Here is a 72,089-nt window from a genome sequence, read left to right on the forward strand (position 1 = left end):
CTTATGGCTCCCATTTAATAGAAAATCGAATCAAATTAGAATCAACCGAGAAAACACATGAAACATTCGGTAATAGATTTCGAAGGTGAAAAGGAGACAGTAGCATTTAATAACAACATTCTTGGAAACTATACTGAATCATTTTTTGAAAATTTTAAAGCATAAACGTCACCATTTTGGAGTAATTCTGTAACTTCTCAAATTGAATTTTTTTCACAAATAGAATTTTCCAGGTGTGTAAATATGTTAGTAAAACCATTAGTTAATTCTTTATTCTGGACATTGTATTTTGATGGGTCGAAAGCAAGTGATGGTGCAGGAGGAGGTTGCATACTGATTAATCTTAAAGGTGTGAAGACAATGCTGACTTTCAGATTGGAATTCAAATGCACAAATAATATTGCAAAATATGAGGCGTTGGTCCAATGTATGTACAAATAATTTAGCCTTGATGTTAAATACCTTCAAGTTTTTGGAGATTCATAAATTGTAATTAAACAAGAAACATTATGCATTGTATCTCTACGCACTTGAAGCATTATCAGTCTTTGGTTCAGTCTCTCACTTCACATTTTTTAGCTTTTAAAATTTCTGCTATTCCTAGGATTTAGAACGCTAGTGCCGACCTTCTTGCTAGCATTGCATCAAAACTGATATAATCCGAATATTACAGTCCTGATAGATTTTCTGTAGACTTAGTCTTTAGATCATCCATTCCTGATAATACCACCCATTGACGGGTATTTAATGATGATGAAAACATTTTAATCTTCTTAACTTTAGAAAAATCATATGATGACCAAATAATTGATGAAGATAAACATGACAATCAATTAAAACAGAAAATCGACGATAATCCCATACCCAAATTTGTAGTAAAACTTGAGGATCTCTATGATTTAAAAGACATATTTAAAAGAGTTACTAATTCAAAACTACAGAGTTAAACTTTAAGATTTGAATTAATAAAACTTGGGACAGATCTTAAACTTCAAAAAACCAATTTAGTACTTGGTCTCTCATTTGAAGAAAGATTATCCTTCATTAATTTGTTAAAAAATATAAGGATATATTTTCTTGGAGTTACGAAGATCTCAAAAAATTTGACACCTCCATCATTCAACACAAAATTCCGATGACATCTAATGATAAACCTGTCTAACAAAAATTAAGGAAAATTCATCCGAACTTAGAAAATCAAATGAAAACAGAATTGAATAAACTCCTTAAGGCTAAAATCATTTTTCCTGTTAGGCCTTCAAGATGGGTTTCCAACTTGGTACCTTTTAGGAAGAAAACTAGTCATATCCTCATTTGTATAGATTTTATTTTTTTTTGTAAACTGCGGAGGTACTCATTTTTTTCTATTACTGAAAAGCAAGCAACATAATGTCAAGGTGGCCTTAACCCGCCCCATGGGGAAACCGGGTTTTTGTCCACCTTAAGTTTTTTACAGCTAACCAAAAATAATATGTCCATATTCTGTTAACCCATGCTAAGTAGACTGCACAGTCATGACAGTTTCTATCACTACATACCTGTATATATCGTCTTTCCCTATCTAGTACAATTTTTTTTTTGAAATTAACTGGACTCTGTAGGCCCATCAAAATTGGTACATATCTTCCATTATGGGGCTTCTGTTGTTGCCTGCTGCTCCGCTCCACTTCTGGTATCAGAATGGCCTTCTTTTATCAGCTTCTGGATTTCCACTAACTTTTTGTCCTGCATTTCCAAGGTAATCTGAATAGTCCTCAGTTCACTCCTTAGGTTTGGCATCCCCTGCGCTATCTCAACCATTTCTGTTGCTGCTTGTTCCATAGCCTTCGCCAGTAACCTCTTTATTACCCAATATATATGCAGCAGTTGCTTGAACAGGGTCATTCTACCCCTAGTATCACCTGGGTTAGGAAGAAGGAGCTCCCAGTCCTCCATTTCAGAGTCTGATTGTGCCTGGATGGCTTCCTCTTCCATATGTTGTATTATTCTTCTGATTTTTGGGTTGGTATTAGTACTGTAGGCCCTTTCTGCTTTCTGCACTTTCTTGTCTATGGATCTTCTTGTCTTTTTATCAGGTTTACCTGCTCTTCCTCTGCCCCTTCCTCTCTGTCCCCGACCTCTTCCCCTACCTCCTTTGTTTCTATACTGTCCGACCCCTCCTCTGTTTTCTAGCCCTGACATGCTGCCTTCGGCTCGGGTTCTCTTTAGCCCGCAGCCTTGACGCTTTTTTATTTCATCCCGCTCTTGATTCTCCTCTAGCTTTTTCTTAATTCCCTTACCTCCATTCTCCCGATACTGGTCCACCGCTGCCCTGTCCAAATCATGCATTCCCTGCTCCTCTTCAGAGTCGTCCTGTATCACAAAAACTTCCTCCTTTAATTCCTCTTTCACCACGCTTTTTCCTTTTCGCTCCCAGTTTCTGCGTTCCATGGTCGTCGCGTCTTCCTCGTGGCTCCCTCTTTTTCTGGTCTCCATGTTGTCTTTACTCTCTCCGTTTGTTATTTTGTCTTCCTGAGCTTGGAGTTTGCCTTCGTCCTTATCGTTATCCGTCCTCACTCTTTTTCTATTCTCGATCCCGTCTACAGCGGAGATCTTATGTCCTTGCATGCCTTGCTCCTTTTCTTTAATGATTTACCTCTCCTCGTTCCACCTGTCTGTCATGCTTGATTGATCCTGCCACCTGTTGTCTTGCTGATCACCTACCTCTTCACCTACCTCTTTCCGACTATCATTTTTGTTTCTATGTTCTGACTGACAGTCTTTTCCTCCTCTCCTTACCACCATTTTGCTTTTAAAGTGTTGTACTGTTTGATTATTTCTGCTGCTCGTATGTACCTTATTCATTATAGCCTGTCTGATCGCAGTACTGCTCCCTTGCCTCTCCTGACTTACATTTATTATCCTACCTCGTCTCTCCATCATTCCGCTCTGGGATCTGCAAGATTTATTACTGTTGTATAGATTCCACATAGTCATGATTAATAATTGTTGTCAGCTCCTCCCATTTCGAGTTGTGTATTACCAATGGCCATTTATTATCGATCCGGTTTTCCTGGTTATTACTTCCCCAATTGGCAAGAAAATCTGCCGCCTGATTTCCTTTTCTTCTAACATGACTTAACAATTTATAGTCAATCCTTTTCAACAGCTCTGCCAGCTCTTGAACTATCCCCGCCGTTCTCCAACTTACAGCTATTTGTTCCCAGTTTTTCCCATTATTAAGTTTTCTCAGCATTTCTATTACTATCTGAGAATCCCCTTCAATTTCCAGATTTCTATAGCTATTTCTTACCGCAATTCTCAGGCCCTGGTGTACTGCCCACAATTCCGCTTCGTTATTTGTCATCTCGCCTCCCCATTCTGCAAAGATCCACCTGGTAGTTTTCTCGCTATCTCTAAAAATTCCCCCAAAACCTGCATTCCCTGGGTTCCCTTTTGAGGCACCGTCAAAATTTAATTTTACAAATTTCCCTCTAGGGTATCTAAATTGCTCTGAACTTTGAGCAATTTTGCTCATTCGCTTTACTTTCCTGGTATATACCATTTCATATTTCAGGTTTAGTTTTGCTAAGATTTGTTCTTCATTCTGATCTGCCTTCCATTCCTCCTCGTCCCATTCTTCGGCTAGGATCGTTTCTCTTACCGAGCTTAGGACTCTTTTCCATATGACATCAGGGTTTTTGTTCTTATCTCGGAAAATCCTACGGTTTCTTTCTTTCCACAATAGCCAGATCACAAAACCTATCGTCAGCCTCCATGCTCTCCCCACTACTTTACAGTGAAAATTTTCTTTATGCCATTGGAATATGGTTTGTCTTATGTCCCTAGGATTTCTTTTAGATTTGCCATACAGGTTTCTTGTCTCAATCCATAAGTGCTTCGCATATAGACAATCGTTCAGTATATGCTCCTGAGATTCCGCTTCTGAATTGCATAGGCTGCATCTTGACGGCCCGAGGATTCCTCTCCTTTGAATTTTATCCCATGTCAAGATTCTTTCTTTTGCCACTAGCCATGCAAAGAGGGTTATTTTTGGCCACCATTTGTTATCCCAAATAATCTTCCATTCCAAATTATCCTCTATTCTCTCCTGTTGCCCCATCAGATAATAGGCCTCCTTAACAGTGAAAGTTCCTTTTGTTGAATTTCCCCATCTGAGAATATCTTTTCCAGTTCTAACTTTTATTTTTCTTGATTCCACCTCCTTTAAGTAAGTTCGCTGTTGTTCTTGATCTATGTCTACATCCCATTCTTCTGGCTTTTTCCATTTGCGCCATATTCCATCTGTTTCCTCTTCCTTCCAAAAGTCTTTCACGTACTTCCTGTTATCCCTAAGTGCTCTGTGCTGTAAATTCTGAAGGGGTTGTATGCTACTCAATTTGTCTCGCTGTTGCCACTTCTCATCCCAAAATCTGGCTTCTCTTCCTCCTCGAATTTCCCAAAAGGCATTATTGTTTATCAGGTCCCTGTTTTGGCTTGCTAAGTCCCAGATTGCAGATCCTTTCGGGGTTTCTTCCACACGAAGGATTTCCTCCGTTGTTCTTGGCATGTTGTACTTCTGTCTCCAAATTTCTTTCCACAGGTCGTTACCTCCCCTCATCCATCTCCACCATAATTTTGCTCCAAGCACCCTGTTTAATTTCTCAGGGTCTCTCAATCCTAGTCCACCTTCCTCCTTTCTTTTCGAAAGATTTTTCCAAGATACTAAAGCCCATTTCCTTTGTTGATTCGGACCACCCCAGATGAATTTTCGGTAGAGTTCTCTGATTTTAGAACATACTCCTTGGGGAGCAGCCATTATTGATAAGGGGTAAATAGGTATAGCTTGAAGCACAGCTTTCAGGAGGACTATCCTTCCCGCAATGTTTAAGGATCTGAATGACCAGCTTGCCATTTTATTTCTGAGTTTTTCTATAACCTTCTGCCAATTGCCCAATCTCTTAGGATTTATGTCTATCTGGTTTCCCAAGTATTTGGTTGGGAGATCCCCCTGCCTGAATCCCAGAGTCCTGGTTAAGTGAACTTTGATTGAGTCAATGGTGTTAAAGATGAAAGTACACGACTTCTCCTTGTTGATTTCCATCCCTGATGCTTCCACAAACAAGTCCAGGATTCTTTTCATATTTCTTACCTCTTTAAGTGAGGCCTCTCCAAATAGCATAATGTCGTCTACAAACTGCTGGTGAGTTATGGGCAGATTGTTTCCCCATAGTCTTAGACCCTTGATTTTATTTTCTTGTAATTCCTTCTTAAAATATCTACCCAGGCCCTCAGCTGCCATTATAAATAGAAACGGGGATAAAGGATCCCCTTGTCGGATTCCTCTAGTAGCATTGAAAGTTGTTGATGGAGTCCCATTGACCAGTATCGAGAAATTTGGAGTTGATATTAGATTATACACCCATTCTATCCATCTGTTGTTAAAACCAAAACCTCATTTGTATAGATTTTAGGAATCTCAATAAGGCTAGTAAAAAGGATAATTTCCCACTACCCACTATGGAACAAATTTGACGATCAATTGTTGGTTCCGAACTTATGTCTTTCCTTGATGGTTTCTCACGATATAATCAAATCATGGTCCACCCATATGATAGGTTAAAGACTACTTTTATAACTAAATGTGGAACTTATGCCTACCAAAAAATTCCATTTGATTTAATAAACGTAGGGGCCACTTTCCAATGAGCCATGGATATAGCTTTCAAAGGTATGTTAAACAAAACAATTGTTTTTTATTTGGATGACATTACTGTTTATTCAAAGAACAAAAATAACCATTTACAAGGATAAATTTTTGAACGCGGTAGAAAATATGGGATTTCATTAAATCCAAAAAAATATTTTTTCGCTCTTAGTGAAGGGAAACCTTTAAGATTCATTGTGTCCAAAAATGGAATTTACATTAACCTTGATAAAATAAAAGAGATTTCAGAAATTTCTCCACCATATAACAAAAAAAACAACCAATCATTTTTTGGACAGATCAATTTTGTCAAAAGTTTTGTCCCTGCTTTCTCACAAATTATTTTGTCGTTACAACAAATTCTTAAGAAAGACGCAGTTTTAAAATGGGGTCATCATGAAAAGCAAACAATTGGTTTAATCAAATAGGAAATTATCAATGCTCCTTTTGGATTGTTGTTGGTTAAAAGGTAACCGTGTTGAGGCTATGAACGCTTGCTGGTAACAGTGGCTCTACCTGTGACAAACGAGTATAGTATAAGCTAAGTCGTAAAAGGCCCCCTACTTTATTTTTATAGCTGATTAATGACTGATACAAGCAAATAGGAGTTTTTCATTTGCGAAAGGTTTTTAAAAGAAATCACAATTTAATGAGTTTTATAGTCAGAGTAATTTTATTTATCTAAATATTTTGAAAAGTAGTTTTCACTTCTTAAATTATTTTTACTGAATTTTTGGAAAATTTCATTATTATCAGACATAACTGGTTCTTTGAGTGAACTGCCAATTGTTTTACTGTTCAATAACCCCCATTTCAATATATTATAAATTCCTTATGAAATTTATTATATTAAATAGGGACCCTTTAGTTTTAAAAAGCCTTTGACTTTATTTCTTTAAAAAACAAAAAAATAGAAAATCAATACAAAAAAAAATAGTTAATAAAATCCTATAATCAAAGTTTAATACTTATTTTTTAAACTAAAATCCAAGTATTAAACCTTGATTATCGAAATCATTTCCATAAAAATAAAAAAAACCAAATTTTAATAGCCCCCCAGACAAAAACTATACTTAGGCTTTAAAAACCTTAAGTATTAAACAATGCGGGTTATTTAATTTGAATCAGAGTTTTCAAACTCCCGAAGGTTAAAAAATTTATAACTCCACCATACCCCGCATTGCACATTGACATAATAAAAAAGTTCCAAAGGCAAATACCCCTCTGCATTACTGATTGCAATTGCGATTTAAGCCCATACCCAACAGGAAAATTAATCGAGTTCATAATTCCCCGCATCCGCAGACATCGCAAGATCCAAAAAAACTTAAGTCCATACCCCGCTCCGCACCACCGATTACGATATGCGATATATCCAGACCCACCAGGATTATACACTGCAGTCCATAAATTCCCTCGCATTTGTGACTATCGCAAAAGTTTCAAAGGCTTAAATCCTATCTCCTGCCTATTCTGATTACGACTAGACCGGACCCAAACGGATTATTAACTGTGTTCCTAAAGGACCACACGTCCATCATAATCGCATAATATTCTATCATATCAGTCCATGCCCCATTACCTTCGCCGATTTGCAATTTCGATTGGACCAACCGAATTGCAAATTGTGATCTGTGATCAGGCCCAGACTCGACCGGAAAATCAACTGTGATTCATAAAAATATCACATCCACAGCTATCATAGTTCTATTATACATGCCACTTGTTCCAAAGACTCGCCAAATGCAATTGTGATTTGTGATAAGACCCTTTGCACTGCAATATCACCATCACGTCATCCCTTATGTCATCCTGCGTATTGCAAATCTTAAGTCTTCCACCCACTTCTTATAGTTTGCCACTCCATAACTGCGATTGTGATATTCCCGAGTATTGCAATTGCGATATCTCTGTTTTTTGTGATTTGCGATAAGACTGTAAAGTCTTCCTCTCTTATCACAGACCTCACTCTGCATTCCTCTCCATGATGGTTGTGTTCGGGATTTATTACGCTCAACAATTTTTTCCTCATTTCCTGCAAAATGTGATTTGTTTCAAATGAAGCTCGCTTATCAGTCTCATTTGATTTTTACTTATCGATTCTTGTTTTTCGTGTCCAGGTTCATGACAGAAGAGGACAACTATACTAATAAGTGACAATTCAGTTCAAACAGACAGACAAACATCCAGATAATCCGATGGAACAAACAAAGCCTACGAAGACAACAAATCACATTCAGAAATTTCTAGCAAAAAAAAATGTTTTCCTTTAAGCGTTATTGAAGGGATCTATTTAAATGACCTTAACACTATGTACAATACATTCAGTTGTTTTTATGCTATTTAAGATTACTTCTTGTATGAAATTAAGGTTCGTAATTTTATGAAGAAAGGCTTACGAAGGCTCGCACTATTGTACTTTCATATTTTTTTTCTCAACAGAATGACTGGAACATCATTTTAGGAATTTTCATAAAGAATTTTGAGAAGTTGCATTTATGTACTCATGAAATCATTTGTGTGAGAAGGACTAAACTACTACTATTTCTTTTATGAGTTGAGCAACGTGCATTTGGTATTTCTATATTTGTGCCTCTGTTTTGTTCATAAATAAATAGTGAATTTATCTTTTCAGATTGCTTATTACATGGTATTTAAAGAACAATGTTACATGTATTCATTTCTGATCATGTTGCCATTGATAATTTTAAATACGTGTTAAGAAATTTGCTTTGATATTCTAAATGCGATACGAGTTATGCACATTATTTTGATTAACTATTTAATCAAAATAATCATCTTGAAATATTTCATTTCCATTGGTGTTTGAGCAATCTATATTGTCATTTACTAAGGAAAATCATTATAGATTGCATCTAGAGAAATGTTAAACAATATCGGGTTATAGAGTAGATAAGTGCATATGTTTTCCATTTGATTCATTGTGGAAAATCCATCTATTTCACTCCCCTATAAGCATTACACATTCATTCAATCATCTTTAATTGGGAAACTGGTCCCATTATAACTAGTATGAGCCACTACCTAAATGGAAAAGGAGCTATCTTAAGGTCTGGACCGGGTGGTTTTCCCCCATGTTGATGCAACAATTTTCAAGGCCTCAACAAGAGCGTGAATGCAAAATCACAAGGATAACAATCAGAGCATCACATCATAGATGAATTTGAATTTTCATTAAGAGGAAAAAAATACATAAATTTTTTAACTTATATAAAACAGAGCACAACAATGAATTCTGCAATATTTACTCTTAAGCTAAAACATGAATACATATCTTTAAACCATGGAACCATAAGATACAATTGATAGCACAGAGGACAACATACCAACAAAGGTTTGACACAAGAATCCATTTCAAAATCCTTCTGCCTTCTTTTATTCACTTTTTAAATTGATACAAATTACAAAATAGTAGCCTTGCTTCTTCACACTGACCAAAAACCTCTTTATTATGGTTTTTAAATATTATACACATCAAAATATTCCACTGTCACTTAGTAGGGTCAAATTATTTTAAGGAAAGCCATTCATCATCTAGATACATTGAACTATCACCTAGTTTGCTGAAAAATAGGAACTAATTACCTAATGTAGTTTTTAGCTTATACATCATCAAAATCGAGTTATTCATAAAAAAATCATTAACCATACCATCCTAATAATTAATGACATGTAAAAACATGATTAAACAACTTCTGGAACCCAAAAAATTGAATTTACAAGTCAAAATGAGGATTGTATAAAAAATGCAGCATCTGGCTTAAATATTCAAGATTCATAGCAAATTTCACAACATTTCAAGTTTTGCATATTTCTGACCTATCTCTGAAAAATGAAACTGATGGGTCATCTTGGAATGTCCCTGTGAAGATTATGAACTTATGAAAGAGCCCCAAAACTGAAAACCTGGCTTCAAACCACCATCTCCCTTTTCTACAAAATGCGCAACAAACTTTCGCAACACCTGCAACATTTCCAAAACTTGAGCAATGTGATGACTTTTCCTGCACCAAGTTGATGAATTTTAACTTTGTGATACTTCTACAAGTATGTATAAACTTCCTCTCATCCTCCTTCTTCTAGACTACCTAGCCTTATTCAGCTTTTGTTTCGCCTGTCTAAGTCTTCTTCTTAAAACGAAGTTTCACATATAAATATTCCTTACTTTCCATTCAGAGGCAAGGTCCACTTCAATTTTTGTTTAGCCTTTTCGAGGATAGGTTCAACAATTTGTAAATGATTAAATAACCTCAACTTATCCCTTTGATATTTCTTTGCAATCCAATCTACCTGTTGTTGAAGTTCCTCTATTTTCTCCATTAGTTTATTAAACTCATTTTGATCATCAAAAACTTCAATTGTCCTCTGCTCTGGTTGGGCAATTTCTTTCACTTGAATCTCTATTTTTCTAATATAAGACCTAGTTCTAGGCCTCCTAAGCTGTTCAACTACCATCTTCTGCACATCCTCTAGGTTTTCCTTCTATGTACCTTTGTCCTCATCATTAGGTACCAAGGTTTTCTTTGATGGTTTTCCCTCACTGGTCTTAGTAGATTCTTGTAAAGTTTTCCTCTTGAGGTATCTATTTTCTTGCTGCAGTTGTGTTATCATTAAATGTGCCTTACCAAGTTGGTCTTGTAGTTCCTTAATTCTCTGATCCTTTTCATCAACTTCCACCCCTTAAGGTACACTCTATGATATCTCAACAATTTGAATAGGTGTAGGGTCTACTGGAAATATTTTGGTTGAAGCTATTGTTCTCAATCTCCTAGGAACTTGTTCTACCTCAGGTGAGAAGTGAAGTTTCTTGGCATTTCTTTTTCCCACTCATATCTGCTCAATAAAATGATTTTTCACTAAGCTAGTTGCTACAGATGAGGTTTCCTTGATTGCAACTGATGGGGTTTTTTCTTACTCTTTGGACTGTCAGAGGACTGTGCCATCCATCTTGAAGATATCAAGAATCCCTGCCATGACTGATCCCTCCTATGAAATTCCTCTAGCACCAAAAATTTAATCAATGAAAAATGAAATAAGCTAGGTTCAATCTGACTCCCTTTTTCTTGAACTCTATCGACCATTTTTCCAAGACTCCTAAACAAATAGTAAGGGAGATCTAAGGATTTCTTGCCTATAAAATGAATTAGAAGTCTAATGTGGTACTGATAGAATTTGTTGAGCCTCCCTTCACATATAAAATACCTTTGAATCACCTTCAATAACTTACTATAATGGTCTAGCAGATAACTCCTTGGGACAATTGACTGATACCCCTCCTTGTATTGCAGCTTTAGAAACTATTTAAAATGAACTAAATCCAACTCCATGCCTTTATATCATTATTCACCATGTAAAGGGATATTAGTGGCATCAGATATTGATTTCTCAAAAAAAACAAACTCAAAATTTCCAACTTTTAATTTCTTCCCTTTCAAATTTAGTGCAAATTGTTTAGTGAACTGCAAGTGGTGACCTAAGCCCTGAATCTTCTCATAGAATGCAATACAACTAGCTTGTTCAAATGGTACCCTAATGGCAGGGTCAGAGTTCACTAGACTAAGGTATTAGGTTTCATATCACACAATACATCCTCATTTTACTTTCTTCATCTCTAGATTTCTCATGGTTGAATGTGCAGGCTTAAAAATCTCTTCAAACAAAGCGTAGTGGTTCTATAAGGTGAAATCTGCAACACGGTGGGGATAAAGAAGATACATAGAAAAATGGATAGGGTTTGCGAAGCAAAAAACAAATATCTGATTGGTGTCACTTGACTGAAATTCAAAGGAAAAGTATGTAGGGTTCATAGGAATATTGAATGCAGCGAAAGAACAAAATGCATGCACAGTGGGAGGTGGAAAACATTTTTGTAGCAATTTGCGTGGCAAAAGATATGAGAGCTATAACTTAGGATGGTTGGAGAAGATATAAAGATTTATGGTTAGTTTAACACGATCAAGTGTGGCGCATACAATGTGAAAAACCTCAGAGAAGTGAGAGCAACCCTTACTCATGATCGGCCTGAAAATTCTTTGAAATGCACAACGATTGACTTAGTTTCGTAACATCCTCCAGTGTGTGCAACAAAACTCTAACTTGCGCACTAGTTTGAAATTGTAGATATGCAATGCTCCTCCCTTCGAACTTCAAAGTGTTTCAGAGCATGTGCTTCGAATGAGAGATATGAGAGTGAGGAAGCAAATTTAGGACCTTCATATCTTTCCAAGGTTTTCTTTATGATATTGATTACATAATTTCTTGATATGAAAAATAGATAAGTGAATTTTTTGTAATGATGGCACCATGACACTAGGACATCATGACATGACTGACCATAGATTCCCATAACTGACAGGACTAAGCTAACTAACTCATGATGACCAAAATATTTCATGACATCTCGAATAACTGGATAGGACTCGACCTTTATATAGATCCTTTGTAGATCAACCCGCCCCCCACTGGAGATAGATTCTTTGTAGAAGTATCAACCGGCCACAACTACTGGTTTGGTGAATAAAGATCGATCTACCCCCAGATTATAATTAAATACCGTTTCATGTTAACCAATGACCCCTTATGATTACCCTTTTAATGATGATCCTTCATGACATTACAACTTTAGATTTTAGCAAATAGACCTTTTGACTCAACAAATTTACATGATACTCAATCTAAATATCGGCCTCTTATTCACAATATACCCCTTTAGGCCATAACACACATGAAACCAAAACTGACATTTACAAATTTTCTTCAAATAAATAGAAAGATTAAAATGACAAAGATTCCTATAACATAGGACCCTAACATAATACATCATGGTATTTCACAAAGGAGTTAAGGTAAATATGTATGCCATAGATCTAATTCTTTCCAAAATAGCAAATGATCCATAGCAGTGGGGCACCAATTTTTCACAATTCCCCATTCTGAAGGAACTTCTCTTGGGCTTAAGTTGAATATAGTCATGATCCCCCTCCTTAAATTTCCTATGGATTCTATTTTTTTCATATCTATTTTTTGAAATCCTATGTCGCCTTCAACCTTTTCATGATTTATAAGACCTATTATTCCATTTAGTTTAATATGTCAGGTCCAATTGTAATCTAATCCATTGGATGGTCCCATCTAATTAGAGCATTACACTTTTAACCATATAGTTCCTCAAACGGCCTCATTTTTCAATGGTTCTTGATAGTCCTTGTTGTATGCAAACTCCACTAATGGAAGATCATCCTGTCGTTTAGAAAGCTTACTCATCACATCCATCCAAAGCATATCTTCTATGGCCTAATTTTTCCATTTTGTTTAGCCATGCATTTGAGGATGGTAGATAGTACTGAATTCTAACCACATTCCAATTCCCTCAAACAATGTTTTCCAAAATACTGAGGTGAAATTAGCATCTTGATCAAACACAATTACCTTTGGTATACCATGGAGTCAAAATTTATTTCATGAATATCTTCTCAATATCAATTTCCTTGTGAATTGATTTCACTAGAATGAAATAAGATGTTTTGCTTACCTTTTCCATTATTATCATTATGGCATTGTGTTGCTTCACAATATTTGGTAATCCTATGATTAACTCCACGATTATGGTTTCCCACTTCCATTTTGAAATTGGGATATGTTGCAACAAACCTATTGGATGTTTGTCCCGAGCCTTAACTTGTTGACATTTAAAACATTTAGTGATGTATTCCACAAATTCTTTCTACATCCCATGCTAGTAGTATAGCTTCTATGTGGTTGTAATCATCTTCTAATAACGAAGGTTCCTAAAGTAAGGATTTTTTGTAGTTCATCCATGATGATATTCTTTAGTTTAGCAAAAGTTAGTACACCTGTCATGGTGTATCAATAATATATCTCTAGTAAATGGATATCCTACACACCTTGGTCCTTCAATCCATTGCTACAAGCATTCCCCTATGTGCTTAAAATGTGCATCATTCTACAAAGAATATTTTATATTAATTCTTAGGTAATTATCATAGGTGTTGATAGCTACCATATGAATTACATGCATGTTGTAGCTTAATGCATCCACCATATGAGTTTACCTGCCTTTTATGTGTCAAATTTAAATTTTATTTTCTTTAGTGAGTGACAATCATCTAGATTTATTATATGCAAATGAGGTTAATCAAATTTATACTTTAGTCCACTATGTCCAATCATCAATACACACTTGCAGTCGATTAAGTAGTGCCACCACATCTTAAGGGTGTGGATAATAGTTGCAAGTTCTGAGTCATGCATGAAATAATGCTTCTCTTGGAATTGTAGTCGATTACATATCCATCTTGCATGAGGATTCCTCCTAGCCCTTCTTTGCACACATTAGTGTACACTAAGAAATATTTGTCTAGATTTGTAATCTTTAATATTGGTGCATTGGTAAGGGGATGTTTTAGCCATCAAAATTTTCTTCACATTCCCTTAACCAGATAAAATTCACTCCTTTATTTTTCAATGAAGTAATAAGGTGAATGATCTAGGAGAATCCTTGGATCAATATCTAATAGTAACAATTATAACCTTTTTTTCCACTCTATGTCAATGAAAAGAACCTTATGTCAACCTCTTTTAGTTGTTGACTTGAATGAATGTCTCTTTCTCCTTATTTGTGCCCAATAAATATCCCATCGCTCCCACTAACCTAGCATCATGTAACCCATTTCTTAATTGTATTCAGGCAACCTATCACTTGGGCATACAACTTACCTTCATCCTAGGAGCGATGGAGGTCAAAATTCCAAAATAGGTCCTTCCCAAGGAGATCAGATTGACTCATCTTATCCTGAGTTGGTTGAGGGACAATTGTTGAAGAAACTTTCTAAATTTTCATGGCACTAGGTGTCTAGAAACATCCTCTGGATATAGGAAAGGTCGATTTAGAGAGACCCTCTCAAGGGTGAGGTGAGAATTAAAAATTTAACTTAGAAATGTTAGTGAAATATTTCCAAAGTGATCTTATTTTGAATCTCAAATATGCCTAGTTTGTTAGTAAGTCAAGGGAATGGGAGAATTGAGGGATCGAAGGAGATAACATACTATAGTTGAGGTATATTTCCTTGTATATTTTCAGTATGATATGAATGAAAATTATTTTCCTTCTCCATTTCATGTGTATGTATGTGAGAAACTTGATCAATTAACTGCGTTTAATTTATGTTGCATGTTAATTTGATTTTTGCAGATGAAAATCTTGTCCTTGTTCATTTGTGTTTATGTGTAGGGGATTATATAGGAGCTAGAGAGGGATCTCTGGATAGGACTAGGTCTTCTAGCTACAAAAGTGGTCTAGAAACTACATTAGCATGTGAGGGTTTCAGGTATGGTCACATGTCTATTTTCCTTTGTAATTTATATGGTTGGCTATGGCATTGATTCTAGAAATTTAGTTTGACCTGTTCCATGCACTGTTTGGAAGATCTTGAGGTAAGATATGTGGGGCAACAAATCCTTGGTCTTCTTCGTGATTTTTGGGCTAATAAAACTAGCAATTCCACTGGGGAATTCCCTAGTAAGTATGTACTCTTTCTCTTTTCTTGATCCCCAGTTTTTTAGTATTGTAAGTATTTCTATTTTTATTTTGACCTTGTTTGAGCCTATTACAGGCCTAACCTAATTTAGATTGATCATATCTAAGGATTTTCCTGCTTAAAATTTTGACCTTTGGGGGTAGTATCTCCCTTCCTTTGACTTAAAAGTGACCTATTCAACTAGTCTCTCCCAAGATCCTAACATGTAGCGACTAGGTGACAACTTGTCCTCCATCTAGGAGAAACGACCTCTAAAAATGAGTTTTTTTAGTGGGATTTTCTTTAGTAATGATTGAAGGTGCATTGGATATGTATTTTTTTATATGTTTCTAATCATATCTAGTTCAAATATAGTCTGTTTCCCTTCTCATTTGTGAAATCTAGTTTAATTTTGAACTTGTCTTTGTGTTCAAGGTTGTATGTTTTTGTTGACTTCTTCCAACAATGATTTTTATTTATTTCTATGAAACTTAGGACTTAATATGAGTTGTCTAGCAAGTATTTTTTACTTGCTTGATTACTTTAGTTGTGAAGAAATCCAACTTGTATGGATTTTTAGGTCTTGTTCCTCTATCTCAAGTTTGGATTGCCTTCCCTCATAGGTCATTATAGGGGTGTGTTTTTTGGATGTTTGTATTAAGATGCAATTGAAATATTCTTAGTGTATGAGCTTTTTTTTTTTTAGTGTTGTAATGCATAAATTAATGCCTTTCTATTTTAAAGCCTTAGTTTTGATTACGTGCTTTTGCTTTGACATCCTATGCATGTTTAATTTTATTTATAAGTTTTTTAGTAGATTGGCTCTTTGTGTGAATTTGGTGAATATCAAATCATCATTAAGAGTGGCTATGAGGTTCTTGTTTGCCGCCTAGAAAAAGATAGAAATTCTCTACCCTTCCTTAGCCAGTTTTCATAAAAATGGAAAAGAAATTTCACTCTTCATTTACTTTTTAGTTTGGGTTGGTATTGAGTCTCTTTAGACACCATGTCAGTTGCACTCCATACCCTTGAGTAATCTTATTTTTAAAAATAAAATGTTAATAAAATCAATTAGACATTTTTTGTCATAGCACACTAATAATAACCTAAGGTTGTAGAGACTAGAAGTAGGATATGAGAGAACACTCTTCAATGTTGCAAAACTAAAACTAGATTCTAATGAGTGGAAATAAATTTTCACATTAGATTATTTCCAAAAATATCTTGTCACATAGGATTTAAGCATGTAGTTGCATCAAGAACCTATGGAGTGACATCCCCACTCGGCTATTAGTGTTTTCTAGATTGTGTGCATTAACGAGGATCTCTTATTAAGAGGAATACAAATTGCTAGAGAAATATCTCAGCAGATACCCTACCAATGTGTATGGTTTCTATCACACATATTCCATTAGTTATTTGGTTGTGAGGTGCTGACCATATTGGCCTATCTTTTAGGGATCTTACCTAGATGACTATGGGTGGAAATTCCCCATGGTACCCGAGGAAAATTTCAATCACCATATCATTTCTTCTGGAGGGTGATGCTTAGTTCCATATAAATCACTTGCATTGGTCAAGGCTAGTATAGGGAGGTGTTGTCACTATGACAATGACCCTCCAAATTTTTTTCCTAATCTAATTTTAGAGCCTACATAAACTATTGTTTCAAAGTGTTGAATATTCTAAATCGTCGCTTTTCCTCCTAAGTCAATATTCTCTAAGTGTCGTCACTAAGTCTTTAGTAGCACTTGTCGTCTTTCTAAATATAAGTAAAGGCCGAGATTTTCTTGACATATTAACTATCTTTCACTCGACATGCAACACACACAAAAACAAGAAATCACCCATATTTTCTAATAAAAGCGCACTTAATTAACATAGCAATCACAAAGGGCCATTGTTCATTGGAATTGTGCCTTCCTTAGGCAAAAGTGCACTCATAACTCATAGTGAGCACACTCTCAACTCTCATTGAGGAGCACACTCATTGTATAGCACTATGCCGTAGTGGTCCCACCATGAGATCACTCCTTTAACATAATGAACTGCACCCTATATCCTAACGCACTCGTTGTCTAGAGGTACACTCTCTTTCCCTCATGCATGTACTTTCTCTTGTAACATGGTGAGTGCACTCCTAGAAAATAGGAGTCCACTCAACTTTAACTAACTAATTCTCTCATCAATCAACAAGTGGAAGGCATGCATGGACTTGCTTGGCATGTTAAATCTCTTTATAATCAGCCCAATTAATCACATATTCTCATAATCATTCTCACTTTGGGCTGAGTGCACTTCTTTGAATCAAGAGATTCTCTTTGATCTCAATTAAAAGTAAGTTTGTGTGATGTCTTACTTTTTTATTTTTGTTGTTTTTGTTGTCATTCTTGTTTTCCTTGCTAGATTTTTTATTATCTATTTTGGTTTATTTAGTGGTGTTTCTACCCACTCTTCTTATCACAAGTGTCATTTTGTTATCATAAGTGGAATTTCTTTTGATTCTTCACATTCCACGACCTTTCACCTTCTCATCATGATTGCAATAGAGCTTATAAACACTTGCAGACCATTAATCTCAACATCATTATGATTCTACCTTGTTGTTGAACTTTACTTAGTAGATTTCAAACCATCTCTAGCAAGAGTTCACTCTTGGAAGTTAATGCCCCACTGTCTTGAACAATTTCATTAAGAATCCAAGTTTCTCCTAGAGTGCACTTCAGAAAAACAATATCCCCTTCCTCTTGGAAATTGTGCCTAGCAAGAATCCCTCTTTCCTTTGAGGGAAAAATGCACAATCAAGCCTCAATCATCCCTCCTTGTTCACTAATTGTGCATCCTACACCCTTGCTGACCTCTCTTGATTGTATAGCACACTCACAAGCAACAAGTTATACCTCATGTTCAATGAACATGCACCCTATTCCCTTCACCCTTACTACCTTTCCTTGAGTGCACGTTGCACTCATAAGTACTCAATGAGCCAACCTTGTGCCTTGAGCCTATGCCCTATGCCCTTGAAGTATTTCTCTACATATCCTTGAGCACATAGTGCGTCCTTGAGCCTTGACTGGGCCCTGTCTCACTATTGTTGCCTGGACATGTGCCCTCTTCTTATCTTGGTGCATTTGTTTCCCCTACTTATTGATTAAGTCATCTTGTCTCGTCATTCATAAGCATATGCCCGCAGCTAGATTTGAGCTCCTTTGCCTCTATATATTGAGTAATTTTCTTATATTAAATAAATAATTTCTTGAAGCTAATCTTTGCTGCCATGAGAGCACTTTCATTTTCAAGTGTTCTCGATACAAGTCCCATTGCACTTTCATCATCTGTTGGAACGATGTCTCCCACTACCTGATGGGTTACCTCTAAAGAAGTATCAAAAGAAAGTACTAAAGAGGCAGTTGAAGTTGTTAAACCTACAATTCCCATCCTTGCAGATACACAGTGCTTTATAGAAAAATCAATTGAATTCTCATGGAAAGAGATTAAGGATATTTTCATGTAAAATCAATTCCTTGAGGACTTGGAAGACAAAGAATTTTATATCAATATTAAGTGATACAAATACACAGGATTGCATGCAGATTCATGGTGATTCCTTTTGTAGAGGCCATTGAATGGATCCAGTCACATATGGATGATACCAATTTGGTCCTACATAGTGAGAGTGGTGTTGAGATTTCCTCTTATTATGGATATGACATGCACTCTTATTATAAGATGTTAAATCCAAGGGAGTATGCAAAATCATCATAATGAACATAGGACATGCCCACCTCATACAAACACTTTTGTAATAGTATTTCCTTAGAGCATGGTTCTCTTTAAGTTCCTAGTTGATGATATTTTCTGTAATCATCTCTGTATCAAGTCTCTCTCTCAAAAGAAGTAGGTAAGACTCATTTCCAGAACAAAAAAACGTGATGTATTTTAGTTATATTCTTGCTCCTAACCTCATACACCAGGGGGAAATTGTTATTATGCACCAAAAGACACTCAAAGAGTCAGTGAGAAACATGTACAAAAGATACATTTTTAACTGGAAACATTATGAGAGGAAAAAATCAAAATACTTTCCTAAGGTTGACCTAAAAGATCAACCCTCACAAGTGCACCAAAGACAAAATTCACTACATCGCAATTTTTCCTTTGATAGTTGTGAGGGTTTCTAGAAGCCTAGTTAGCACCTCGGGATGCAAAATTGTTTGGAAAAAACTCAATCCTTTTACATGATGGGATGACCATTTGAGCCTTGAGCCCTAAGAAGCCTTAATGTAAAGAGGATGGTAGCTCTCATCTCATTTATGAGGCAAACAACCTCATTGATGATCCAAAGGAAGGAAGGAGTGTTAAAATTTCTATAAATGCAAGAGTTTGGAGAGCCAAAAACAAGAATAAGTTGTGTATTTTTATGCTGCTAAAATTGCTCGAAAGCAATTTAGCATACCATTGTGAGGATTATTCCACCATTGTAGAGAGTTTTCTATTCTTCTTTGAGAAATCAAGAGCTTGCAAAAGAGATTGAGAAGGGGAAATACTTGTTGAGAGATATTGAGCACCATTGCTCAATAAACTCTCTTCAAGTGTCTTTGATACTTATTTGTAACTATTCCACTACTAGCAATCAATAAAGGGTATCCTTTTCCTACTCCTTTGTTGATTTATTTTTCTTCGCAAGCTTGTTTTATGTTATTTAGTTTAGTTTTGGTTTTGTTTTGTTTATGCATTGTTTCCATTGAATTCAATGTTTTGTTAGTCCATGTTTGATCACCACAACCGCTCATTTTTTTGTATATCTCCTTGTAGGAAGCAACCAGCGGCAAGGAAGGTGTATTTGAGAATAATTTGCAACCAAACACACCATATTGTATTCAATAATTTAAAGGACTGATTTTTATCTATGGATATAAGTATTAATTAAATAAATGTTTGGTTTACCTCAATAAATGAAATGACTATAAAATAAAATAGTCGTCCAATCATAGCTTAAATATTTGAGAGCTCGATGTAACGAGGGTCTTTGCATCTCCATTGATTTTCTCTTCTACAATTTTTGGTGGTGTGTGTGATCCAAAGGCATATGAATAGGCTCTATGAATGTGATAAATCCCTAGAGCATTTGTCATTTGTTTAGTAAAGTTTCAATGGTTTTTATTGAATGCCTATGCTATTTTTTTTTTTGTAATAAAAGGCTTTGTGTCAAAATTTGTCTATTTAAATTAATGCATTTATAGATTTGTGATTTTTTGTGAGTGATTCAGTTGTGTGAATTTTATTTGTAGGCCATAAGCAGTGCATTAACATGTCACTCTATCCCATTATGTAAGTAACTAACTACCTTAAGTTAGTGGTTTGATATCATAGTTGTCAAGTATGGAATGAGTGATATAGAAAAGATACATGGGAACACCCATATGCTCCATTTTTGAAAAGTTGGAATCTAAATCAATGAAGTTGCATTTGAAATTTGCCAACCCATCTCATTTCATTGATTCAATCATTATTTATAGTAAGCCAAAATATTATATCAATATGTTGAGGTGTAAACTAGCCCTAAGTGGACTAAGTTGGGGACCTCCCTTTTAAATCTTATGTTGAAGAGCCTCATAATCGCCTTGATCAGAACACTCCCCAACCCTCTTTAAAGCCTCGAAACCCCAAGCTTTCCCTTACATTTCCTTACACTTTATTGCTATATATTTCTATTTTATGCCTTTAATCGCATCTCGGCTACGACATATCAATATTTTCATGTGTTTTCTTACTTTTTAGCCCGCATTTCAATGAATTCACCCATCTAATGATTGTAAAAATTTTGCAGTATCTCTTTTTTCCTAAGTACTAGGGGGAACGATCACTAGTTACTAGATCAAGTGCTCTAGCATATCTTCCAGATGAGGACATTGTGATGAATAGATTTATACACCATCTTGGATATCTTTGATTGCAAGCTGCATAGTCAAATATTCATTTTTTTGTTACTTTTTTATGTCATTTGAAGTTTTATTTAGAAACAATATTATTTTCAATGGACATGTAGTTTCGTCCACTATATTTTTGTAACGACGTATCTCTCAATTGATATATTTCTCCTCATTTCTCAGGCTTGATTTATCAACAATCATTATATATTTTCTTGTAACTAGTCAAGAACGAGTTAGTCATAATGTTTTTTGGCATTGGTGATGTGATGAGTGAAGTTCTGATGAGGTGATAGTTTGCATTGATGTCAACATGGTAGTGTGTGAATCTTGATGATTGTTGCAGTGATATATGTTTGGCATTGATGTCAACCTTGGTTTGTGTTGATGCTTGATTGCTTGATGGTATTGGTTTCTCTGGTTGTTATGGAAAATGTCTATGCTTTAGTTGCTTTTATGGCTTTGATGGTTGGTTGGTCAACTATGTCTCCATGTAGATGATGCTTGTGTTGAGATGACCTTGATTATTGGTTGAAAAACTAGGTCTCCATGTAGATGATGCTTGTAGTGTTTCTTTTGAGATTCCCTTGATGCTCCTGAGTTATGGATTGGAATCCTGATGATGTCTAAAGGTGTTGAAGAGGTTGTCATGAACCCCTCTATAATCGAGCTTCATGTTTGATGCCACTTGATACAGTTTCCGCAATCATGAGTTGGTTTTTGCACCTATGGTGACAACATGTATAGGCTCAAAAGGAGGTTGCAAAGATGGTTTTGAGGCTTGTTATTGTCAAAAAAATAGTTACAAATGCCAGAGATGTTGAGCAAGAAGTTTGTGTCAGTTTTGAGTTGAAGACCTTGTGTTTTTCCTTCATCCTCTGCCCAGTCGCATGGATGGTGGGTCATTAGATCGATTGGAAAGATCCAGTCATTGGGAGACAGGCTTGTGTGAGTGACTAGAACTTTCAGTCAACTTTGTGCAGGCATGTGCAAGCGACTGTGTTTGTAGTTCAAGTTTCTTTGGATTCCTTGCATGTCCCGAATGATTTAATTGGTTTTTTATGATGTTTCTTGTTCGATACTTATCATAAAAAGTTTCAAATTGACTAAATCAACATGTTGTAATGAAATTTGAAGAGTGAATGCTTTAATGGAGTAAGTAGAGGATTAGTGGAAACAATTGTTTAAAATAAGAATCATATCGATTATTGCAGTGAGTGTGGTGTGTAGATGTTAATGTATAATCCTCAGGTTGAGCTCCTACGACTGAATAATAACCTGAGATTGAGAGATGAGCATGTTAGGAGTGTAGAGATGCAAATTTTTTATTTATATGCCTATGAGAGGGAATATGTAGTCATTGTAGAAGAGATCAATGAGCTTAAGATCATAGTTTATAGCGGAGATTTATGTATGTGCTTATTCATATGTTCATGTAGGTTATGAAGACAAATCATGGAGGATATTTATGTTATTCTAGAGGTTTTATGTTAAGCATGCTCTCTATGGAACTATTGTTGTATTAACATTGTATTTGCAGGAGTTCATAACTGAGGGGACAAATATTTTTTGCATAAATTTGAATTGTATGGTTGTAGCATTGCATTGTATAACTACTCCTTTGATCGTGCGCACTCTATTTTAATAAATATGTTTTTGGAGTGTATGTATGTAGGATTTTGATGTATAATTGTGTCGTAGAGGTTTTATGGTTGGATATTTAATGAGTAGAGTTTGAGCATAATTTCTATTAGAGGATTGTGGCATATCCTTGGAGACCATTGTTGTGTAGTGTTGATAACTTACAGTGAGATTGTTTTGTTAGATACATATATTGTGTATGATGCTACTTCAGTTGAGTGAGATGTATTGGGTTTGTTTAATTGAGATGATATTTATGTATTGAGGTTTTCAAAGAGAAAAAGTTGTTGTTGCTTTGTGCAGGGGTCTGATTTGAAATATTATGAAATGTGGCCCTAGATGATCAATATATTGAGATAACTTGGTGAAGAAGGGATGGGTGTTCCATCTCGATGGGTTTTGGTAGCTTCAGTAGAGGAGGTAGCATTCTCATATTCCAATGGGTGTTGAGCAAGGCTTGTTGGGGTAGAGGCCTTCAGTGGATGGTTGTTCACAAAGTCGTTTTCATATGAGAAACCTCCTTGCTGGACTTAGCTAGCTATGATGATGTAATTTGATTTGTTGATTAATAAATTTAAACCAAAGAAACAACAACAAAGGGCGAATTTTGACCAGGAGGGGGTTTTCCACTAGAGATCCTTGTGTCCATTGTGCATGTGATTGTTTTAATTATATTATGGCTTTCATGTGATGATCATGGTATTTTCTATTTAATTTGTTGGTTAATGGGTTATATGAGCTAATCTACTAATGGAATAATGTGTGATTGTGAATCATTAAATTGAAAAGGAATAGAAAAGTTTAAAAGTACCACACTACTGATTCACCCCCCAGTAGTGAACACATTTCCAACATCTAGTATTAGAGTTGGGTTTCTTTCAGTGAAGCTTGATCTTTTGAGAGCAGATTGTGGGCCATGGAAAAGAATAAGAAGAAGCAGTCCTAGAAAATGAAGAGCAACAAACAAGTGGGAAGAAATTCAAATTCAGAAGAACCACTCTTCTTGCCAGTAAAAAATAATGAAGGTAAATGTGGTGATCATTTTACACATGGCAGTACATTTTCTTGTAGCGATGATGATTTACTTGAGTTTGATGGTTTAGAATATGATGATCATTAAATTAAATTTGATGCTTTGGAGAGAAGTGGTAATAACCATTTTGCATAGAATTCAAAGCTAGAAGGTGAAGAGCCTTGCAAGATTAAAACCCTAGAAGCAGAAATTAGAAATCTGAAGGTTGAAAATAAAAAATAGCAGAAACTATTGCAAATACTTGATGAGAAAGAATGTGTTTACAAATAAGAGATCATTAAATTAAAAACCCAATTGGACGAAGCAAGGAAAATTGAAGAAGGAATGAGAAATAAATATGAAGAAAAGGAAGAACAATATCAAATTTTGGAAGCAGAAATGGCTACATTGAGAAATAATTCAAAAGAGAATGTCATTCAGTTGATGACTGATCAAAATCCACTAGATCCTAACCTACACAAGGAAGAAATGAGTTCACTACAAGATTGGAAAAACCAGCAGCAAAAGATGTTTCTAGTAGCAAGAATAACAAGGTAGAAGCACATCAACAAAACCAAAATTCATAAGAGGAAAAATTTGTGCTAGACAGATCATCCACTTCCTCAAGATTGATAAGATGCTTCAGTTGTCAAAAGCATGGGCATATTGCTGCAAAATGTAGAAGCATGCAATAGAAGAAGAAGTTGGATAAAAGGACATATCAAGCAAAATCATCCATGGCAAGGTATAACAATTCATTTTATGGCTATTGTTTTTCATGTAATAATTTTGGGCATAAGGATTTTGATTGCGGGAACTATGTGAAGAAGAGGAATTTCGAAGATTTTCCTTTGTTTCTTGGACATATAAGGTGTTACTTGTGTGACAATGTTGGCCATAAGGCTAAAGACTGCAAAATTCCCATATGCTATAGAGAATTCACTCAAAAGGAAAAGACTACTCAAAATATATCATACAAGAGACCAAATAATGAAGTGCATGTCAAAAATCAATCCAACAAAATCTAGAAGAAAAAGGAGAAGCATGTGACTCCCATAAAAAAGTTAGGTCAACATGGTCTAAGAGGGAGTATATGGCAACATTCTGAATTTAAAAGAGAATCATTGATAATGCAGCCATAATAGGATAAGAGAATGTTCATAAATATGCATGGAGGAGGTATCTAAACTCATGAGAGTTCTGTGAGTTTTGAATTTTTTTTTGTTTTTGTTGTTGTTGTTTTTTTGGGATCAGTCAAATGTGATTAAATGCAATATCTTTTTGGAACTTTGATAAATACATGGAAGCATAGATGCATGCTCAAGACATAGATATTATTATCTTGCATATCTTTCACTAATGAAATTATTGTCATGATGAGAAGGTAGATGTCACAGTTATGCAGTGAAGATTGCCTTGGTGACAATTGAAAAATAGGATATGCATCAGAATTACCTGCACAAATTTATATTTTCATGTCCTATCTACTGATTTTCTGATTTACATAATAAACATGGAATTGATTATTGTGTTTGATGTTATTGTTATTGATGCTACTAATGGTTATGCTATGCTATGTTGGGGATGTTGGTGGAAAGAGTATTGTTTCTCATGCTCATGTTGTTGCCTTGATTCGAGAATGATATTATTGAGAAGTTTACTTCTACTATCTATTATATATTGTTACTGCTGATAGTCATAGTATGATGTTGCTATTATTTCCATGATATGGATGATGATGATTATGATGCTATAGTTAGTGTTGCTAAGTTTATTGTTGCTATGATATGCTTCATTTTTTGCTTGAGAGATCCACACATTATGTTGTTGTTGAAGATTGATCTCATGCTACATATAAGTTCAACCATGGAGGTTGTTATGTTGCTGCTCTATGATGTTATGTCACCGCTTTATCTTCATTCTTGTTCACATGTTGCTAGTAGCTACTATTGTTAGTTTGGCAAAAGAGATCATGAGTTTCATATGTTGTTATTGGTATCATTGTCGTTGCTGAACTGAGGTTATATTGTTGCTTATTGTATTATCTTCCTATGAGCTCACATATTATTGTTGTTGCTAAAATTTTCCATTTTGGCCGAAGTGTTGAGGATAAAATGTGTGTTGCTTATTGTCTCATTACTGCCTTGTCATGGAGTATAATTCATATATGAGGATCACATACCTTCCAAGGGAGAAGGATATATATGTTAATTGTTTCTGCCAAGGGTTCTTACATATCGAAAATATATTCCATGGCATATTACATATTTGTTGTTTCTTCTTTGACATATGGCTGAAATGTTGAAGATTTATGGGCTTATTTATGACATTAATTCATTCATGACATGTGTATGGTTTGATTGCTCTTCATTAGAAGTGACTGGTGAAATATTGAAGTGAATATCCATATATGAGACTGGTACCTCATGCCTCACATTGTACAATTGTGGTCTTGATGTCTATAAGGCATTGGTGAGAGTTGTATTTTTTATAATGTCTCATAACAGTTATGTATTCTCAATGACATAGCCATATATTGTTTCTATAAAGCCATGTAATCATTCATATGGAGTTGTATTTGATTTAGGAGAGAGATTCATGGATAATGTCAAGTGTATGTGTGTGATGAAAATTGTTACATCCATTCTTGGGCTAATTGATGTCATGTATTTCAGTCTTATATGGGCTCTTGGAGTCATTATGTAGCTATGTATTGTCACATCCTACTTATGATTCATGGTTGGGTCATGTGTATGTCTTTCATACATGAGAGAGGAGTCATAGTTCAGCTTGTCAGAGGCTTTGTAAAGACTTGTATTATCATTCGTTCAGTCATGTGTTATACCTTGCATCTTATTGTTCATCATTGGAACAAATTGGTAAAATAATTGATATATGAGGAGCAACTTTTTTGCATATGACAAAGAGACACTAACAACAATAGAGGTAGTACATTCAACAATCCAAGAGATGTTTTTGTAGTCCCTTTATATGTTCAGGGGGAGCTTGTTCAACTTAGTAGTAGTTCATTGGCTTGCATTATTTTTGTAATGGCATGATGTTGAGATTGACATGGGGAGTGTTTTTCTTCATTAAAATGTTGGCTTCCTTCACATGTTGTCTTTGTTGAGTTTGTCCCTTTGAAATTAATGTCAAAGGGGGAGAAAATTAGTTCATTTCTTTATGATGTTGTTTGGATGGTTCAACTAGGGGTTTCCATCAATGCTAAAGGGGGGGATTGTTGGCATTGATGTTGTGATGAGGTGATAGTTGGAATTGATGTCAACATGGTAGTGTGTGATGCTTTATGTTTGTTGTAGTGATTGATGGTTGACATTGATGTCAACCTGAGTTTGTGTTCATGCTTGATTTCTTTATGGTATTGGCTTTTATGGTTGCTATGGAAAATGTCTATGTTGCACATGCTTTGATGATTTTTATGGTTGGTTGGTCAACTAGGTCTCCATGTAGATGATACTTGTGTTGAGAGGACCTTGATTGTTGGTTGAAAAACTAGGTCTCCATGCAGATGATTCTTGTAGTGTTTCTTTTGAGATTCCCTTGATTCTCCTAAGTTATGGATTAGAATCTTGATGATGTATAGAGGTGTTGAATAGGATGTCATGATTGCCTCTACAACTGAGCTTCATGTTTGATGCCACTTGATACAATTTATACACTCATGAGTTGGTTCTTACACTTATGGTGACTACATCATGTATAAGCTCAAAAGGAGGTTGTAGAGATGGTTTTGAGGCTTGTCATGGTTTGGAAAAGATTTACAGATGCTAGAGATGTTGAGCAAGAAGTTGGAGGCAATTTTGAGTTGAAGATCTTGTGTTTTTCCTTCATCCTCTGCCCAATCGCATGGATATGGGTCATTAGAGTGATTGGAAAGATCCAATCGCTGGGAGACGGGCCCATGCAAGCAACCAGAATTTCCAGTCTAATTTTTGTATGCTTTTGCAAGTGATTGTGTCTGTAGGTTGAGTTTCTTTGGATTCCTTGCACATCTCGGGTGATTTAATTGGTTTTTATGATGTTTCTTGTTCGGGAAATTGCATAAAAAGTTTAAAATTGACTAAATCAATATGTTGGAATGAAATTTGAAGTTTGAATGCTTTAATGGAGTAAGTAGTGGAGTAGTGGCAATAATTGTTTAAAAAATGAAGCAGATCGACTATTGTAGTGAGTGTGGTGTGTAGAGGTTAATGTATACTCCTCAGGTCGAGCTCCTACAACTAAAGAATAACTTGAGATTGAGAAATGAGCATGTTAGGATTGTAGATATGCAGAGTTTTGATTTATATGTTTGTGAGAAGGAATATGCAGTCATTTTAGTAGAGATCAATAAGTTTCAGATCATAGATTATAGCAGAGATTTATGTATGTGCTTCTTTAGATGTTCGTGCAGGTTATGAAGACAAATTATGGAGGAGATTTATGTTATTATGGAGGTTATATGTTAAGAATTCTCTCTATGGAACTATTTTTGTGCTAACGTTTTATTTGCAGGAGTTCATAACTAAGGGGACAAAGCTTTTTTATAGAAACTTGAATTGTAGCATTACATTGTATAGCTACTCCATTGCCTTCTTGTTTGATTGTGTGCCCTTTGTTTCGATGAAGATGTTTTTGGAGTGTATGTATGTAGGATTTTGATGTATGATTGTGTTGTAGAGTTTTTATGGTTGTTGGATATTTAATGAACATACTTTGAGCATAATTTCTATTAGAGGATTGTGGCATATCCTTGGAGACCATTGTTGTGTAGTGTTGATAAAATACAATGAGACTATTTTGTTAGAGCCATAGCTTGTGTATGATGCTAGTTGAGTTCAGTCATATGTATAGGGTTTGTTTGTTTGTGATGATATTGATGTATTGAAGTTTTCAAAGAGAGAAATTTGTTGTTACTTTGTGTAGGGGTCTATCTTGAAACATTATGAAATGTGGCCTTAGATGATCAACAAATTGAGATAAGTTGGTGAAGAAGGGATGGGTGTTCCTTGCTAATGGGTGTTGATAGCTTAAGTAGATGAAGTAGCATTCTCATAATCCAATGGGTGTAGTCTTGTTGGGGGTAAAGGCCTTAAGTGGATGGGTGTTCACAAATTCGTTTTCATATGAGAAACTTGCTAGACTTAGCCAGCTATGATGATGTAATTTGGTTTTTTGATTAATAAAACTTGAAGAAGAGCAACAACAACAAGAAAGGGTGTTTTTTACGTGGAGGGGGTTTTCCACTAGAGATCCTTGTGTCCATTGTGCATGTGATTGTTTTTATTATATTATGGCTTTCATGTGATGATAATGGTATTTCTATTTACTTTGTTGGTTAATCTACTAATGGAATAATGTGTGATTGTGAATCAGTAAATTGAAAAGGAGAATAAAAGTTTAAAAGTACCACACTACTGATTCACCCCCCCAGTAGTGAACACATTTCCAACAATGTTGTCATGATATTGTTGAGATACTAAGCTACGTATGGACTTTGTACTATTTTAATGACTATGCTATATATAATTGCATTGTTGCTTTTATATCTATTGTGGTAAATTGGTTTTGTTTTAGCATGCATTGCTTCTAATCATGCAGCCCATCCTAGACTGAACTTCACTTGCATGGATATTGTATACATATGGTGTGATACTTCGTGATTTCCATTGAGTTATAATTTCAATGATGTAAATTGTTATTTCAACTTATTTTGTTACATTTAATTGATGTTATCAATTTATTTATGAGCATTGCATATTGAATTTGTTAAATTGTTACTGTGTGTGATGAGAAACTACTAACCTAGGGATCCTGTGGTGGATTGAGAGATACCCTTAGAACTAGGAATTGATTCAATCATTGTTACTATTGTTGGATGTGTTGAATATTGATGAATCTAAGTTGTCTTGAAATTTTTTCGACTAAGAGAAGCCTAAAATCATGTTCATTAATTTCTAAACAATGTTGCAACGAGTAGTATAGTTTTCCAATTGAAACTAATCTTGCATATATTTTGTTGGTGCCTCATTAGCCTACGCACCCCAGTCGATAATATAATGAAATCGTAATTTAAGAAATTAATTTCCTAATTTTTGAAGTTGTTATTGGGGAGGTGCCAAGGGAATAGGATCCAATTGATTAAATGTTTCACTAGGCTTCTTTATCTGCAAATCTGGGCATCCTGGAACAGAGAGTGGCGGGAGCAGTAAGGCGATAGGTAAAAACATATGCGTCTATGTTTCCTAAGTTTCCCACCTCGTTGGATCTAGATGATATTGGTCATGCATGAGTCGAGGAAGAGTTAGGAACGATAGAGGTAATGTAAAATTTGATACTTCAATTAATAAAGATAAGAAAGAAACACCCCCCAGTGATAATTTGGTAGGTAATAACACTAGTAGGGTAAGAGAAGATGAAGTGATGGAGAGCTTGGGCAAAGAAATGGTAGCTGTAAGGGGGGATCACTCTTCCACCTCCTCTTATAGTCCTATTATTGACAGTGTGTTGGGAAAAGGAGGGTAGCCATCATTCCACATCAATCAAACTACAAGACTTCTATCCTCATAGTCTAAATTTAGTTTTATAGGAGATAAAAGAATGGTTGAAGGAGAAGATGAGAAAAATCAACCAAAGAAGGAGAATGAAACAAATTTTGGCTTTCCAATTGTTGATCCAACTACTAATGTACAAATGAAGAATATTTCCCTAGCAGTGGTTCCACATTTTCAAGGGTTGCTAAGTGAGGACCTCGACACTTTTCTATTTGAATTTTATGTCTTATATCATTGTATGGATTATTCAACTAACACACAAAAGTTGAATTTGCTTCCAGCTACTCTTAAATATTTTTCTTTGTGGTGATTCATGGGTTTACCAGAAAAGAGCATCACTACCTGGGAAGTCATGTGACAAGTGATTCTCAAGAAGCATCAGGATTATTGCAAGGCCCATGAGTTTAAGGAGGAAATTTTTAGAACGGTTCAGAGGGAACATGAAATCTTAGAATATTACAAAGATTTCTCTATAATCTTCAGTGTGCAAGGTAGCATAAGTTGGATCCTGAAATGAAGAAGATCATTTTCTTAAAGGGATTGATGGAAGAATAGATGAAAATGTTAAATTTAATGAGAGTAGGAGATATATCAATGTTTACTTCTGATGATATCACCAAATTTTGTAGGATATATTCACGTATACAAGGAAGAACAATGAAAGGCTCTTGGGTTCTCCTTAAAACATAGAAGTTGAATTCTAGTAGAGTAACCAAGATAGAACTAGGAAATATATTGGAATATTTATAACATGGATATATTAAACACTTTGAGCTTACAACTTGACACTTTGAGTTTCAAGAGGAAACATGAATAATAACTCACTACTCTTGTTATTTTTTGTCCCAAGTGTTAGAAGAAGCATCCCAGAAAAGATTGTCCACTCGATAATCTTGTTGTCTATGTCATTTGTGCAGAATATCACTCCATGGATAATTGTACTCCTTTACCAATAATGAAATTAGTATATTACGAGGATGATCCCACAATGGAGTAGTGGCATTCATTGGAAACCAAGATACATATTTTGACCCTGCTGATGCAAGTTTTTCACATTTTTCTAACCTACAATATGCACCATGGAATTTTGCCATACCTTGGAAAATGTGGCCGCAACAACCAACTCAAAGCCAATCCTAGAAACAGGGATGGCGAGGAATAGACTATGGACCCCTACTCTCGTATCATTATCCACCTCATCCTTACTATACTTCGCAACCTCAATTGTTTGTGCAGAACTACTAGACACCAACATCTCATTAGTAATCTCTAAATCCTCAGTTATAGTTGCCTTCCATCTAATATTCACAACCAAACCAGTTTTCTATACAACCTGTCACTAACTTGAATAATGAAGCAACCCATCATGTCTTACAAGTTGAGTTTCAACCCTTTCCAACATATGTCATTACTCCTGTAGAAGTGCAGGATATCCATTTACAGTTAGGAAAGGTGTATTCAATTTTGGCCCCATCATTATTGAAGAGGAAAGAGAGGAAGAAAGAGAGGTAGAAGTTGCTACTCCTCTAGAAAAATCCAATGGACCCACACCCTCTTAGAACATGCCTTCGAAACAACCATGTAATCCTCCTTTTCCTGAGAGGTTGAACGAGAATGAACGAGAAAAACTTCCTCAAAAAGTTGTGGTTAATGAGATAAGAAATATTTATGTTAAAATCCCCTTGCTTCAAGTTATTCGAGAAATACCTATTTAATCTAAGACCGTAAGGAAGTTGTGCTTAAACAAACTAGAGAGAAAACATAAGGATCCACCTATTATTCATCTTGTTGTGGAGTGTGTCGATGCGATTACTAGAAAGAGTTTAGTGAAGAAATATTATGACGATGGAAATATTATTGTTTCGATACATATTAATGGAGTATGTATCATAACACTTTGATCGAACTTAGAGTAGGCATTAAGATTATGACTGTGCATACCATGGGATTTCTTGAGTTAGTTAATCTTCGTCTGACCCCAACTGTTCTGGAACTAGCAAATCGGTCCAGGATTAAGCCAGAAGGAGTTTTGGATGATGTAATTATTTCTTTAGATTTATTGGAATATCTCATGGATTTCATGGTTGTGCAAACTAAATAAAAAACTGGAGGGAATTCAGTAATCCTTGCGAGATGATGGCTTGCCACTGCAAATGCATTCATAGATTGTAGGCCTAGAATCATTTTTTGTTATAACCATATTTTCCACTCTATTATAGTGAGAGAAACCCAAGTTCAACTTACCTTAGTTGTTGTATAAAATGCATCCCCTTTTTACGTTCTATTTTACTTATGTGAGATTTATCCCATGTTAAAAGGGAAAAATTACATAATTGAGCAATTTCTCATGATTATTTTGCCAAAATATTATAATTATGAGATAATAATTATTTCATAATTAAGGAATTTTTTACGGCGCTGGAGCGATGGAGTCCCCTGCCGCTGGAAACCCTGCGACCTGAGCTTTTGGCAGGCCCGCTGCCGGGCCGCAGCCTCTGCTGCGTGCCTTCCCGCCCTTTACCCGCCTCCCCTGCGCTCTGGGCCATCTGCCCGGCCTCTTTCAGCTCGCGCTGCCCCCGTGGGCAGCCTCCCGCTCCTCTCTTCTTGCTGGGCCTCCTGCTCATTCCCCCTCCCTTCCGTCTTCGTTGGAGCTACTCGGATACGATGGGCTCCCCAGGATCTGGACAAGCTGACATGGAGAAAGCTTTTGCAACACTCATTCCAGAGAACAACGCTGAAAGGATCCGACCCACTGCCACAAAATTTATTAAGAAGCTTGACGAAATCCCGGAAATCCCTCTCCCCCCAACCCTCCCAAGGAGATCCGCTGTTGCCTTGGCAGAACGTGGGCTGGTTGGACAGTTCACGGGGTTATGGCCTTCCCCCAGAACGGTTCAGCGTTGGGTGGAAAGAAACTGGAACGCCATGGTTCAGGGGAAAATAGCGATACGGTTTTGTGGAAGAGGCTTCTTCACCTTCCTCTTCGAAACAATTGAGGACCGAAATCTAATTTTCAGGAATGGACCATACTTCATGGACACCAGAGGTCTGTATCTCAATCGCTGGACCCCGGACTTCGACCCAGAAATGGACGTCCCCAACGCAGTCCCCGTTTGGGTTCGTCTTCCGCATCTGCCGCTTCACTGCTGGGCAGACGAATCAGTTAGAGCAATCGGAAACGCAATAGGAAAGTATGTGGACAGATCGGAACCAAAAGAAAACATGCATGCATGTGCTAGGATCTGTGTTGAAGTGGACTTGGGAAAAGGGCTACCAGAAGCAGTCAAACTCAGAGTGGATCAGTGGACGCATATTCAACAGGTGGACTACGAGCAACTCCCCTTCAAATGTAAGGTATGTCATGAATATGGTCATTTCGCAAATAGGTGCTCTAAAGCTAGATCAGAAACTAACGCCAACCCTGAATCCCAAGAGGAAGAATGGGAAGTTGTCAGGAAAAAAAAGAAATCAAACCCTCCCCCAGAACCAGAGGCACCCCTCTCTGAAACCCCTCCCCCCCCCTCTGTCCCCGCAAGCATAGACCAATCCATCCCCTCATCCTCCAACCCTTTTGAAACCCTAGCCTCAGAGGAACCCTCATCTCCCCCTCCATCCCCCAAGTGCATCAGAACCCCCCCCTCCTCCCCACCTCAGGCTTCCCCTCCTCACACAGTGGAAAGGATCATAACAAGAAACAAAACAAAGGAAAACATTGTAGCCACGGATCCCCCAAGGAAAGCTGGAAGAAAGTCAAACAAGGAGATAAGAGATGAGAATGCAGCAAAAGAGATGACCACAGGAACTCAACAACCAATAGATACATATCTGGACAAGAACAGGGGAATCGGCGAGAAGGCGAAGGAGAAAAGCGGGAACCACAACAAAACAGGTAAATGATGATTTTGGTCTCTTGGAACTGTAGGGGGATGGGCTCCTCCCTTAAGACAAACGCAGTCCGAGATCTAATTAAATCAGAACAACCAGACTTCCTCCTACTCCAGGAGACCAAAATCAGCGACCAAGAATTTCAACACAGCATTTCAAAAAACAGAAGGTATGAAGGAATAGCCACGAGCGCCTTAGGAGCTTCAGGAGGCATAGGAGTATTATGGAAAAAAAGCAACTGGACTCTCATCAGTAATATCCAAAGCAGATGGTGGATCAGAATCGACATGCAAAGCACAGACCAGAAGGAGGAACTCACAATCTACAATGTGTATGCACCTCCCCACTTCAGAGACAAGGCCGAATGTTGGGATTCTCTGAAAGCAGACATAGAGACCTCACAAGGGGAGAAAATTTTCCTTGGAGGAGACTTGAATCTAATTAGGAACGCAGAGGAAAAACTAGGAGGGAAGTATTTCACAGACCCACTCAGAGACAAATTGGAGGAAATCATCCAAGCTCACAAATTCATAGATATCCCTCCACAAAATGGGCGATATACGTGGTCAAATAAGAGGACAGGAAGGAGTAATATTAAAGAGAGACTTGATAGAATTCTTGTTCAAGAAAGTGCTGCAATCAACTTTCAAAGGATCCACAGCTCAATCATACAGGGATACACTTCGGACCACAAGCCTGTGGCACTGCACTTAGAAAAAGAGGAGGACCTGGGGCCGCTTCCCTTCAAATATAACAAGGTCTGGGATGCCAATGAGGATTTCAAATCCCTGGTGAAAGAAACATGGAGGACTGAGATAATAGGATCTCCTCATTTTGTATGGGAATCAAAAATTAAACAACTAAGGATGGCCATAAAAAAATGGGCGAGAAACTATGCTAATGAGGAAAGGAGGGTTAAAAACGAGCTGCAACGAAATCTGGAGAAATGGAACCAGGATAAGGAGACAATACAAGAAACGGAGGAGGATCAAAGAATAGAAGGTGAGCTAAACAAAGCTTTATACAACCAGCATCGAAATGAAGAGGAAGAGTTAAGGCAAAAGTCCAGATGCCTCTGGCTCAACTCGGGGGACAAAAATACATCGTTCTTTCATAACTGTCTCAAGGTCCGAAGAGCTGGAAATAATATAGGCAAGATAACCTTCAATGAGAAAGAGATCACAGATCGAGAGGAAATAAAGGACGCTGCCTCAAATCATTTCCAAACGCTGCTCTCAGCTGATCCGCAGTATGAAGATATCCCAGATTTCATCAACATCATCGAAAAGAAGGTTACAGAAGCTCAGAATTGCGATTTGGACAAAGAGATATCCACAGAAGAGGTGGAATGGTCCATTAACAGCATGCCCCTCGACAAAGCCCCAGGGCCGGACGGTTTCACGGTAAGTTTCTATAAAACTCATTGGGAAATCATAAAAAAAGATTTTCTCAGAATGGTGAGAAACTTCCACAAAAAAAACAAATTGGGCAGCAGCGTTAAATCCTCGTTTCTTGCCCTCATCCCTAAAGAGCCAAGCCCTCAATCCTTTGATAGGTTCAGACCTATCTCTCTATGCAATGTCTCGTATAAAATAATCTCAAAGATTCTGGCAAACAGGCTGAAACAACTCCTACCCTCAATTATTTCGGACAACCAAGGTGGATTCCTCCCAAAGAGACACATTACTGATAATGTAATTTTGATACAAGAGGCAATACACAGCAGTATAGCTAGAAAGGAGAAAGGCATGATTATAAAGCTGGACATGGCCAGCGCATTTGATAGGGTAAACCACTCATTTTTGGAGAATGTGCTTGCAAAATTTGGGGTCTCAAGGCTCTTCATCAACAAGGTCATGGCATGTGTCTCTCAGAATTGGACAGCCCCGCTAATCAATGGGAGGCCTTGCAGGGCTTTTAAAAGCACTAGAGGATTGAGGCAGGGCTGCCCTCTCTCCCCCTTCCTCTATATTATCATGGCGGAAACCTTAAGCCTACACCTGGAAAACAAAAGAAGGCTAAAGGAAATAACGGGAGTGGACATAATAAGAGGAGCTAAAGGGATCAACCATTCCCTATTTGCAGACGACACGCTGCTAATAGGTGGAGCCTCTAGCCTTATGGCAAGGAGATTCAAGGCCATCCTGGACCTCTTCCTACAAGCCTCAGGGGGTAAATTAAATAACAACAAATGCAAGATATACACATGGAATGTCCCAAGATATATAACTCAAAGAATCTCTCTGATACTAGAAATCCCAGCCCAATCGAGCTGGTCATACTTCATGTACTTAGGACTTCCGCTTGCAAGAGAGTCAATCAAAAGTGAAGTATGGGTCAAACTAGTTGAGAAGATGAGAGGGAAGCTTCAAGGTTGGGGGATGCACTGGCTCAATCTGGCGGGTAGAACTATCCTAATTAAATCCATCCTATCTGCCCTCCCTATCTACCAATTCGCCATAACGCTTGCCCCCTCAAGCATCCACAAGCATTTGGAGTTGATCCTCAGAAGCTTCCTTTGGAAGGGAGGAAAGCAAGAAACGAAGAAATTCAGCCTTGTAAAATGGGAAAAAGTCATCCTTCCCATTGAAAAAGGAGGCTTGGGAATTAGAGTCCCTAGACTTGCAAACTTGGCAATGGGATTTAAGTTAATATGGAGAATTTTAACTGAAAAGGGCACCTGGTGGGCAGAGGTCCTCAAAAGGAAGTACCTGAATGGAAGCAACAGCAATATACTCTCAGACACAATCATAGAAAGGCATTGCACCCCGGTCTGGAAGCTGATAAAGAAAACTCTGCCTCTCCTCAAGTCTCACATCTCCAAAGTCCCAGGCAACGGGAAACAAACCAGCATATGGAGAGATAGAATAATGGGCCAGGAAGCCAAGGAAAAGCTCCTCCACCTGAGGCCGTTGCAACAGTGGATGCTGGACAAAAATCTCACAAACCTCTTTGACATCTCAAATTGGGACCAGGACAGATGGAAAGGATGGCAAATCAGTCAACTACCGGATGGTTTAAAGGAACTTTGGACTAATCTCAAACTCTTAATGGCAGGAGCAGCGCCTTCAAGCAGAGAAAAAGAGGACAGCTACATATGGGATCCTAATGGTGGCAATTATTCGGTCAAGGAAGGCTATAAAGCGCTCCAAAACCAAGCAATCTTAAACAATTGGCAATATCATAAGAATGTCTGGAAAATCGAGAGCCTACCGAAGATCAAATTCTTCAATTGGACCTTGCTCCATGGCAAGCTCCTCACAGCAGAAAACTTGAGAAAAAAGGGGATCCAGGGGCCCTCAATCTGCTTTATGTGCAAGAAAGAGGAAGAAAGTCTTAACCATCTATTCATAGAGTGCCCTATTGCCTCGTCCTGCTGGAGGCTCATAACCAGCCCTCTCGAGATTGGGGAACTACCAAATCAAATCCCTCTTCTTCAGAAAGGCTGGGGAAGACTTTTCCCTTTCGCAAACAAAAACATGTCCCTAGCCAAGAGACTCTGGTCCAGCATACCTTCCAACCTCTGCTGGCAGTTATGGCTAGCCAGAAACTCCAGCATTTTCAAAGATAAGAAGCCTAGTGTCCAAAGTATTTTGGCTAAAACTATTGCGCTCACAACTGAAACAATCGAAGCAAATGGGATCCAACATGCAGACCCTGACTACACAGTAGAGCAGGTGAAGGATTGGGTACAAAAATTCAATTATAAGGTAATTCCAAAACGCAAGCTAATCACAGGATCTGCACAGAAGGAATGGAAGATTAGAGGTACAAAAGAGGAAGTAAACAATTGGATACAAAGGCAAAAGCTGCACACGCTCCACTTTGATGGGGCTTCTAAAAACAACCCAGGCATAGCTGGAGCAGGGGGAGTAATAAGGGACCCCCAAGGGAGAGCGATGGCCACTTATGAATGGAGCTTGGGGAATTTGTCAAACAACAAAGCAGAGGCTTATAGCCTCCTTCTGGGGGTCTCCATTGCATGGAAGATGGGCATTCACGACCTTCTCGTGTTGGGGGACTCAGCCATCCTTATAGCAGCCATGAACACAGGGAACAACTTCAATCAATGCGCACTGAACAGAATAAAGGAAAGAATTCTGGAACAAGTCAGGGGTATGAGCAAGGTGACATATAAACACGTCCTCAGAATACACAACACGACAGCAGATGAGTTGGCCAACAAGGCCATAAGAAGACCCACGGGCCAGGTGAGGGAGAACGAAGAAATCTATGTGCACGATATCCCTTAGTCATTTCTTGTCCCTCATGTCTCTGACCACAGGTCACCTCAGGCATCCAACTAGAGATATACGATCAGGGCAACAACGATTCTCTACTCTCATAATCTCTCTCGACTGCCACAACTGGATAATCAGGACGGGGAATCGGTCTAAGGATCCGAGCAGTGATGCAATCCAAAGGGGCTCCTCAAGACACACAACAGGATTTGACAGAAGACGGGACCGCACCCATGCCTGCGGCAGATTTCAAGGACTGAGAAATATCATCACAAATCCTTTCTCGACAGACACGATCAGATCCTCTTCTCTCAAGCACGAGTGGGAGAAAGCCCGCCTCAGCCTTTATAATCTCAGTAGGCACACCAAGGTCCTCACATTTCTTCATAACCTCAGAGACATACAGAGAGCTCTTTCAAACCGGTGGAAGGGCCAAGGCGGTCTCCTTCACAGCAGCAAGGCCAGCATTGAGGATCAAAGCTCCGAGACCCTCTCAGCGGACAACATCCGTCGGCAGTCCTCAGCACAGTGTAGCAGCAGTCATCATCAGCGACACTTCTCTTCGAAGGGAGACACAATCGGCCTCTCTCTGCGCAGGGTATACTCTCCTTCTTTTAGCTGTGGTTTTTATAAAACTAACTATCGAGATTGTTTTCCAAACAGTGTCCACATCCAGCATCAGCGCACGCAACTACACTCTGCCTCAGGCAATCAGTCCAGCCATATAATCGGCAAGCTGCCCAACTCACCAGCATTTGACAAAGCAGACATTGCTCTTAGCAAGATGGCTGATCAGAATAACCAGCAAGCTAATCAGCAGCAACCAAGGAACCCAATGGACAACATCTTCAATAATAGAGATTGTCACATGTGCAAGGCTCACGTGGTTATGATAAACGCCCTGAAGAAACAGGTGCAAGAACTAACTGAAGACTTTCATGCGGACAGAAACTCCAAAAGAAAGAAGTTGGAGAAGAGGAAAAAAGACATTGAAGACCTCAAGGATCGCTGCATTCACATGGAAGCAGTAATAGATCATCTCCGCACCTTAACAGAAAGTCAGCAAGGAGAAGCTTCAACAAGAGTGAGCAGGAGGGAACCCCTCCCAGATGACTCGGTTACCCAACACTCTCCCTAATCCTCATGCACTGCAGATATAGCTGGATAGGAGGATCTTTTGTAAGGAATTATAGCCGTTTATGTTCAGTTTTAAGTGTAGTTAAGAGGAGTCTAGAGAACTACGGGTCTGCGAACCCAATTTTGAATATCATCTCTCGGAACTCCCTCCGTCTTGTAATAGAGATTTGAATCACAAGTTTTATAATATACAAGTAGACGATGTTGTTAAAAAAAAATTATTTCATAATTAAGATAATTGAGAAAAAACTCATAATTGTGAAAAGGGTTTCTAGATTTTTTCATTCCCAAGGAGATCAACTTAACCTACTTGTGTATGAGTTGGAAAGGGGTCCATTATTGTAGAAGTTCTCTAACTTCTCAAGCCCCTAGGTTTCTAGATATATTCTCCCAAAGGATATAATAAACCTATATACTCTAACCAAGAGGAAAGGGAGAGGGGCGAGTGAGAATTATATTAAGATGCTACTACCTTGATTCAGATATTGAGAGACATACTTTGTTTTGAGGGCATATTGCTCAAATAGGGGGAGATCGTTGGAATTTTGAGAGGGGAACTTATGCTTGAAGGTATAATTGTACCATTTTATTATTGATTAATAAAGACATATGTTTATTTCCTTTCATATTTGTACTTGCAGTTATTTTTTCATGTTATTGTTTATTGCTTTGAACTGACAATCTTTTGCAGAAGATCACTTGTTTTCCTTGTTTGTTTATGTTTGTGTGGAAGCTTAAATCAATGTAAAAAGAGTGGGATATCCTAGTTGGAGTGAGAGGATTCTGTATCGAACTCAAGAGCCTTCACTAATCTGTGAGGATACCAGGTGTTGGTTCAATCCCTATACAATTAGGGAATGCATGATTGTTTGCTTAAACGATCATATGGTTGGGTATTTTCTCTTATATTAGTTAGCCATTTATTTGTGTTGTTTGGTGATCCTAATAGGGCATAGGATTACTTAGCAATAGCTCCTTGCATGTGGAATTTACTGCAACATAATTGGTGCTTTCAATGAGAGTCTTTTCTCTTTTCCATCTGTAATTTGAGATCTCTTCTCTTTTGCTATAGATCTGGTTTCTTTTTCTCTCCATTTTTTTTAGCAATTGAAAATCATTTTTTAGTCATTAATTTGATAATTTTAAGACACTAGAGAGTCCACCCTATTTTGTATTGGATCTCTTCCCTCTTTGTTGGGATCATTTCCTCCATTTGTGCATTTGTATTTCTATTGATTTTTTTTGTTGTTGTATGACCTTATAGATCTTTGTTGGCCTCATTTCTTTAAGATCTAAAATTATCTCAGACCTAAACCTTTGTTTTTTTTGTTTTTTATAAAATAAAAGAGAGGAAGTAACAAGTTGCGATGTTTTATCAATTTATATTCTTTTATGTACATAATTTGATAAATCTAACCACATAAATGGATTCCTCTCGAAATTTTACCCCCCAAAAAAAAACTGAAAACAGAATTTGGATGAGGAAGTTATGCCTATTTGAAGATTGGCTAGTTTGTTTGTTCTCCATCTGCGCGCTTGCAACAACTAACTGAGAAAAATTTCACTTTGTTTCCTTCTCTTTTTAGTTTGTTTTCATCTGAGTTTGTTCTAGTCTTTTAGACCTATTTTTCCACTTTTTGTTTGAGTACTACAAATATGCAGTTGGTTTCATTCAAATCTTGTTCCCGGTTTGAATTTGGCTTTGATTAAATTCTATGGTTCCTAGTAGAGTTGTTTGTTCTTGAATTTGAGCATTGATCTCTTTGATTTCACTTGAGCCTTTTGGATCTGTATTTCATGGTCATTAAAAACTATTGATTGCATCATATCTAACTTTGATCTCACATTTGTGAGTTTGGTCCATTTATTAGCCAAATTATAGGGCATTTTTTACGTCTTCTTGTGCTTGTATTTGGGGCTTTTGTCCTCAAGATTTGGATATCTCTTTTCAGATCTATCATTTTTGCTTGGTCTATGGTTTAGATCTTGTTTCAGATATGTACTTTATTGATATATTTTGATTTTTTTTGGTTGCTTTCTCATCTTTGAGTTTTCATTCAATTCAAGTGATTGTTTGCTTACTTTCGTTTGTGATTGGTGGTGCTTTCTCTTTGGTTGTGTATTTGTCATCTAAAAAAGTTTACTTGTGTGTGCTTTGTATATTTATTACTACTCCCTCTTAATCTTCTTCGAGCCTTCCTACCACTAGGGATTGGTTTTGATAATTGTAGAACATGTTCTCTTGTTGAAACATTGTGCTACAACCTTAGCTTGTCAACATTTCCTTCTTTTTCTTTTACTTTTGGATTTCTTGTTGATTGCTTAAGAGTTTTTGTTTGGATTTGGCTTCCTAGCTTTGACATTTTTGAAGTGCTTTGTGTTCTAGCTTGGGGATGTTTTTGCCTCTTTTCAGTTTTTCTCTTTTGGTTTGTTTTCGGGTCACACTTGGTATAGCTTTGGGATTTTTCATTTAATAATTAGTGAGAGGTGCATATTGTAGGAATTGGTGTGTTTTGAAGTGAAAAGACTCTTACCCTCCTATAGTTAGCATCCATCCAAGTGAAAAGAATAAATTTCATATAGTTGCATTAGGGTTACTAACAAGAGTCTATCACACCATCTAAGTTTCATGTTGCATACCAACTATGCAAAAACATCCATTTAAAATCAACACGATATTAAAAATAACTAGACTCGTATTTTTGTTTTAGTGTTAGTACACCAACATTAGCCTAGTCTAGGGTCTTGGAGATAGGTTTGTGAGTCAACATCTCCAAGACTACAAAACCAACTTAGTAGCTTGTGGTAGGGAGAAAAATCCACTTGTAGTAGTATGGTCTAGGAATCCCTTATAACATAAGGGTTAATCACGAGGTCACACTTGGGCTGGGAAAGGTGACATACCCCATTTTACATAGTTTTAGGTGGCGCGGATTAAGTAGTTTGTAGATATTACAAACAATGTTATTAGCATTTTGATGTAACACTTGGGGGCCACTTGGAGGAAACTCTCAAGGGGGTTTCAAACTTAGCTATCCAACCCTTGCATGTGAATTTGGATGAAAACTGGCCCCCCAGGATGTGTTATTGTTGATGGTAACCTTAGTGGCCATTCTTTTAGGTCTCATACACAAGTGTAGGGTTGGGATCGTCTTCTCTATAATTGGGATGTATATTATTCATACTCTCTCAGTCCTCTCAGGGGGTTCCCCGCGACTAATACGGGAACTTGGACTGAGTTCACAAATAAAAGGGATGGGAAGCAGGTTATTAGTATAACTATCCCACTTCTAGATTCTTTGTATTTGGTTTGTGTGTGACTAACTCCTAGGACTTTTCTAGTGCGTTTTGTTTGGTCTCAGTTAGTAGTTTGGCCTCAAGGTTGTTTGAACTAACTTAATTAGGCTACGACATTTATTCACCCTTGTTAAACTAATTTGTTTTCGGTCACTTCGTTTTCACAGTTTTCCTGCTGAACGAGGGCGACTTATCACTCCTGCTCAGTGAGTTCTTGTCGGTGCTCAAGAATTAGACCAACCAATAGTTGTGGAATCTATTCCTAGTCCTCCTGGTAGTGATTTTATATCCATTGAGACATTGGTGGATGATTATGTTTGTCCTACTAATATACCTTTAACTAATCCTTTAGGATCAGAGTTATTGTGGCTAAATCCCGATAGTTTTACTCTTGCTTACACATACGTCCCTATCTTACCTATGGAGGAGGTTAGTTCCTCGTTACCCTATGAATCTATAGTTTATGTTTCCATGTCACCATTTCCACCATTGAGAATGGTAGTACCTACACCTCTCACATCTACTTGAGGCAATCCACCAGTCTCATCTATGGCTCTTATAAATTTCCCCAGTGTTATTATGCCTAATCCTTCATCCACATCGACTATGGTTGTTAATATTAGTCATCTTGTAGGGTTAAGAATATTTACTCCTAGATTTGTCCAACCTATCATTCTTGTTCTTGAGATAGGCATGGTAACCTCTGGAAAAGTGTGGGGAGGATCATCATTTTCTCCTAACCAACCTGGGGTAAATGTTGCTTCAAATATGTCTCAAACCCAGTATAGTTTGTTGTTTGGAGGGATGCCAACCTCTATTACCTTTCTCAGATAGGCTAGTTTACCCAAGAGAAGCCCTACTACTAGCACTCTCATATCCATGAGCTACCCTCCTTATGTTGGTGCTACTTCACAATATGGTCCATCCATTTCTTCGAGTAAAATCTTATTAGCAATCATGCTCTCAAGGGTCCTGCGCTCTCTAGGGAAATTTACACTGGAAACTCCTTTCACCAATCATGTTGGCCCACATGATTTATATGTTGGGACAAATACTTACAAGATTCAACAACCTTTATAGCATAATCCTTATATGGGAGGATCTCATGGTTGGTTTGGTAGCTCTCCTGCCTATGACCCATTTATTCAACTCCATAATATAATTTTATTTTCATTTGATTTACTGGATCTAGCAAAGCTGACAAGAGACCCTATCTGACACGAACCTTGGTGGCCACCTATGTTTGTAAAGTTACCATCTGATATCCCAAAGTTTGAAGGAAATATTAGAGAGAATACATCCACCCATATTATCACTTACCATTTGTGGTGTTTGTCAAACTCTTTAGTAGATGATTCGAATAAATTATGCTTGTTCCATCATACATTAACTGGAGATGTTTCCAAATGGTACATTGAATTGGACACCACATTTTACAATGATTTTTCATCCTTGGCCCAAACTTTCTTGACTCATTTCCAGTTACCTACGAGGTATGACATCGATTCTAACGTTTTTTCTAACTTTAAACAAGATGATGCCACCTTGATTTCTGATCATATTCATGAGTGGTGGTCTCGCAAGAGGTTGGTTAGAACCAGACTTCCTAATGAAATATTATGAAAATGGTTCATTCAATCATTATGCCCTCAAATTGCTAAATATTTCTCTATGTTTAGAGTTGTTACCAAGGAACAAGCCATCTTAGTCTCCTAGCTACTAGATTTGATTTATTCTCGGTCAGACATGCTTTATGAAGTACTCCAAAATGATCCACTCCCTTCCACTGACCCACCTAAACCTGCTTCTGACCCACATGTTGATGGTGCGATTGGTTCTGTTTCTAATTCCGTGAGCCAACTTGTTTCACAGCTTGGGAAATTGATTGTGCCGTCAAGTGCATTTAGCTCTACAAAAACAAATCCTTCTTAGCAGTCCACTGATGTTATTATGGTGAAGTCCACATTGTCGAAGAACATTCAACAGCCTATTGATAAAAATAATAAGAAAAAAAAAGAATCAAACTACTCAAGAGCCTCAACAGAACCCAACTAATCAAGGAGGGGCACATCTGAGCGTCATCGTGCCAGATTTTCCTTGGAGGTTTTGAAAAGTTTCCCTCAGCAACACAAAGTCTTGTTGTCTACAATTGACGAAGTGGACCCCTCAGATTCGAATCTTATCACCTTTAATGTTGACAAAGCTTCCATTTGAATTTCCCACCAAATTTCCTTTCAAATTACTTTATGTGTCTTTCATAATATTTTTCATTGCACTTTGGTGGATGAAGGATCTTCCACTTGTGTCATGTCAGCATCATGTTGGAAGGTTCTTAGTTTTCTATCACTCACAAAGTCTAATACCACTCTTCAAGCATGTCATTGACATAATTTCGTACCTAAGGGGGTTGTTCCCAAGATTTCCATTGAGCTAGGAGGTAAAACAAATTATGTCGATGTTGAAGTCATCGACGCCACTTTGGATTATAACATGCTCCATAGTATTAGTTGGTTTTATTCCATGACCTTAATTGTCTCATTTGTATTTCATGTCCTTTGTTTTCCTCATGATGGAAATATTCTTACTATCAATCAAATTGACTATTTTGTGCCATTGGCCCAACTTTCGACTACAAGGACCTCAGTCCCACTTATCGGTAATAACCCTGGTCAGAATCAAATTTTTGGTGTGGGCTTGTTTAAAATCTCATCTCTTATTAGGGTATTTCCTAAATTACCATTGTCTAACATTCATTCCTCCTCTTCTAAAGCTCTTATGCATATGATGTCTTCTGACACCTGTGGACCCCATAGACGTCCAGATCCTTGGGCGGTGTCTCTTGTCTTTATGGAAGTTGATCAAGCCAGTGAGCCTCCTTCACCACATTTAGTGGAATAAATTGTCTCTTTAGTTTTCCTATCAGTACCTCCTAACACTAGTCAGAAACTCCATCACAATATGGAATATGACTAGGATCCTTTGCCCACATGTCATCACTCTTCCTATTCCACATGACTCCCTTGACAATGAGTCTCCTTATCGATAATTCATAATTGAGGTCATGGATTCACCTATTTTCCATCATAGTGAGATTATGCCTCTTCATTCCTCTAGTCTTCCTGAATTAGAAAACAAAGAGAATGGTAAACAAAATCTTGAATCAGCCCATGGGGAATCTCCTTAGGCACCCTTGGAACTGCCACCCCTAGACCGAGTCAATTCTTGGGTTTCTAGGGTTGAAATTTCCAATGAATTGTTAAAATCGTCTCCACCTATTAATGAGTGCCTTGTACCCTCTTTACGTATCGATAATCCTTGTCAAGGAGCTACACTAACTCAAGAGGCTACTCACCTTATATGTCCTTAGGATAATTTCAAGAGTGTGACTATGTTAGAATGTCCCTGAAATGGTGAAAATTTTTGGCTTGGGTTGTTTGAATTCCTTTGGCATGGCCCTACACTGAAAATCCATATGGTCCCCTCACCCTCCATAAGTTCGTGTATAGAAACCCTTGGCTTATGCCCAGATGTGGGCACCCTTTAGTGTGACCTACCAAAATCTGTTGCACTTGTACATATTGTACATAGGAGTGTGATTCTTTATCTCTTTTTGGTTTGGTGTGTGATGCGAGTATTTTCCATGCCTTATTTATGCCAAAAATCTAAAAAAATTATAAAATTCAAAAAAATAAAATTGCATGGTTTGGTTTTTACCTCATCCATGTTTATTTCTTTCGTTATGTGATGGTTTTTACAAGATAGGGTGGCATTTTTATTGCGAAATCCATGGACCTTAGGTATGTTTCTCTTGAACTTGGAATATATGGGTAGGTAATATATCATTGTCACCAATGCATTATTGAATGTTAGTGCCATATTTGTGCCTTATATTTGACCCCATTAAGTTGCGAATTTAGCCTCTTTCCTTTATGTAAGTCATAACTTGCCAGTAGAGATTACTTGATCATGGATACCCTAACCTAGCATGTTTTCGTGATATTGGTGTCCATCCAGTCACTTTTACTCCTTTTCAGAATCCCTCTTTCTGACTCGCCATGACCTAGAATATGAGCCTGATGTCCTCTTCTTCGTTAGATTTATGTCCATACCCCAAGGGCATTCCACATCTTTCATCCCTTCTGATTGCCACATTTGATTAGCCTATTTTTGCACAATGAGCCTTGGTTTCTTCATTCCATCGTCATCGTCGTCTTGGCCTACCATTCGCTTTCTCTTTGTGTTTTACTTTTTCTTTGAGGAACCATTATGATGAGTGGTCCTATTAGCCAGTCACTTGTCCTCTCTATGTCACGAGCAATTTCACCATCACCCGAACAAGTTTCTATCCTTATACCACTTGTTCCTCCAAGAGGAGTTTTCTTTAAGCTCTTTTCAGACTCCTTAATTTAGAAAAGATTATTGAGTTAAATTTTCTCCTTCCCACTCATTAAAGTATTTAAAGGGACATCTATTTAGTATAAGTTTAACCCTTTTCCAGACTGAGTAGACTAGTACAATAAAGGAACACTCTAGTCTACTATGGCTAGAAGGTTGTCCCTTGTATAATTTTATCTCTTCTTCGGGCATGGGGGACTAAAATTATGAAAAAGGAACTTTGAAAAAGAGAAAGGGAAGGGAACATTCATCTCCATTAGTCATCAAAATGGAAGCGCCAGTCACGTCACCTTTGAACATGGCACATACCTGCATCATTCAATATGAGCCTATTTACTCCTCCAGCTGGTTACTCTTCCAATCATATGGATTTTTCTTCAATTCCTCATGAATTGTTGCATGGTATGACATGGTTCTCATTAGTCATGCTACCAAGTCACTCTTGTGTCGTGCTGCTATGTGTTCAAGGGAAATCTCAGCCTGTGTTGGCCATTTGCAGTAGTCTATTAACTTTTTTGACTCAGACATCCTTGTGTTGATTGTACTTCGTCATCTCATGACTTCATCCATTCACATCACTTATCGGTTTGTTCTATGTCAATTGATGAGGGATACATCTAGCCCCTCCTTTGACAGATCTTCTCTCGTCGACTTCATCTCAATGTTGTTATAGCTCCAAATCTCACTCTTATGGTTTGTGATGCTGCACCCATGGCCTAGGGCAACCCCTCCTTCCAGACCTGGTCCAAAATCTAAAAAACAGTGTTTTATTCCATATACGCGACATTTCCTTGAGTTAAACACGTGTATACGCGGGTCTGTGTATACCTAACTCACGTATATGTCTTAAAACACTTAAAAAAATTTAAATCTCCTTAATTTTGGGCAGATATTGTGGGTTTTACCTGCTGATCACCTATTAGTGCCCGTGGCCCAACTGTTCCCAATGAATTCCCAACTAAAAAACTACTTTGGGAGAAGTATAAAAAGGCTTCAATGGGAAGGCCTAAGGGAGGATAGGAGAGAGAGAAAGGTTATTATGCTGAGATTTCCCTAACCAGGTCTGAAGATCCTTCTGCCTCCTGCCCTTCCCCCATTTTTACAGGAAACCCTTGTTTCCTTGTGTGATGATGTCCATTTACTACTTGTGATATCATGGAGTAAGTCATGGAAGGAGTTTGTTAAAGGCTTGAGACTGGACGAATCTGGAGGACGGTTCCGCTTGGAGCCTGCGAAAGGATGGCTTAGGTGAAATTATTCCTTTCTGTATTTTATTTGTCTATAATAAAAGAAACACATGTCTTTGTTCCTGATATAAATCTTCTTCATGTTTATGATATTCATGTTAGAATTCATATGTGAATGGTTGTTTAATTGCATAACTAACTACCTTTCTTTATAACATGAAGATGTTTTCTTTATAATGTTTAGTCCATATACTGTTGTACTTACTTGAATTGGTTGTTTTGCAGGTCAAAGGAGCAAAAGGAACTCCAAGAAGGGTTTGGACCCTAGAAGGACCTTCTCAAACGTAGGACCTCAAGTACGCCCCTTATCATAGAGTTTGCTTATATTAGCATTATGGTTGTATGGAATGTGTGTTTCTCTGTATAAACAACTTTAAGTTTGCTAGGGTATCAGCCCAAGACCCTAGGGGAACTTTTCCCTTAACAGAATTGGCGACTCTGCTAGGGAAAACACCATTGTTGTTCCTAGTTTGGGTATGTTCAAGCCAATCAGGGCTCAGTTGTCTGTTTTCTTGCTGTCGCTGTGTAGTCTGTTCCTTTAGGAACTTGAATTGTAAGTTTGGTCAGTTTCTTCAGACTGTTTTTTATTTTTTCTTGAAATATTTTATATACGTTTTTTTTCTTGCTTATAGAGGCGTATATACGCATGTTTCCTTAAGTCAACCTGCGTATATGCAGGTTTCCTTAGGCACAGTCGCGTATACACGCAATCTGTACATCAGTATAGTCGCGTATATCTTGAAATTTTCAAGATTTTTTAAATATTTTTGTCTCTGAAGGTCTATCTGCTGGTTTGATTCAGTCCTGAACAGTTACTTTCCAGTGTGAGTTGTTAGTTTTTACAGCAACAATCTGATTTCAAATTCTCTCTGATTGTGAAGTGTTGGTCTTGTTTTTGTTTTTGCAAGCGTCATTGTTTTGTCAAGCACACAAGATTTCTTGTTAGGGGTCTTGGTTGCTCTGTTTTGTCAGAGAAGAAAGGCTGATCTCAGCCTTTGTGTCAAATCTTGTTTTGGTGACCTTTTGTGTTTGCTTGTTAAAACTACTTTTTGTGACCATCTACTTTTCTTGTTTTCGAAAGTTGTTGATTGACACTTTCTTGAAAATTGTCTTTTTGATCTTTTGGTCTTTGTTGCCAAAGCTTTCATTCCTGCTTTTGATTGTTAAGAGCATCTTTAAACACATTTATTTTTGTTGAGTTTTCATCCATTGTGTGTTGTCAACTTGCAAAAGTGTTTTTTTCCTATTCTTCAATCATAAAGTTTCAGTCTTGTTGAGAGCATTTTTGAAAAGACATTTTTGTTTTTTCTTTTGAAGAAAACTTTTTGAAAAACTTGGTTTTGCTTTCTTGAACTTTGTTTTGATTTGGTTTCCTTTTAGTGAATGAAAGTGCATTTTTGTTTGTCTTGAAACTTGTTAGTGTTTAGATGAAATGAATGATAGCATCTCATATTCCATCTAAACATTTTAAGTGGCAAAATAAAAATTGATAAACAAGTAACTTTCATTTCTTGATTTTGAGTAGTCTTAAGTCTTGCATCAACATGTACTCATTGCATTAGGATAGTTTTGCACATCTTTTGAGGCATCCATATCTTTGTTAACTTTTGTGAGTGTGAAGCGTGAGTAAAAGAGAAGAAAATAAAATTTGTTTTTTTTCTTGAAGTTCCTCTGAACCTTGTAGAAATTTCTTTTCATCGAAAAACGAAAACAAGTGCATTTGCATTTAGTTTGGTTTTTATTAATTTCTTTTGCGTCAAAACACCACTAGTTTCACTTTCGCTTATCCCTTGACTTAAAGAATAGCGCATTTAAAAACAAGCACTAATTAAAATATACTAGAACTTTTTATAATTGTCAAGTTAGACACACCAACAAGTTTTAGGATATTTTAGGGCCTTGGATTAGGTGAGTGGAGAGATAACTCTCTAAGGCCATTTAAACTGTCAAACATAGGAGTCTGAATAGTGAGTGAAAATCCAATAGCGTTAGGAAGACCAGGAAAGCTCCGGATCTGGGAGTTAAGCATGAGGGTTTTTGAAGACAGGGAAGAGAGATATCCTCTCTCCTACTTGTCCGATCTTACCTCACGACTGTTCTGCCTAGCTTTTGCAATGAGTTGGTATCCATAGTTGCTACTCCTAGGGATCTACACAGGTGACTGTGGAGGGGAATCCCGTGGCACCTGAGGTCGACGTTATATCACTCTCAACGGTACTACTGGAGGGCACCCTTGCGAAGCTTGGGGGCTTGCACCAGCGTAGGCTATTGTTAGGAGGTCATCGTAACTTCCTCTGTTACCTTCGCTGATAGGACTAGGCCGTCATTATCCCAGACTATCTTCGGAATGCCCCTTAATTCACTTTCTTGTATTTTGGTGTCCGGTCCTAATCACCCGGAGCGGAAATACTTGGAAGTTTTTTTACTGGCTGATATATTTTAGGGACTTTATAGTGTGTGCTATGTGCTCTTAGTTGGCCTAGCTTTCAATTTTTTGAGTCTTTAGTTATATCTTAACAAAAAATTCAAAGTGGTTGACCGATCACCTAGACAGTCTCGAAGACTTCGTGGTCTTTCACCACTAAGATTAGAGCCTTCTCCTAGAAGGCGTAGAGGTAATACTACTAGTGGGTTTCATCCCACGGCAACTGACGCATCGAGGATTGATCCTCCTCTCAGGGGAATTAGTGTTCAAGTAAGGCCTGGCACTTCCGCAGAACAAGAGAGGAACACTCCAGTTCTTTCTCGAGTTCTCTTTCAAACAGAGAATAACATAGAGGTAGAAGAACTCTCAGAGTCGTTAGCGGCTCCGAATTCTCCCCTACCATCTAGCCATCCAGAAGTATTACAATACATTGGGACTTCGACGCATAGACCGTCAAGTCCAGGTCACATTACGCACTTACCGTCGATGACCACTACTGGAAGCATGGCTTCTACTACAAATGCTACAACTATGCGGACTCCAACATCAGTACAAGGGGGAGGAACGATTTCCATCTCCTCTGCTTCTTTGTTTGGGTCTTTTGCTAGCACATCTTTAGTTGGGTCTACCTCCATTCCATCCACGAGTGGAAATTCCCAAACCAATGCTTTTAGTTATGGATTCTTCCCATTTGGCACCCATTCACAGGGTATTCCGTCAGTTCCGTTTAGTGCCGCCACGTCCATGATGGGGGGATCAGCTTTATTCCAGGGTTTTCCTTTCGGAAGTGGTAATATACCACATTGCAACTCGACAGTGGGATCTATGCCTTTTTCTTCTACAGGACAAAGCAGCAATCCTTTCCAAGGTTGGACTAACCCTACAGTTAGTGGCATGGGAACTGGGAATCCGTTCTTCGGCCAATAAGGGAATAGGTCGTACTCCACAGTTAGTTCATTTCAAAGTATTCCTCCCTTAGCTTATGCTTGGAATCCGTATCAGGGGTTATCAACTCCTTATAATCCTTTAGGAGGAAGCTTTGCTGGTTATGGAGGCTTTGCGGCCGGATTTGGTCAAACTCTGAATTTTACTAGATCACAAGGCTTGCCTTTTGGTTCAGTTGGTTCTGCTGGTTACTTCGGGTAGCCTAGTGCCTTCCAAAATCCAAGCCAATCTTTTAAGAACTTTGGGAGCTCCGCCCAGTCTAGGTGGAATCCCCAAGGTCCTCCTAGGCTTCCGTTTCTGGCAACTTTGAACTTGCCAGATCTCACTAAGTTAACAAACGATCCAATCAAATACAATCCGGCCTGGCCTCCGGTCCCAACCAAACTCCCTTTAGACATTCCAAAATTCGAAGGGAAGAGCGGTGAAGACCCAGGCGACCATGTAACCACATTCCATTTGTGGTGCTCATCGAAATCCCTTATTGATGATTCGATTAGGTTGAGACTTTTTCAACGCACCTTGACTGGTAATGCGGCCAAATGGTATATAGAGTTTCCAAGGGGCAGCTTTACATCTTTCGCTGACTTAGCTAATATTTTCTTAAATCATTTCCAGTTGCCTGTCCGTTATGATGCCGGAACTGAACTTCTGGCCACTTTTCATCAGGATAAGGCAACTCACATTTCTAACCATATTCAGGAATGGAGACGGAGAAAGAGCCTCATTAAAGTTGAAATCCCTCTGGAGTACCGTCTCGAATGGTTTTTGAAATCTTTACAACCTGAGATCTCTAAGGATGTCTCCATGTCCGGAGTCTATTCGGAGGAGCAAGCCATTTTTAGGGCCCAACAATTAGAATTGATCTACTCTCAGTCAGGTATCCTACAAAAATACTTGCCAGATGCTCCTGGGTCTAAGGTTGACATAGCCAAGTCAAAGCCAAGTCCCCATGCGGATGGTATTGTTGGGTCCGTAGACACAAATGCGGTGAACTTATTGAGCCAATTGCAGCGGTTATCTTTGCAAACTGCTCCTAACAACCAAGTCACATCGTCTAACCCTACAGCTTCCCAACCCTCTTCGATTAATGCCGTCCAATCTGATAACCCTAAAGGAAATAAAAATTCCAATGGGAAAAAGAAAGGACGAGGTAAGAAAAAGAACCAGGATGGGAAGGCTGACGCAAATAAATCCGGCAATAATGCTGGTGGTGGTAGAAATGAGTCTAGAAAGAAAGTCAAGTTTCCATGCAAGTTTTACGGTGGAGACCATTTAACTCACCTCTACCCCAAGATTGAAGACGCTCAGCGCTTGTTAGGGCAGCAAGGGACTTCTAGTTCTCAGGCTGTGTTAACCAACCCTTTTCCCCAAGGGCAACAACTTCTTGCTAGCGCAAGTTCAAACCCTGGAACCTCTGCAGGGGGCAACCAGGGAAGGGAAAAGTCATCAAATGTTTTCATGATGGGTTCCAATGTCCATGTGGCCACTCAGTCATGTGACTATGGTGAAGCTGAAACCTCCAAGGATAAAACTGCTCCCAGAAATACCGACCTTCATATTGAGCGACCCCCTGTCAAGACTATACCACGGATATCGAAAGGTTCCACTAAATGTGCGACTATTAATCCTAATGCTAGAGCCACCCAGAATTACTCCATTTTTGAGGATCTAGCTCAGAGTCCGTGCGCCATGTCCGCTTTAGAGGTTCTCCAGTCGTGTTCGGCTCAACGAAGTGCTTTACTTTCCGCGATTGGGGCAGTTGATCCAACTAACTCTTTAGTGCTCACTTTCGACATGTTAAATGTCAAAAAGTGACTCCCTCATCATATGGCTTTCCAAATAAATTCTACATACCGGAAAATTAACATTTTTCGTACCGTTATTGATGAAGAAGCTTCCACGTGCATCATGTCAGTGTAATGTTGGAAGGCTATTGGATCACCTTCGGCTATTCCTTCACCTACCGTCTTGACTGCATTTGATGGTCATTCTCATAAGCCACATGGGATTATCCTGGCCTTTCCTATCTGTGTTGGGGGGGAAGGTCGTCAATATTGAAGTAGAAGTCATTGATGCTAACCTAGACTACAATCTCCTCTTAGGAAGGAACTGGGTATACGAAATGGACGTCGTTGTTTCGACTCTATTTCGTGTCATTTGATTTCCTCATGAAGGGAAAATCGCTAAGGTCGATCAATTGGATTATTGTCCAGTCGATCCTCAAGCAATCTCTAACTCTACTGTTCCTTTAGTGGATAACCCTCATCCATCGACTAAGAATCTAGGAGTTGGGATGTATTCCTCGTTGATGGGTACCTTTGATCTTCCCTCTCCTATCGCTAAAATCAATTTCGTTTCATCATCTAAGGAGTTTCCTTAAGAAGAGTTCTTCCGAACTCGTTATTTTTTAGACCCTTGGACCTAGCCTTCACCTACGAACACATTAGCTAAAGGACAAGTAAATGGAATGGCATTCCCTATGTCTGCAGCTGAGCTTAGATATCAGTCTATCATTAACTCTGTAGATGACCATTCTACTCCTTTTTCCGAAGAGGAGCTAGATGGTGATGTGGCCCCGGCCTGGAGCCTTGATTCTACCTCTGCCTTGGATTGATTAGATTTGGTTTTACCTTCTGAAGAAGCAATCCTCGAAGTGATGATGGGTATAGATCTACCTTGGGAAGACTTACACCATCATTCATACTTTCTTCCTCCATTGCAGGAACTAGAATCTAGATTCTCCGAGCTCTTTACTAGTGATGTTTGTACGGTATCAAATCCTTTGGCTCCAGCACACTTTCGTGCCGAAGGTAATATGTCGGTGATTTCAAAAACGATATCTATAAACATCTCTAGGGAACCTGACGTGATCGAGAATCTCTTCATCAGAATCGAATGTTCCCCTAAAGAAATTCAAATTTACACCGACCTTTTCAAGGAATTTCAAGATGTATTTGCTTGGTCTTATGAAGAAATGCCTGGCATTGATCCTTCTATAGTTCAACATGAGATCAAGACATATGAAAACGCCAAACCAATCCGTCAAAGGCTTCGACCGGTCAATCCTAGGAAAGCAGCAACAATTAAAGTTGAAGTTGAGAAGCTGCTCAAGGCAAGTTTTATATACCCTGTTCCTCTTACTGATTGGGTTTCTAATCTAGTCCCTGTGGATAAAAAGCAAGGAACAATCCGAGTATGCATCGATTTTAGGGACCTAAACAAGCCTTGTCCGAAAGATAATTACCCCACGCCATTCATTGATCAAATTATCGACGAGTGTGCAGGTAATGAGATTTTTTCCTTCATGGATGGTTTTTCCGGTTATAATCAAATTTCTATCTGTCCTGAAGATAAACATAAGATAGCCTTTATATGTCCCTGGGGTACCTTTTCATAAAGAAAGATGCCTTTTGGTCTTAAAAACGCTGGAGCCACTTTCCAGCGAGCCATGTCATATGCTTTCCACGACATTAAACATATCATTGAAGCATACTTGGACGATCTCGCTGCTCGTTCTCGAAAGAGAATTGATCACCCTAGTCATCTTCGAATGGTTTTTGAGCGATGTCGTTTTTATAAAATCCGGTTGAATCCCAACAAGTGCATTTTCGCGGTTATGTCCGGTCAGTTGTTAGGGTTCATTGTGTCAAATGAAGGGATTCGGGTTGATCCCTTCAAGGTTGAGGCAATAGTTCAATTGCCTCCCCTGTCCTCAATTCGACAACTTCAAAGTATTCAAGGGAAGGCTAATTTCTTAAGACGGTTTCTAGTGAACTATGCCGAGATCACTAAAGGGTTCATGTGTTTGCTACGAAAAGGAGTTCCATTTGTATGGGACTACTGCACGCAGCGGTCATTTGATGCTTTGAAAAAGGCATTAGTCTCTGCCCCGCTTTTGAGTCCACCGAATTATGGTAGGGACTTCCTTTTATATCTCGCTGCAGTAGAATCAACCATTGGGATGGTTCTCATTTAGGAAGATGATGCTCTCACAGAGCATGTGATTTATTATTTGAGCCAAGGCTTGATAGGTCCTGAACTTCACTATTCTCCGGTTGAGAAGTTGGCTTTGGCAGCTGTCCATGTTGTCCAGCGGCTCCATCATTATATCCTGCTACGTAAAACTTTTGTCTTAGCGGCAGTCAATCCATTTCAATTTGTCCTCAGTAGGCGAGTGATTGGGGGAAAATATAATTGATGGATAGTCATTTTGCAAGAATTTGATCTCGAGTTCTTGTCTGCCAAGTCTAAGAAATCCATGGTTTTCGCCGAGCTAATTTCAGAGCTACCTTATGGAGAGGATACTATTTATGAGGAAAGTTTTCCCGACGAACATTTATTCCTCATATCTTCACTCGACCTTTGGTATGGAGTTATCATTGTCTATCTCCAGACTTCGAAGTTTCCCTCTACTTTCTCTAAGGATGAACATCGGAAATTACGTCACCTAGCCAAAAATTATGTTATCATTGGCGATACATTATATCGTCGAGGGGTTGATTCAGTCCTTCGGCGTTGTTTAACCTTAGAGGAAGTAGAGTCAGTGCTAAATGACTGCCACAATGGAGCTTGTGGTGGTCATCTATCAGGGCTTGCTATAGCCCAGCGCATCTTGCGTGCCGGCTACTTTTGGCCTTCACTCTTTAAAGACTATGTTGAAGCGGTCAAACGCTGCCACCCCTATCAAATCTATACTCGGAAGATGCGCGCACACCCAGCTCCTCTTTTTCTCATTGTTACTGTTTGTCCCTTTACTAAGTGGGGTATCGATTTTACAACTTGTAATCTGCCTTCAGCAGCGAATCACATGTACATTATCGTGGCTGTAGACTACTTTACGAAGTGGGCCGAGGCCATGCCCACTTATAAAAATGATAGTGACACGGCAACATTGTTCCTTTTTAATCAGATTATCTCAAGATTCGGTATCCCGAGAGAGATTGTCACTGATCATGGCAGTCATTTCCAGAATCAACTGATGTTTGAATTGGCTCTCAAATTGGGTTTCCAGCAGGAGCATTTGTCTCCTTATTATCCTCAGGCCAACGGATAGGTCGAGGCAGTTAAAAAAACTCTTAAGACGATCCTGCAACGGACAATCAACAAAAATCAGTCCAATTGGCATCTTATGTTGTATCCGGATCTTTCGGCATACCGACTTCCGTAAAGACTGCTACTAGTTTTACACCTTTTCAGTTAGTTTATGGGATGGAATCTATCTTCCCTATTGAATGTGAAATTCCATCTCTTAAGTTAGCTGTTGAGCTCCTTCGAGAGACATCAAGTCTCAAAGAGCGCCTCCTTCATTTGGAACATCTTGATGAGCAACGCTGAGATGCCGCCACGATGAATGAGGCTCATAAGAAAAGGGTTAAAACGCAGTATGATAAAGTTGTCCATCCTCGAGTATTTTCTGAAGGTGACCTTGTCTTGGTCTATGACCAAGATAAGGACACCTTGGGGGCAGGCAAGTTTAAGCCTATGTGGTACGGTCCCTTCATTATTAAACAAGTTTTAGAAAAAGGGTCGTATGAGTTAATCGATTTTGAGGGAAACAAGTTGGTGGCGCCCCGAAATGGGCTCTACCTAAAGAAGTACTTTTCTTAAGTAGGAGTTAGGAAATGGCTTCTTTGTACATTATGTATATTTGTACATATTTTATTGAGAGTTTTTGATATCAACACTTTTTGGTCTATTGTGGCAGGTGTTGATGGATGACTTGGTCTATTTTGGGTTCGCCGATGTTGCTAGTTGGCACACTCGGAATCTCGCTTCCGCAGCTTGGGTACTCTACTATCCAACTGGTCAATTGATGGTATCAAGGGTCGTATGCATTGGTCCTGCTTCAAATAACATGGCTGAGTATAATGCCGTCATTAATTTACTATCTGAGGCAATTTCTTATGGAATCGACTCGTTAGTAGTTTATCTTGATTCACAATTGATGTATCACAATTGAACAACATTTATCAGGTAAGGGATCCATGTTTATTTCACCAGTATTTAAAGGTGAGGTTGTTGCAAATATCATTTACTTATATTAATTATTTTCACATTCCAAGATCTCATAATTGGTTAGTTGATTCTATCGCTAATCAAGCATTAGACTGGCACATCAATCATTCATCACAATAAAATCAAGCATCAAAAATTCGAACTGTATATATATATATATATATATATATATATATATATATATATATATATCATAAAGCATCTCGAGTGTACATAAGTCTGTCCAAAAATATACAAAATTGGCACTCAAATGCCCATAATCATGTCCGGTATATCTAATGCCCCGGCTTAGGATGAGCAGCTAAGTAGGCAACTACTGCATTGGCCACATGCCTAAAAGTGCGAACCCAGTCACGTGGCATGCCAACCACATGACGTTGCATATCCTCAGGAAGGTCCTCTACGGCAGCCATCGGTACTCGGTGAGTTAGTCTCACCAAGTGTCGCTGAACAGTATGTAGAAGTCGTTCTGTATCAGCAGTCGCCTCTTCGGCTGCTCGGTCGCGCCGTCCATGCCGCAGGAACCGATCTGGTCGTACCGGCCCAATATTTGGAACATGATCATTATATTAGTCATTTGAATCCCATCAAAAACATTTTTCAAAATTCATTATTATATTTGAAAAATCCAAAAAAAATCATAAAATCAAAAATTCTTACCAATGTTGCCCCATGCTACGGTTGGTGGTAACGCTAGATCAGGATCTCCTCGGAAATCCAACCCAGCATAAGGGTAGTCATCTATGGCGATGATTTGTTGATCCCACCAGGTAAAGAATTCATCGTCAAATGCAGTCCGTGGGATGTCCCCACCCCCTAGACGTTTCATCAGGTTGGCCCACCTGCCCATGCGTGGATCTCGTGGGGTGCTGATGGAAACTACTACCCTAGGGCGGAGTGCTGGGACCCTCTCGAAAAAGAAAGAACACAGAATAGTCCCATATCCAAAGTTTTTGGTCTTCCCTCTCTTGATAGAAGTGAGCTGGCTCTTCATGCTAGCTAGAAGAGGAGTACACCAGTCAAATATAGTGGTGAGACAGTCGACTACCACGCTCATGGTTAGCCGTGATGCCTGGTGTAGAGAAGCTGATCCGTTCACTCGAGCTATGGTGAACAGGATTATCCTCAGCGGTAAACTCGCCATATGTGTGATGGAAATTTGAGTTCCAGCCTTTTTTGGATGTCTCGGGCAATATATCTATACATAGTCCTTGATCGAGAGACTGCTCCGTGTCCTGCCCCAGGAATGTACTACCTTTCCCCTTCAGGAAAGGCCCGTGATGAAATAGTTATCCTCCACTTCTATCCTAAGTGGCATCTGGTCAATCATAAAGGCATCCTCCTCGATATTCCAGTAATCAATGAGCATCTCAAGCAAACCTGTGTTTGCTTTCATATTCGGCAATTTGAAGAATTTAAGCAAACCACATCCCCGTAGGGCATCCAAAGCATCAGGATCATTCATGACCTCATCATCCACTGCAGTATGCTCTCTTTCTCACCAAGTGACTGGCATCCTGAAGAAAAAATGATTTTCAACCATTAGTTTTTTTGTTTAAAATGTTCGCGGCATATACGTGGGTCCCTTTGCACACAGTTGTGTATAGGGCCCATGTATATGTGGGTTTCATATTACCAACCCGCATATACGCCGCAGTGAAATTTTTGGCAAAAAATTCAATGGTAAAACATTAACTAAAAATTTTAAAACTAGTCACAATGGATTGCAAGACAAGTATAAGAGTTACCTGGGGATTTTGGAAGAATTTGAACAGTTGAATTTGGCGTATGGAAAGTTTGCTCCTTTTGCTCCACTTCTTTACTCTCAAACTCAAATGGTGAAAATGGTGAGTCCAAAAGCTCTTTTATAGGTTTTGAAAATGCAAAATTTTTTCAAAATTTTATTTTGTTTGGCCTCATGTAACTTTTAACTTGGGAGCTTGGAATGTCAAGAATGGTTTGATTTTCAGGACATTTTGGACGTTTTTTCGACAGTTTCGAGACGGTTCCATGACTGCTGACCCGCCATGGCAGGTATCGTTTTCTCATTGGCATATAGGTTAGGGAAGCCATTTTTCCGTTGCATTATGCATACTAGCGTCCATTTGTCGATACATCTGCCATAGGGTCGATCCCATCGTGTTATGGTTAGCAAGCCATCTTCACTCGCCGATTTTTTAAATCATGACACGATGGTAGAGCCATCCTTTACATGGGCATCGTAGTTAGCACCTCACTGAAATTTGTTGCCCATGCTGCTCCGATTTGAGTAGGCTCAGGAGTCCTCTGAATTCCTCCCGTGACTTATGCGATGAAGACTCATTCCTCTTTGCTTCTTGGCTTCGTTCTGGCCTTATACCCTAGAGGCTCCTTTGTGTTGAGTTGTACTACTGCATTGCATGTTGACTACTTGCACCTTTTGGCCTAGAGCCGGCTTCACTTGGACTCATGTTTAAGCCAACTTTTGACCATGACAACTGCAAAATCAACCTCGCATATCTTTGACCTCTGCAACTTGACACACCTTGACCCGTGGAAGGAACACACCTTTGAGTGTCATTGACTAGTTTTCACCTCCCTACATTGAGCATAGGAACGCTCCGATCCCAGGAACTAGATCATCTGTTTCACCGACACTCATTCCTTCCACTATACCATAGCATTCTTTTATTCTTTTTCCAGCTTAAAAGAAAAAGATAAAAAAATTATATATTCAAAAAAGAGCGGGAATGGGAAAATATTTCCATTTATTGTTGGCAGCTAGAGTCAGTTGTGTCACCCTTGAACAAAGCACTCAAAACAAAGTCTCCTCCATTTGGGCGAGATTTGGTTTGACTTAGGTATGCCTTAACCTTGTTATTGAGTCAGTTCTCCCCCAATTGGTTATCTCTTCCAATCATATGGATAGTTCATTCGTGCCTCCTGCATGACGAACTTATACAGAATCATCATATGCTACCACATAGTCACATTGAGTCGTGCTTTTGTTCAAGGGAAGTTAGCCTGAGTCGGCCTCTCTGCGGTGTCTCTTGACTCACTTTTCAGTTGGCCATCCCTGGTTGTCAGTATCATGTCTATCATCACATCAGTTATATTGGTCCTTTACTCGTGCCGGTTTGAGAAGGTCTCCATTGACTTCTTGCTGGCGAGTCTTGTCCATATTGATGACGACATCTTGCTTTGAGGACAGGCCTAGAGCTACACCCTAGCCCTATTTTCATTATTGATAGGTCACCTTGTGCTCAGCATCGATCAGTATCATGGATATTTGACTGAGTAGTTTCCCTTGTGTTTGACATCAGCTTACATTATCACACATTGGGATTCATGCAGTACCTTGGTTTCCATTTGATCCTATTGGTAGATACCTCGCCTCTATGTCAGCTTCCATTATTGGTTGGTTCAGAGGGTTTCTGTCGTGCGCTAGCCACATCTTGTGTACACCGGAAACGTACTTCGGTTGGGTTACTACATCTCTTCCGTCCAATTCCTTCCACATTATTGGCCTACGGGTTACACTCACGCTAGATTGATGAAGGATGCCTTAATGCCTTCCTTCTAGCGAATCTTTCCCTATCGACTCTAACTCATTGCTCTGGGGCAAAGATCTAGAGTCCATTTGGCAGTGCCTTGGGGTTTGCAGTCATTAGTGGCAAATCCTTCTCTATTGACAGTGGGAAACCATCATTGTCTCCTGATCAATAGATTCTTACAGGTGTTTGACTCCATCTCATTTATTCACACTTGTTAGATTGTACTGGGTACCTTGACGCTCATTATCATTATCAGTGAGTAGTCTCGCGTTTGTTAACGGTATACATCAATGACCGGTAATCAAACGATTTCTCACATGGTCGACTTCAGATCATTTATTCCCATGGTGTAGAAATGTACCACGGCGGTCGGTGAAGACCTAAGGTTGTATCAGCATTCATTGGTTCACTTGATAGTTGCTCCTGTTGCTGTTAGTTGATACCATTCCACCTTATATGTTGCAGTTAGTCATGGCGACATTCTATATGCTGGCACCTGAGTTTGCAGTGTAGGACCATCCTATTCCATAATGTTTAGTTAGTACCTTTTGTGATCAGTTTTTCGATATCAGTGATCCGGTTCATCCTTCAGCATCATTGACATTCTTATATGTGATATTCAGACATGTACTTGTTCGATCATGATCAGATGATCCATTATGTTTTTCCAGTTCTTTATACTTGTATACTTAGTGGATCTACTTGTATTTGATATGCGGACATGCTTTACTTTTTCTGAGCATGGGTATTCCTGCCTCAGACAGTGTTTCTTTCTGATCTCCTTTTGTGGCTTGGTAGGCTGAACTCTGGTGAAGTCCTTCTCGGTTTTTGACAGATTTCCTTTCCATGTACTTGCTTAATACATTTCGGCCATCATGTACCCCTTCTGACCTCATATATTAGGGGGCATCTGTTATAGCTCCAAATCTCACTCTTATGGTTTGTGATGCTGCACCCATGGCCTAGGGCAACCCCTCCTTCCAGACCTGGTCCAAAATCTAAAAAACAATGTTTTATTCCCTATACGCGACATTTCCCTGAGCTAAACACGTGTATACGCGGGTCTGTGTATACCCAACCCGCATATATGTCTTAAAACACTTAAAAAATTCAAATCTCCTTAATTTTAGGTGGAGATCGCGGGCTTTACCTGTTGATCACTTGTTAGTGCCCGTGGCCCAACTGTTCCCAACGAATTCCCAACTAAAAAACTACTTTGGGAGAAGTATAAAAAGGCTTCAATGGGAAGGCCTAACGGAGGAGATGAGAGAGAGAAAGGTTATTATGCTTAGATTTCCCTGACCAGGTCTGAAGATCCTTGTGCCTCCTGCACTTCCCCCATTTTTACAGGAAACCCTTGTTTCCTTGTGTGATGATGTCCATTTACTACTTGTGATATCATGGAGTAAGTCATGGAAGGAGTTTGTTAAAGGCTTGAGACTGGACAAATCCGGAGGACGGTTCCGCTTGGAGCCTGCGAAAGGACAACTCATGTGAAATTATTCCTTTCTGTATTTTATTTGTCTATAATAAAAGAAACACATGTATTTGTTCCTGATATAAATCTTCTTCATGTTTATGATATTCATGTTAGAATTCATATGTGAATGGTTGTTTAATTGCATAACTAACTACCTTTCTCTATAACATGAAGATGGTTTCTTTATAATGTTTAGTCCATATACTATTGTACTTTCTTGAATTGGTTTTTTGTAGGTCAAAGGAGCAAAAGGAACTCCAAGAAGGGTTTGGACCCTGGAAGGACCTTCTCAAATGTAGGACCTCAGGTACGCCCCTTATCGTAGAGTTTGCTTATGTTAGCATTATGGATATATGGAATGTGTGTTTCTCTGTATAGACAACTTTCAGTCTGTTAGGGTATCAACCCAAGACCCTAGGGGAACTTTTCCCTTAACAATTGTCCAGGAGCTTGGTCTAGGAATTAGTAGTACCTTGGAGCTTGTCGACCTCAGTGGAAGGATTCCTCGTGATCGACAGTGGGTTAACATCATTGACTCTTGATCGATCGAGTTCACTGGTGTTCAATGTTAGCTCATCTATTCACGCTTGGTGGAACGTAATAAGTACCTTGGGCTCCATTTTCCTCATTGGTGGATTCACTTGCATTTGTTACTAGTTTACCTCATTGGCTAGTAATAAGGCAGTTTCTACCATGATTGACCTCAACACATATATTCGCGTGTCTTAGATTCGTAACATCAAGGCTATTGTGAAGACCATAGGATAGGGACACTTCACTCTTATATGGCACCATCCCCAAGTTGTGCTGAAGTTATGTATCATTTATGTACTTTGAGGGATATTCTGGGGAACATCTTTGTCATTCATGTGTCCATAGTCTTCTTGATTTATACTGTGACATAGATCCACATTGTATTTGTTGGTAGTTGTGATCTATTTGATGAGTCACATGGACCCACTATGTACTTATTCATGGCCATGTCTAGAATTTCATGTCATGGATCCATGATTTGTGTTTTGGTAGCCATGTTTAGTATCTATTTATTTATGACCAAGCATGGGTATGCCCACCTCGAGGATGTTATCAACATAGATGAGACTTCAACATTTGGTGTCTTCCGATTTAGATTCTTTTCTTTTTATCCTTCCTCAATTTGTACCTACAAGCTTTATTGTAATGCATTTTGGCCAATATATTAGAGTGAGACAAACCCAAGTTGAAATTACCTTAGTTGTTGGCTAAAATTCATCCCCTTTTCACCTTTTATTTTACTTATGTGATATTTACCCAATGTTAAAAGGGTGAAATTACATACTTGAGCAATTCCTCATAATTATTTTGCCAAAATACTATAATTACGAGATAATAATTATTTCATAATTGAGATCATTGATAAAAAGCTCAAAATTGTGAAAAAGGTTTCTAGTGTTTTCCATTCCCAAGAAGATCAGCTTAACCCACTTGTATATGAGTTGGCTAGGGGTCCATTATTGTAGAATTTTCCTAACTTATCAATCCCCTAGGTTTCTAGATACATTCTCCCAAGGGATAGAATAAACTTATATAATATCACCAAGAGGAAAGGGAGAGGGGAAAGTGAGAATTATATTAAGATGTTGCTACCTTGATTGAGAGATTGAGAGACATACTTTGTTTTGAGGTCATAATGCTAAGAAAGGGGGAGAGTTTGTTGTATTTTTGAGAGGAGATATTATTCTTGAAGCTATAATTGTACCATTTGATTATTATTTAATAGAGATATATGTTCCTTTCCTTTCATATATGTACTAAAAGTTATTTCTTCATGTTATTGTTCATTTGTTTGAACTGATTATATTATGCATAAGATCACTTGTTGTACTTGTTTGTTTGTGCTTATATGTAGGCTTATATCAATGGCAAAAGAGTGATATCTCCTAGTTGGAGTGAGAGGATTCTGCATCAAACTCAAGAGCCTTCACCAATCTGCGAGGATACCAGGTGTTGGTTCAAACCCTATAGAATTAGGGAATTCATAATCACTTGCTTGTATGATCATATGGTTGGGGATTTTTCCTTGTATTGGTTAGCCATTTCTTTTTGTTGTATGGTAATCCTAAGAGGGAATAGGATTACATAGCAATAGATCCTTGCATGTATAATTTAATAGAACATTTAGATCTCATGATGGAACTGTGAAACAAATTTCCCTATATCCACCTAAAAAGTCCCCTGTTGAATTAGAGGAAAACTCACGATTCGATGACTCAGCCAGTGATGAGGAAACAACTCAACCTAGGTGTATAGTCAATCAGGTAAGTAATTTCTAGGAATGTTTTGAAGAAATTCAACTTACTTATGGTTTTTAGAAATATTTTCCGAAAAATCACATTATAAAATCTTTGTTGACGTGTTTCGAACCAACGAGTGTGGTTCATAGTCAGGACAAGTTTGTAATTTGGGTCCTTATGGTTATGATATCCATCCATTTGAGCAGATTATAATAGGTGATGTACAGGAAATGGATGATTTGACTACTTTTTCCCCATTAGGTAATACTACTGAAGTACCAACTCAAGAAAATGAAAGATGATGTATCTCTACTGAGGTAAGTCTCGCTTATTTTTTGAATATTAGTGTTGAACTTTCTAACGAGCAATGAAAGGAACTGATGTAGGTTCTACAAGAATAAATAAAAGCCTTTACATGGGATTATTGAGATATGAAAGGGATCAATCCTACATTTTTTTCTCATCATATTTATACCTAGGCAAATGCTCATCCTATCCGGTAACCCCAAATGTGTATGAACCCTGCACTTAAGGAAGTAGTGAAAGAGGAGTTTCAAAAGATCCTCGATGCAAACTTAATCTACCTAATATTTGATAGCAAATGGGTTTCCCCCTTATTTATGGTCCCTAAATCTATAGGAAAATGGCGACTGTTGTTGATTTTTCATGATCTTAGGTCTAGGATAGAATCTTAGAATCTCTAATGCTACCAAACCAAGAATCACAATGATACTACTTTGCACAACAAATATAAACAACAATGAATCTACTAGTGCACAAAATATAGACAACATTTTACAATTTTCAACCCAACTTGGTTATATTAATTAACATATAATACAACAGTTTAGGGCTCTCGTGCTAGGGATAATGGCCCTCATACATCCACTGATACAAGACACAAAACTAGGGCTTGGTGTCAATCCATTGTTAACCGGTCTTCCCATACAATATACTCTGGTCATCTAGCTGATATAGTGTTGGAAATAATACTAAGAGGGGGGGTGAATCATTATTATCAGATCAATAATTTAATTTTCAAAACTGATTTGTATACACTACTTCACCTTAGTGAACTAGCGTGTATACACAACTATACTTAATGCAACTAGCGTATATGCAGAGATCTTTTGATTTACCCAAATTATCATGTATTGAACTTTAACCAGTATATCAGGAATTCATTAGACAGTTCAATAAAAGTAGAATAAAGCATCACACATAAGCAACACACATCAACACCAAGATATAAGGTGGAAACCCAATGTGGGTGAAAACCACCTGCTGCTGGCGTCTTTGTCTTCTTTTAATAATAAGAAATTTATGTTTACAATTTTTGTACTGGTGCAATGTTATACCAGTATGCAGGCTTCTACCTGCAGAAGGCTACAAACTTCTCTTATTCTCTAGCTTCTACTGGAAGGGAGTTACAACCCCCTAGCTCTTGTACTAGCTGATATGTTTACTAGTACGTAGGTGCAGGCCTATAGAAGGCTACAACCTTCTCTTTTCTTCTAGGGACCACATTTCATAAATTTTTAGATTAGATCCATCGACATCATCATTCAATCATCAAATATATCTACATCAACCAATCTCCTTTTGAACCAACCTCAACTGAATTAATCAATCACTTTGACAACCCATCAATCTGATCATTCAAAATGTTGTCACCAGAATATAGTAACCAAAACCCAGAATACTGCAACAGCAAACAGAAACAACTAAGACATATTCTATAAGGTATACGCTACTTCCATGTGTCTAACATGTGTATACGCGCTTTCCTTAAAGCAAATCAGTGTACAGATCTGCAAATCAAATTTATGATGTATACGCTGCTTTGATATGCAGAACCAGCGTGTATATGCTCCTTTTCTAAAGTGAACCTGCGTATAGATCTATAAATGATGATTTAAACATTACAAATATTCCAGACTTCAATCATACCCAGGTCATCATATTTACAGACTACAACATGCACCAGTTATCCAGATACATGATCAAACCACATAAAGATAATTCACTTCAAGCCTTAAGATTCTGATACTTCATTAGATCTTATCCTTCATCAAATGCTAAGGTTCATCCTTGGTTCAGATCAAGCACAGCACCATAAGCCAATAACCTACATATTAGATCTCACACTTCATCAGATATTCGATACTTGCACACCTTGGCCTAATGATCTTCTCCTCCTTTTATAGTTTTAGGCCTTTTTCAATACCATGGACCAAAACCACTTAGGACCAATACCTTGGACCAAATACCTAGGGTCAATACCTCAAACTAGATACCTCGGACCAATACCATGGACCAAATACTTCGGACCAAAAATTTAGTTTTCCAAGGTATACGTGCTTTTCCTTCTGTGAAAGTGTGTGCGTACATATATGTGACTTGTATACAGTGAACTTGCGTGTATATGCAGCTTGGTCAATGGTGAACCTGCGTATACCTCTCTTTCTTCATTATGAGAAGAATGATATGTAAGTCTTTGTTGTTTACCTGCTATACTATGATCTTTCATCTGAGAGTTGCCTTCTGAACTGATTCCTTGAAGTTGCCCTGCATTTCATCACATTTGTAAACACTACTATCATGCATTCTATCACATCTGATATCTCTTCTTGTAGATTCATCTAGTTACCATATACAAGTGATTTATTCAGCTACAAGTGGATTACCATCAAGTACAAGACATACATCATAATGCCAACAATCTCCCCCTTTAGACTTGATGGCAACAACCACACCAAGTCACTCTCCCCCTTTGACATCAAGGGCAGAGGGTCATGCTCCCCCTGAGTGCATGTTGAATTCTCTGATATGCTAAAGTGTGCTGATTGGACTCCCATGATCGAGTCCATGCTCCCCCTGAGCTTAAGCAAAGTCTGTAAAAAGATGTTCTAAAAGAAGAACTTGACTCTATACATACATCACAAATGACCTTCCTATCATCAATGACTCATACATACATCCATCTCCCAACCAAGTGGGGATATACCAAAATCGACTCATCCACCCAACCAAGTGGGGATATATTAGTTGTTTATACATGTCAAAACAAGAAACATTACATCATCCATCCCATGCATAGTGGGGTTACAGATTAGGTCTTTTCATGACCGTTACATTAAAAGATATACATGACATATATAACAGAGACCAAATATCTTTAAAAAGACCATGATAGTCATCAGCAACTATCATATGATCCGCACCATCAGAAACATCTATCAACAGCATCCAGACCGACAACCTGTATATGTCCATTATTAGTTCCCAAAATATCATCAACCATTTTCTCCCCCTGAATTTGTTCAACCTGTTCACTGTCAGATCTGATCATTGCATATGTCAATCAGAGATATCAAAGCATCATCATCAATCAGATATACATCAAGTTATCAAAAACTTTATGAGGACCAATATGTTTCCACATGTTATCATCAGATTGAAACCATCATCAAATAGTAGATAATTGACAGAACCATAGTAGACCCCCCTTTTTTTTAGTCTGACCCACTACTTTTCTTTAAACCAACATATACACCATTTTTCCCACAGAAACCCATGTTTGTATGCGACTACGCTTTATGAAGCTCGCCTATAACCACCTTTCTCTGAAGAGAATAGGTTTTAACAGCAGGATGATGCAACAACTACTCCCAGCTTTTGCCTGAGATATTCAAATGTCTCTATGGGCAGTGGTTTAGTGAATATATTAGCAACCTGTTCTTTGGAAGGAACATACTCCAATTTGACCTTTTGTTCAAGCACTTTTTCACGTAGGAAATGATATTTGATGGGTATGTGCTTGTTCTTGGAGTGCATGACTGGATTCTTTGAAGTACTGATGGCACTTGTATTATCACATAGAATGGATATGGGTGGAGTACATGTGATCTAAATTTGCAAGGTTTGCATCATCCAAAGTAGTTGTGTGCAGCAAGATGAAACAACCATGTATTCTGCTTCAGTTGTAGATAATGTATTTGAACTTTGTTTCTTGTTGAACCAAGACACTAACTTGGAACCCATATAGAATGCACCACCACTAGTGGTTTTTCTGTTATCAACACTTCCTACCGTGTCTGCATATGTATATGCATGAAGTGTAAGATCTGTATCTCTAGGATACCATAAACCAAAGTTCTGTGTTCCTTGAAGATATTTGAAAATCCTTTTCACTGCTTGAAGGTGTGATTCCTTTGGATTTGCTTGGAATCTTCCAACTATTCCCACTGCATGCATGATGTCCAATCGGGTACCTGTTAGATAAAGCAGACTGCCAATCATGGATCTGTAAGTTGGTTGATGTGCTACTGTTGATTCATCATTTAAGCTAAGACTGCATCTTGTTACCATTGGGGTACATACTGGTTTAGAATCTTCCATGCCGTACTTTTTCAGGATTTGTTTGAGATATTTGTTTTGTGAGAGAAAAATGCCATCTTTATTTTGTTGAACTTGTAGACCAAGAAAACAGGTAAGCTGACCAAGCAAGGACATTTCAAATTCGTGTTGCATTACTGAAGCAAAATTATGACTTGTGGATTCTTCATTGCTATCAAGAATGATATCATCAACATACACAACAATTATTAGCAATTTATTAGTGTCCATATTTGTATATAGATTGCTATTTGCTGACCCCTTTGAAAAACCTTATTGGTGGAGATATTTGTCAAGACGGTAATACCAGGCCCTTGGAGCCTATTTTAGACCATAGAGAGCCTTTCTGAGTTTGCATACAAGTTTTACATCATTTCCAAGAATGAATCCTTCTGGTTGTTCAATATAGACTTCTTCTTCTAAGTCTCCATTAAGAAAGGTAGATTTTACATCCATTTGGTATACTTTGAATTTCTAAAAACTAGAAAGAGCAAGAAACATTCTTATGGCTTCAAGTCTAGCAACAGGGGAAAAAGTTTCTTCAAAATCTATACCTTCTTGTTGAGCATATCCTTTGTAAACGAGTCTGGCCTTGCTTTTGATAACCTCTCCATTTTCTTTCAGCTTGTTTTTGAATATCCATTTGGTTCCTATGATATTCTTATTATGAGGTCTAGGAACTAATTCCCAAGTATTATTCATTTCAATTTGCTCAAGTTCTTCATTCATGGCCTTGACCCAACATTCATCTCCGCATGCTTCATTTACATTTTGAGGTTCATTGGAAGATAGTAATGCTAGATAGCTTCAGGCTTCGGCAATAGTTCTTCTTGTTTGCACACTTGCCCCTTTTTCCTCCAAAATTTGAGTTTTTGGATGATTTTTCTAAACATACATGGATGGATTTTTTTCTTCTATCATTATCTCTTCTTCTGGTGCTTCATTGGTTTCTTCTTCAAAATCAATGTGATTTGATGTAGGAAAATGATCCTCATCTTCTTCATTGTCATAGTCTTTGGTTTTTATCTATTTTGGATTTTTGCATGCTTCATCAACCACAACATCAATACTTTCAAATTTTCCCAAGTCTTTTATTATAACATTTATATCCTTTACTTCGGGAAGAGTAGCTAAGAAGAATACCTTCATTTGCTCTCGGATCAAACTTACCAAGTTTTTCATCAGTCCTTTTGATGTAACATTTGCTTCCAAAAACTTTGAAGTATTTTATAGTAGGAGTATTACCATACCAAAGTTCATGTGGAGTTTGAGTGTTGTTTACTCGAACATTTTCTTGGTTGAGGATAGTGATGGCGGTGAATGCAGCTTCACCCCAAAAAGATGCAGGAGTTCGAGATTCATCTAGCATAGCACAAGCCATTTGTTGAACAGCTTTGTTCATCATTTCTACCACTCCATTTTGCTGATTCCTTGTGGTGGAGAACTGCCTTTTTATTCCATGTTGTTCACAAAAATCAAAGAATTCATCCGAGGTAAATTCCCCTCCTCTATCAGATCTGAGGTATTTGATTTTGCAATCTGATTCATTTTCAACCAAAGATTTGAAGGCTTTGAACTTTTCAAATGCTTCATCTTTAAGCTTTAGAAGACCTACCCAACAAATTTTGGAAAAATCATCAATGAACAATATAAAGTATTCTTCTCCACGAGGTGACTTTTTTCTTAATGGTCCACATGTTGGAAATAATATTGAGAGTGGGGGTGAATCAGTATTATTAAATCAATAAAACTTTTTCATTTCCATATTAAGATTCATATACGCTACTTCAGTTAAGGCAAACTGCGTGTATACGCAACTGTGTGTAATGCAACAAGCGTATATCCAGTAAACTTATGATTCAGTTAGTTGATCCTTAATGAGTGCATCAAAAATTATTAACCATATGAAAAGTAAACAGGAGTAGTAAAATAGAACAGATCATCACACACAAGAAGCACACATGAACACCATGATGTAAGGTGGAAACCCAATGTGGGTGAAAACCACCTGCTGCAAGTCGTCTCAATCTTATTTTTAATAAGAAACTTCTTTTACAATGGTTCTGTACTGGTGCAGTCTTATACCAATACGCAGGCTTCTCCCTGCAGAAGGCTACAACCTTCTCTCGTTCTCTAGACTCTCCTGGAAGGGAGCTACAACCCCCTTAGCTCTTGTACTAGCTGATCCATTTACTAGTACGTAGGTGTTGGCCTACTAAAATGCTCCAACCTTTACTCGTTTTCTAGCTGCTACTGGAAGGGAGCTACCACCCCCTTAGCTCTTGTACTAGCTGATGTACTAGTATGTAGGTGCCGACCTACAGAAGGCTACAACCTTCTCTTTCTTCCTCTAGGTACCACGTTTCATAAATTTTCAGACTGGATACTTCTGAAGCATAACACCATAATCTGAGGGCCACCTTTCATCCAATTTTCAT

This window comes from Pinus tabuliformis, chromosome X (genome assembly GCF_031772625.1).
Source record: "Pinus tabuliformis cultivar Carrire ecotype Pingquan chromosome X, CPIR1, whole genome shotgun sequence".
Lineage (NCBI taxonomy): Eukaryota > Viridiplantae > Streptophyta > Pinopsida > Pinales > Pinaceae > Pinus > Pinus tabuliformis.